Source organism: Coregonus lavaretus (genome assembly GCF_964263955.1).
Source record: "Coregonus lavaretus genome assembly, chromosome: 7".
NCBI lineage: Eukaryota > Metazoa > Chordata > Actinopteri > Salmoniformes > Salmonidae > Coregonus > Coregonus lavaretus.
The window spans coordinates 8,463,965-8,536,053 of NC_139994.1; the positions used below are offsets into that span (position 1 = coordinate 8,463,965).

The following is a 72,089-nucleotide window of genomic DNA, read 5'->3' on the forward strand; positions in this document are numbered from 1 at the left end:
CCCACGATGGAGGCGGACACTCGAGCCTTCATTGCTGCTTGTACGGTATGTGCACGAAGTAAGAACTCCACCCAGGCCAGCGCTGGTCATCTACGACCTCTACCTATACCCAGCCGGCCCTGGTCGCACATTGCTATGGATTTTGTCACTGGACTTCCCCCCTCGTCTGGAAAGACATTCATTCTTACTGTGATTGATCGTTTTTCTAAGTTCGCTCATTTTTTGGCCCTACCTAAACTGCCCACTGCCAGAGAGACGGCTGATATTTTGGTTGAACATGTGTTCCGCTCTCATGGTCTACCCACGGATATTGTCTCTGACAGGGGTCCCCAGTTTGTCTCCCAGGTGTGGAAAGCTTTCTGTAAAGCTTTGGGCATCACATCCAGCCTGTCCTCTGGATATCACCCCCAGACCAACGGGCAAGCCGAGAGAGCGAACCAGGAGATGGAGACCGCTCTCCGCTGTGTCACAGGGTCTAACCCTGGGTCATGGAGCTCCATGCTCCCCTGGGTGGAATATGCTCATAACACCTTGACTAACGCTTCCTCTGGTTTGTCTCCCTTTCTGTGTGCTCTGGGTTATCAACCTCCCCTGTTCCCTTCTCAAGAGAGGGAACTGCCGGTACCCTCAGTGCAGTCCCACATGCGCCGCTGCTTCAAGGTCTGGAGGAAGGCCAGGGTAGCTCTGTCCCGAGCTTCGGCGTACATGCAGAGGCAAGCCAACCGTCACCGGTCCCAGGCTCCCGGTTACTCTCCTGGTCAAGAGGTATGGCTTAAGTCACGTGACCTTCCATTGAAAGTGGAGTCTAAGAAGATGGCGCCTCGTTTTATAGGACCGTTCAAGATACTGTCTATTGTTAACCCCTGCGCGGTTAAGCTACAGCTTCCTGCCTCCCTACGGGTTCATTCCACCTTTCATGTTTCCCAGATTAAGCCTGTGTCGGTTAGCCCTCTGTGCCCGCCCTCTCGTCCCCCTCCTCCGCCCAGGATCGTGGGTGGGGGTCCGGTCTACACTGTCCGGCGACTTCTGGATGTTCGCCGCCGGGGTCGTGGTTTCCAGTACCTGGTGGATTGGGAGGGTTATGGTCCTGAGGAACGTTCCTGGGTGCCCAGGAGCTTCATTGTGGATCCTGCTCTGGTCCGAGAGTTTCATAGGTTACATCCCGATAAACCCTGTCGGCCGCCAGGTGGCGTCCGTAGAGGGGGGGGTACTGTTAGGCCTACTGCTGCTAGGTAGCTCTCTCTCTGCTCTCTCCCTCCCCTCTGTCTGTCCTTGATTGCAGGAGTGAAGTCTGGTGTGCGGGAGTCAGGGTTCCAGCTGCAGCTCATTCACCATAATCACCTCAGCCTTTAAGACCCGGTCAAACTTACCACTCATCGTCAGATCATAGTCAAGACGACCATGTTAGTCTCGCTGCCGACTCAACCTGTTTGTTTTCGCTCTTTGTGTTTTTGGCCTGTTCTATTTACTTTTCTCCTGTGCCACAGATTATTGGAACCTGACTCCTGCCTCCGCTTCACTCCTGCCACCACCATCCTGCTCTCCACTACCGGACCTCCCTTTTGAACTCACCACGGACACTAGGACATTACGGTACCACACCTGCCCTGACCTGGATCTGTTACCCTCCCTGTAACCTGGACTTGCTCTTCCCCTATTATTGGAAACCTGGACTATTGAACATTGTAAATAAACCTGTTAAACCTTCTCTGGCTTGGTGTACTTGTCTGCATTTGGGTTCTAATCCAGTTAAATCATGACAGTGGCAGGGCTGAAATGCAGTGGAAATGTTTTTGGAGGGATTAAGTTCATTTTCATGGCAAAGAGGGACTTTGCAATTAATTGCAATTCATCTGATCACTCTTCATGACATTCTGGAGTATATGCAAATTGCCATCATCAAAACTGAGGCAGCAGACTTCGTGAAAATTAGTATTTGTGTCATTCTCAAAACGTTTGACCATGACTGTACAAGCCCTTAACCAACAATGCAGTTCAAGAAAGAGTTAAGAAAATATTTACCAAATAAACTAATGTAAAAAATAATCAAAAGTAACACAATAAAATAATCCGGGTGGCCATTTGATTAATTGTTCAGCAGTCTTATGGCTTGGGGTTGGAAGCTGTTAAGGAGCCTTTTGGTCCTAGACTTGGTGCTCCGGTACCGCTTGCCATACGGTAGCAGAGAGAACAGTCTATGACTTGGGTGACTGGAGTCTTTGACAATTTTTTGGGCTTTCCTCTGACACCGCCTAGTATATAGGTCATGGATGGCAGGAAGCTTGGCCCCAGTGATGTACTGGGCCGTACTCACTACCCTCTGTAGCGCCTTACGGTCAGATGCCGAGCAGTTGCCATACCAGGCGGTGATGCAACCGGTCAGGATGCTCTCGATGGTGCAGTGTATAACTTTTTGAGGATCTGGGGACCCATGCCAAATCTTTTCAGTCTCCTGAGGGGGAAAAGGTGTTGTCGTGCCCTCTTCACGACTGTCTTTGTGTGTTTGGACCATGATAGTTGGTGTGGACACCAAGGAACTTGAAACTCTCGACCTGCTCCACTACAGCCCCATCGATGTTAATGGGGCCTGTTCGGCCCGCCTTTTCCTGTAGTCCATGATCAACTCCTTTGTCTTGCTCACACTGAGGGAGAGGCTGTTGTCCTGGCACCACACTGCCAGGTCTCTGACCTCCTCCCTATAGGCTGTCTCATCGTTGTCGGTGATCAGGCCTACCACTGTTGGTCGTCAGCAAACTTCATGATGGTGTTGGAGTCGTGATAGGCCACACAGTCGTAGGTGAACAGGGAGTACAGGAGGGGACTAAGTACGCACCCCTGAGGGGCCCCAGTGTTGAGGATCCGAAAATATCCTAAACTTTGAACATCCCACGGAGCACCATGAAATCCATTATTACAAAATTTTAAGAATATGGCACCACAATAAACCTGCCAAGAGAGGGCCGCCCACCAAAACTCAAGGACCAGGCGGAGATTGGAGTATCTGTCCATAGGACCACTTTAAGCCGTACACTCCACAGAGCTGGGCTTTACGGAAGAGTGGCCAGAAAAAAGACATTGCTTAAAGAAAAAAATAAGCAAACATGTTTGGTGTTCGCCAAAAGGCATGTGGGTGACTCCCCAAACATATGGAAGAAGGTACTCTGGTCAGATGAGACTAAAATTGAGCTTTTTGGCCATCAAGGAAAAAGCTATGTCTGGTGCAAACCCAACACCTCTCATCCCCCGAGAACACAATTCCCACAGTGAAGCATAGTGGTGGCAGCATCATGCTGTGGGGATGTTTTTCATCGGCATGGACTTGGAAACTGGTCAGCATTGAAGGAATGATGGATGGCGCTAAATATAGGGAAATTCTTGAGGGAAACCTGTTTCAGTCTTCCAGAGATTTGAGACTGGGACAGAGGTTCACCTTCCAGCAGGACAATGACCTTAAGCATACTGCTAAAGCAACACTTGAGTGGTTTAAGGGGAAACATTTAAATGTCTTGGAATGGCCTAGTCAAAGCCCAGACCTCAATCCAATTGAGAATCTGTGGTATGACTTAAAGATTGCTGTACACCAGCGGAACCCATCCAACTTGAAGGAGCTGGAGCAGTTTTGCCTTGAAGAATGGGCAAAAATCCCAGTGGCTAGATGTGCCAAGCTTATAGAGACATACCCCAAGAGACTTGCAGCGGTAATTGCTGCAAAAGGTGGCTCTACAAAGTATTGACTTTGGGGGTTGGGGAGGGGGGGGGGGGGGGGGGGTGAATAGTTATGCAAGCTCAAGTTTTCTGTTTCTTTGTCTTATTTCTTGTTTGTTTCACACACAAACATATTTTGCATCTTCAAAGTGGTAGGCATGTTGTGTAAATCAAATAATACAAACTCCAAATGCCATTGGGGGTGAATACTTTCGCAAGCCACTGTACGTACGGTCACTGTGGGGACGACGTTGTCTATGCACTTATTGATGAAGCTGATGACTGAGATGGTGTACTCCTCAATGCCATTGGATGAATCCCGGAACATATTCCAGTCTGTGCTAGCAAAACAGTCCTGTAGCGTAGCATCTGCGTCATCTGACCACTTCCGTATTGAGCGAGTCACTGATGCTTCCTGCTTTAGTTTTTGCTTGTAAGCAGGAATCAGAAGAATATAATTATGGTCATATTTGCCAAATGGAGGGTTAGAAAGAGCTTTCTATAGGTCTTCATTCATAGGCTATGTTGTAGCAACCTTATGATGGGTATAGGGAACATTTGAGTATCATATAGTAGCCTAAACCTATCGCTGTTACGTTGAACTTGATAAATGGAATATGAATTACAGTCATCCAATATGCTGTAATAGAAAGAAGGCCATGCCCATTAAAAAAAAAGTGGCCTCCCTCATCTTAAACGGCACGACCGCCACTGGATAAAATGCAATTGTGTTTGTTGTCAGTAGCTTATGCCTGCCCATACCATAACCCCACCGCCACCATGGGGTGCTCTGTTCACAACATTGACATCAGCAAACCGCTCACTAACAGGGAAGCAAACATATTTGTGCTGAGAATTTTAGCAAAATAAGCTTTTTGTGCGCATGGAACAATTCTGGGATATTTTATTTCAGCTCATGAAACATGAGACCAACACTTTATATTTTTCGTTCATATTTTTGTTCAATGTAAAATAGATATTTTCTTTCCAGTGTGATATTGAGCATAAAGTGATGGCTGGCCACCCGAACACACAGCATACAGTGCATTCGGAAAGTATTCAGACCCCTTGACTTTTTCCACATTTTGTTAGGTTACAGCCTTATTCTAAAATTCATTAAATTGTTTTTTTCCCTCATCAAGCTGTACGGAATACCCCACAATGACAAAGCAAAAACAGGTTTTTAGAAATGTTTGCTAATTTATAAAAAATGTAAAATAAAATGAAATATTACATTTACATAAGTATTCAGACCCTTTACTCAGTGCTATGTTGAAGCACCTTTGGCAGCGATTACAGCCTCGATCTTCTTGGGTATGACGCTACAAGCTTGGCACACCTTTATTTGGGGAGTTTCTCCCATTCTTCTCTGCAGATCCTCTCAAGCTCTGTCAGGTTGAATGGGGAGCTGCACAGCTATTTTCAGGTCTCTCCAGAGATGTTCGATCGGGCTCAAGCCTGGGCTCTGGCTGGGCCGCTCAAGGACATTCAGAAACTTGTCCCGAAGCTACTCCTGCGTTGTCTTGGCTGTGTGCTTAGGGTCATTGTCCTGTTAGAAGGTAAACCTTCGCCCCAGTCTGAGGTCCTGAGCACCCTGGAGCAGGTTTTCATCAAGTATCTCTCTGTACTTTGTTCCGAGTGACCATTGAGTTCTTGGTCACCTCCCTGACCAAGGCCCTTCTCCCCCGATTGCTCAGTTTGGACGGGATGCCAGCTCTAGGAAGAGTGTTGTTGGTTCCAAACTTCTTCCATTTAAGAATGATGGAGGCCACTGTGTTCTTGGGGACCTTCAATGCTGCATAAATGTTTTGGTACCCTTCGCCCAGATCTGTGCCCCGACACAATCCTGTCTCGGAGCTCTACGGACAATTCCTTCGACCTCATGTCTTGGTTTTTGCTCTGACATGCACTGTCAACTGTGGGACCTTATATAGACAGGTGTGTGCCTTTCCAAATCATGTCCAATCAATTGAATTTACCACAGGTGGACTCAAATCAAGTTGTAGAAACATCTCAAGGATGATCAATGGAAACAGGATGCACCTGAGCTCAATTTCGAGTCTCATAGCAAAGGGTCTGAATACTTACGTAAATAAGGTGTTTCTGTTTTTTGTTTTTTTATCAATTTGCAAACATTTCTATAAACCTGTTTTTGCTTTGTCATTATGGGGTATTGTGTGTAGATTGATGAGGATTATATTTTATTTTAATCATTTTTAGAATTGGCTGTAACTTAACAAAATGTGGAAAAAGGGAAGGTGTCTGAATACTTTCCGAATGCACTGTATACATGCACTGACCTCACTTTATAACAGAAGCTTTCTTCCTTTACAATAAATCAAGGTTAGTTACAGTGCCTTCAGAAAGTATTCATACCCCTTGACTTATTCCACATTTTGTGTTACAGCCTGAATTCAAAATAGATTAAACCGATTTTTTTTCTCTCACCCATCTACACACAATACCTCATAATGCCAAACTGAAAACATGTTTTTAGAAATGTTCACAAATTCATTGAAATGTAAATACAGAAATATATAATTTACATAAGTATTCACACCCCTGAATCAACACTTTGTAGAAGCACCTTTGACAGCCATTACAGCTGTGAGTCTTTCTGGGTAAATCACTAAGAGCTTTCCACACCTGGGCTGTGCAACATTTACCCATTATTCTTTTCAAAATTCTTCAAGCTCTGTCAAATTGGTTGTTGATCATTGCTTGACAACCATTTTCAGGTCTTGCCATAGATTTTCAAGTAGATTTAAGTAAAAACTGTAACTCGGCCACTCAGGAACATTCACTGTCTTCTTGGTAATCAACTCCAGTGTAGATTAAGGACAAAAAGTGAATTGTTTAACCAATTTTTTTGCAGACTACTTTAGTGCCTAGTTGCAAACATGATGCAAGTTTTCTCCAATCACAGCCATTAAACTCTCTAACTGTTCACTTTGTGAGTTCATGCAACTTATTATGTGACTTGTTAAGCACATTTTTACTCCTGAATTTATTTAGGTTTTCCATAACAAAGGGGTTGAATACAGCTTTCAATTTCAAAAAACATAATCCCACTTTGACATTATGGGGTATTGTGTGTAGGCCAGTGAAAAAAAATCTAAATTTAATCAATTTTAATTTCAGGCTGTAACACAACAGACTTTTGAGAAAGTCAAGGGGTGTGAATACTTTCTGGGCAAATTAATCATAATCTTGTTGTTTTTCCAGGCAGACTAAGAATAGCCCCACTGTCAAAGTACAATAGTGGAGGTTAAACCATGCCAGGGGCAAGGAGAGGCTTCCTAAAGAGAGTCTGTAGGCCAACTCACTGCTGCCACTAACCTCTGGCTGTATAAGGCTGGACTTTGGCTGTTTACATCTTTATAAAGGCAGAACAACCAAGACTGAATATTTATTTGGTTTTGGTTGATTGATTACTTTGTCCACCCGTTGGTTTGCAGATTGATTGATCGATCAACTGAAGGTCGAGAAAACCAGAGGATTTTGAGAGAATCACTCTAGCGAAACAAAAATAATAAATTGTCTTTCTTTGGATGAATAACACAATGTGGAAATGGAAAGGTAACCTTATAGAAGATGATCATTTATATACGGTTCACAATGCTGTTGATAGCTTATTTGTCTTTAGTGTATATGTCAGGCTTGCTTTATAGGACTCATGTGAGGCAGGATGTCCAGACAGAATTTCCAACTGTGAGACACACAACACAGAAACATGCATCTATACCTCCACCAATGGACTGTATGTAAGGTATTATTTTAAAGCCTTGAGCTCCCTCTTCTGGTTCAAATCACAGCAGCATCTTGCTCCTAGACCTGTGTTTACATTTACATTTACATTTTAGTCATTTAGCAGACGCTCTTATCCAGAGCGACTTACAGTTAGTGAGTGCATACATTATTATTTTTCATACCCCCCGTGGGAATCGAACCCACAACCCTGGCGTTGCAAACGCCATGCTCTACCAACTGAGCTACATCCCTGCCGGTCATTCCCTTCCCTACCCGGGACGACGCTGGGCCAATTGTGCGCCGCCCCATGGGTCTCCCGGTCGCGGCCGGCTACGACAGAGCCTGGATATGAACCAGGATCTCTAGTGGCACAGCTAGCACTGCGATTCAGTCCCTTAGACCACTGCGCCACTCGGGAAACTCATCCTCCAGTCTATGGACCCGTGCCAGTTTGTGGGATGTTGCTGACAGTTCCCTGAAATGTTTTACTGATACTAAGGGATGGATCGAAATTTACAGAATGGTTACCTGGAGGAAAATGGGGGAGGGTCATACTTTTTCAATTTCAGTCAAGGGGAGGGTTTAGTATTTTTTAAATCTAGTCCAATGGAGGGTCATGTAATTTGTTATTGATGAAATTGCAATATTTTTGTTTTAGAATTTAAAATATGTTTTAGAATTAGTTGCTTATTAGGCTATATATGGATGTGTGCCCTGATGCCGCCCCTCATCTCTGATTCTCCGCTGGGTGCTCAATATCAAGTGAGCCTATAGGCTGTTTAGTGTGGTCTCAATCAAATGATCCATAGCCTATAGGCTATAGGCTACGAAGTGCATGCTCAGAGAAAAACAGAGCAAAGTTATATTTCTAAGATAGCTGCTGGGATGGTGTAGATAAAACTAGGCTTCACTACACACTGCAATGGATATTCCAACCCTGAGCCCCGGCCTGCTCTGCTCTTGCTGATCAAAAACGTGTTAGTGTCCTGCCTGCCAAACCAATGGCTGTGCAGTGCAGGCCTACGGTGGCAGTTCAGGAGGAGAGTCAAAGGCTTCTTCCGAAAATTATTTTTGGTTAGGCCTAGTCTTGTGCGCGGACTAGACTATAGCCTATGTTCTGTTCAGTTTGAGAAGGAGAGCGCGAAGATTAGAAGGAGGACTGGAGGTCAAATTTGTTAGCTTGCTACTACTATAATTGATGTTATTAAAAACAATATGTTTCTTGCCCATGATGTATTTATCAGAGTTATTGACCTCACAATAAGCCACATTTGAGTAACTTACATTGTGGTGCTGAAACTTGAAGCAGCAGCTGCCGCACAATCAATCGAAAATGGACAGCTCATGGTGCTGAAAGAAGGCAAATTCGAGTAGGCATTATTCATTTCAACGTCTTCATTTTAATTAGACTTTACTAACAAGTGGGCTTTGTGTTGGAGCCTATTTCTTCCTATTTAAGAAATAAGAGGTAGGCCTACCTGTTTGACAGACAAAATTAGGTTATAGGCTGCTATATCCATAGATTTGGAGGTCAATTCCTCCACCCACCATGCACTCTTTAAATAGCCTACCTCCGTGTCAGTGAAGGGCTGTTAATTTAAAACCAAGACTCAAGTTTAGGGGGTATAAGAGGGTATGCCTCAGGCCTACCTTTCATGAAAGAAAATGGCAAAAAAAACACAGGCCTATGCTTTGTTAGCTTAAGATTTTTTTTTAAACAATTATATAAAGTGATATATAACAGTGCTTTGGTCAGTGATGCTTTATGCTAGAAACAAGCTGTACAATACCTGGGAAAGACGGGACTCCAATGAATATGGGGATATCATTGTTCTGTTTCTTTGACATTCAGAGGCGAAGCTGCAACCTTCTATAGCCAAGGAGACAAAACATTGTCTTTGCTTGGGAAGTAATCAATTCTGTCACTACCAATTGATTAAGCTATTTACTTTCTGTACAATAGAATATGTTTAAACCCAGACAGCTTTTGGGGAAACCCTTGTGACCTTCTCTCGTTGGGTTAAGCAAAGGAGGAAAAGTAGCCAGCAGTTAGTTAAAGCTTACATTTTTCAGTGTTGGTACGCCTACTCTGTCTGGGGTGGAAAGGTAGGCCTCATTTTTTTTACCATGCTCAGATTCCTAATGCAGTCTGTCTCAGATTTAATTATTTTGCAAACAGGGACAGTTTCATTGCAAACAAGACACATTGATTTGGCATTAGATATATATGATAAGATGAATGCATAGGCCTATCTCTCTGTCCATTCTTATTAGCCTGTAATTTCAGTAATTTGTGTGGTATTAAAAAAGATTCTGATAATATGTACAATTACGTAGAATTGCATGAAATGATTATAAAAGGGAATTTTTTTCTCTGACCTGCAAACACGAATATAGATTCATGCAATGCTTTTACTATAAAGGACATATTTCCACCTGTACTCTTGTCCACAGTGGTCTGCGAATCCACAAACTTTTGACCCGAGCCCTGTGCGCTATAAAATATTCTGCGTTGCCATGTAATGCTTTCAGGACGAATAACAGTTTCTAAGGCTCTGGTCTGTCCAAGAAGTGAGGGTAAATGGTAGGCATGTTCTCTGCTATCTGCTTTATGTTTCAATTACATTACATGAATTACAGTACATGACCAAAAGTATGTGGACACCTGCTCGTCGAACATCTCATTCCAAAGTCAGCTGCATTAATATGGAGTTGGTCCCCCCTTTGCTGCTAAAACAGCCTCCACTCTTCTGGGAAGGCTTTCCAGTAGATGTTGGAACATTGCAGTCGGGCACTGATGTTGGGCGATTAGGCCTGGTCGGCGTTCCAATTCATCCCAAAGATGTTCGATGGGGTTAAGGTCAGTGCTCTGTGCAGGCCAATCAAGTTCTTCCACACTGATCTCGACAAACCATTTCTGTATGGACCTCACTTTGTGCACAGGGGCATTGTCATGCTGAAACAGGAAAGGGCCTTCCCCAAACTGTTGCCACAAAGTTGGAAGCACAGAATCGTCTAGAATGTATGCTCTAGCGCAGCGTTTCCCAAACTCGGTCCTCGGGACCACAAGGGGTGCACGTTTTGGTTGTTGCCTAACGCTACACAGCTGATTCAAATTATCAAAGCTTGATGATTAGTTGATTATTTGAAATCAGCTGTGTAGTGCTAGGGCAAAGCCAAAAATGTGCACCCCTTGGGGTCCCAAGGATAGAGATTGGGAAACGCTGCTCTAGCGTTAAGATTTCCCTTCACTGGAAGTAACCCGAACCATGAAAAACAGCCCCAGACCAATATACCTCCTCCACCAAACTTTACAGTTGCCACTATGCATTGGGGCAGGTAGCGTTCTCCTGGCATCCGCCAAACCCAGATTCGTCCGTCAGACTGCCAGATGGTGAAGTGTGATTCATCACTCCAGAGAACGCGTTTCCACTGCTCCAGAGTCCAATGGCGGCGAGGTTTACACCACTCCAGCCGACGCTTGGCATTGCACATGGTGATCTTAGGCTTGTGTGCGGCTCCTCGGCCATGGATACCCATTTCATGAAGCTCCTGACGAACAGTTATTGTACTGACATTGCTTCCAGTTTGGAACTCGGTAGTGAGTGTTGCAACCGAGGACAGACAATTTTTACATGCTATGTGCTTCAGCACTCTGCGGTCCCATTCTGTGAGCTTGTGTGGCCTACCACTTTCTCCTAGACCTTTCCACTTCACAATAACAGCACTTACAGTTGACCGGGGGAGCTCTAGAAGGGCAGAAATTTGACGAACTGACTTGTTGGAAAAGTGGCATCCTATGACGGTGCCACGTTGAAAGTCACTGAGCTCTTCAGTACGGGCCATTCTACTGCCAATGTTTGTCTATGGAGATTGCATGGCTCTGTGCTCGATTTTATACACCTGTCAGCAATGGGTGTGGCAGGAGGAGCTAGCATGTTGGAGTGAACGGCTGTGTTTGAGAGAGGCTCCCGCAACTTTTTATGAAATTAACTTAACCTACTTTACCGCATTTTTTTACACCATAAGTCTCTTTTTAATACAATATTGTAACTTTTTTTGTGAACATGTCGAGTAATAGGCGCCAAAAGGACAATAAATCCTCATCGGAGGCCTCCTCCCCACCAAACTACTGAGGGATACAATGGGATCGGAAGTTTTGGCTTCGGTTCCGCAGCTGGACCGTGCACATCGCGCTCTTGTCCCCCTGCCTGGACCGGGCCAATGTCCTCGCCCAGTAATAATCTGTTGTCACAGGTTCAAGACCAAGGATCTTACATAAAGGACATCCCTTCCGTGTCTATGATGATTACGCGCCCGATGTGGCAAAGCATCGCGCCGGCTCCAGAGATGTCATTACCAAACTCTACAAACTCCATCTCCGCCCAGCCTTGCTCTTCCCTGCCAGACTCAGAATTTCCGCTCCTTCAGGTGAGAAGATTTGGCTCTCATCGGTTTTGGATGCAGATAAGTTTATCTGGGAATATACACCAGTCCCCCGTACGGGTTAGAGCGCCTTGTCATTGTGTATTAGGGTCTGCTCATGGACTCGAATCCATACTGTGCCATAGCGGGTGAAATCTAATTAAACATTTTCAGCAAGGGCTGCCGACTGAAGTTTTATTGTTGCTCCCGGACATGTAAGACGCTGATCCGTCCACTGGAGGGCGATCGGAGCTTTCATTTCACTTTCATTCTGGCTGGAAGACTGACCTGTTGTTGGAGTTAAGAGCAATGCCTGTTTGAGTGGCTTGCCAGGTTTGATCATTGACACTTCCGGATGGATATCCTTATATTCCCCCATTTTTGTTTCGTTATTTATTTCTCAATTATTACTTATAATTATTATTATTATCATACCTTTTATTTATTGTTTGCACGGGACCGGTGGTAATGGTTGGGGCGGGGCAGACGGGGTGGCATCAGACACCTAGAAATCATGTTGGTGTTTTGTGCCGTTCCGCTGGTTCTGCTTCAGTCATTGCCGCGGGCCCGTTCTCCCCATTAGGTTCCCACCAGCCTCCTGTGGTGTTTGTGTATGTATGTATATATGTGTGTGTACATATAATTATTATTTGTACTTTATTTTTTTCTTATTATTTTCTTATTATTATGTATGTGTATATTTTAATTTAGTTTAGATTGTTATTTTTTGGTATAAATGTTTATGTGTGTATATACGTATGTGTATATGTATGTGTATGTGTGTATATGTATGTACAGTTGAAGTCGGAAGTTTACATACACTTAGGTTGGAGTCATTAAAACTCGTTTTTCAACCACTCCACAATTTTCTTGTTAACAAACTATAGTTTTGGCAAGTCGGTTAGGACATCTACTTTGTGCATGACACAAGTAATTTTTCCAACAACTGTTTGCAGACAGATTATTTCACTTATAATTCACTGTATCACAATTCCAGTGGGTCAGAAGTTTACATACACTAAATTGACTGTGCCTTTAAACAGCTTGGAAAATTCCAGAAAATGATGTCATGGCTTTAGAAGCTTCTGATAGGCTAATTGACACCATTTGAGTCAATTGGAGGTGTCCCTGTGGATGTATTTCAAGGCCTACCTTCAAACTCAGTGCCTCTTTGCTTGACATTATGGGAAAATCAAAAGAAATCAGCCAAGATTTCCAAACGCCTGAATGTACCACGTTCATCTGTACAAACAATAGTCGCAAGTATAAACACCATGGGTGCGAAAAGTGCAAATCAATCCCATAACAACAGCAAATGACCTTGTGAAGATGCTAGAGGAAACAGGTACAAAAGTATCTATATCCACAGTAAAACGAGTCCTATACCGATATAACCTGAAAGGCCGCTCAGCAAGGAAGAAGCCACTGCTCCAAAACCGCCATCAAAAAGCCAGACTATGGTTTGCAACTGCACATGGGGACAAAGATTGTACTTTTTGGAGAAATGTCCTCTGGTCTGATGAAACAAAAATAGAACTGTTTGGCCATAATGACCATCGTTATGTTTGGAGGAAAAAGGGGGTTGCTTGCAAGCCGAAGAACACCATCCCAACCGTGAAGCACAGGGGTGGCAGCATCATGCTGTGGGGGTGCTTTGCTGCAGGAGGGACTGGTGCACTTCACAAAATAGATGGCATCATGAGGAAGGAAAATTATGTGGAAATATTGAAGCAACATCTCAAGACATCAGTCAGGAAGTTAAAGCTTGGTCGCAAATGGGTCTTCCAAATGAACAATGAGCCCAAGTATACTTCCAAAGTTGTGGCAAAATGGCTTAAGGACAACAAAGTCAAGGTATTGGAGTGGCCATCACAAAGCCCTGACCTCAATCCTATAGAAACTTTGTGGGCAGAACTGAAAAAGCGTGTGCGAGCAAGGAGGCCTACAAACCTGACTCAGTTACACCAGCTCTGTCAGGAGGAATGGGCCAAAATTCACCCAACTTATTGTGGGAAGCTTGTGGAAGGCTACCAAAAACGTTTGACCCAAGTTAAACAATTTAAAAGCAATGCTACCAAATACTAATTGAGTGTATGTAAACTTCTGAACCCCTCGGAATGTGATGAAAGAAATAAAAGCTGAAATGAATCATTCTCTCTACTATTATTCTGACATTTCACATTCTTAAAATAAAGTGGTGAACCTAACTGACCTAAGGCAGGGCATTTTTAATAGGATTAAATGTCAGGAATTGTGAAAAACGGAGTTTAAATGTATTTGGCTAAGGTGTATCTAAACTTCCGACTTCAACTGTATGTATATGTGTGTATATGTATGTATGTATGTATGGATGTATGTATATATATGTATGTGTGTGTGTGTATGTATAAATAATTGTAGTTTATATTTATTATTATAATTTGTAACGTGTTTTTTTTTGTTGATTGGGGGTACGTTTAATTTAGCAAGATCCTTGTTCCGATCTCCCAACCTACAATATGTAAACGTATGCTGTCTATATCGGTTGCTGATGGTTTATGTTTAGACCGGCATTGCTCAGCAATATAACCTTGAGCTGTTATATCTTGCTTATCTCATGAGTCGATCCAGGATGGCACTTAAGTGCGTAATATGTTCACTTTGCAACTTATTCTGTTTTGGTTTATTAGATGCTAAATGAACACTTGATTTGCGGGAGCCTCCTCAGTTCATATGTTAGTAGACGTTCTAGGATAGTGAGAGGTGAACGTATATTTGGGATTTTATTTTTGTTTTACCTCTCGTTCGAGGTTGCGCCGTGCATTTTTGGCATCGGCCAGACAGTGTTTTTTATTTTTATTTTGTATAATTTTTTTCTATTTGTATATACACTGCTCATAAAAATAAAGGGAACACTAAAATAACACATCCTAGATCTGAATGAATGAAATAATCTTATTAAATACTTTTTTCTTTACATAGTTGAATGTGCTGACAACAAAATCACACAAAAATTATCAATGGAAATCAAATGTATCAACCCATGGAGGTCTGGATTTGGAGTCACCCTCAAAATTAAAGTGGAAAACCACACTACAGGCTGATCCAACTTTGATGTAATGTCCTTAAAACAAGTCAAAATGAGGCTCAGTAGTGTGTGTGGGCTCCACGTGCCTGTATGACCTCCCTACAACGCCTGGGCATGCTCCTGATGAGGTGGCGGATGGTCTCCTGAGGGATCTCCTCCCAGACCTGGACTAAAGCATCCGCCAACTCCTGGACAGTCTGTGGTGCAACGTGGCGTTGGTGGATGGAGCGAGACATGATGTCCCAGATGTGCTCAATTGGATTCAGGTCTGGGGAATGGGCGGTCCATAGCATCAATGCCTTCCTCTTGCAGGAACTGCTGACACACTCCAGCCACATGAGGTCTAGCATTGTCTTGCATTAGGAGGAACCCAGGGCCAACCGCACCAGCATATGGTCTCACAAGGGGTCTGAGGATCTCATCTCGGTACCTAATGGCAGTCAGGCTACCTCTGGCAAGCACATGGAGGGCTGTGCGGCCCCCCAAAGAAATGCCACCCCACACCATGACTGACCCACCACCAAACCGGTCATGCTGGAGGATGTTGCAGGCAGCAGAACGTTCTCCACGGCGTCTCCAGACTCTGTCACGTCTGTCACGTGTGCTCAGTGTGAACCTGCTTTCATCTGTGAAGAGCACAGGGCGCCAGTGGCGAATTTGCCAATCTTGGTGTTCTCTGGCAAATGCCAAACGTCCTGCACGGTGTTGGGCTGTAAGCACAACCCCCACCTGTGGACGTCGGGCCCTCATACCACCCTCATGGAGTCTGTTTCTGACCGTTTGAGCAGACACATGCACATTTGTGGCCTGCTGGAGGTCATTTTGCAGGGGTCTGGCAGTGCTCCTCCTGCTCCTCCTTGCACAAAGGTGGAGGTAGCAGTCCTGCTGCTGGGTTGTTGCCCTCCTATGGCCTCCTCCACGTCTCCTGATGTACTGGCCTGTCTCCTGGTAGCGCCTCCATGCTCTGGACACTACGCTGACAGACACAGCAAACCTTCTTGCCACAGCTTGCATTGATGTGCCATCCTGGATGAGCTGCACTACCTGAGTCACTTGTGTGGGTTGTAGACTCCGTCTCATGCTACCACTAGAGTGAAAGCACCGCCAGCATTCAAAAGTGACCAAAACATCAGCCAGGAAGCATAGGAACTGAGAAGTGGTCTGTGGTCACCACCTGCAAAACCAGTCCTTTATTGGGGGGTGTCTTGCTAATTGCCTATAATTTCCACCTGTTGTCTATTCCATTTGCACAACAGCATGTGACATTTATTGTCAATCAGTGTTGCTTCCTAAGTGGACAGTTTGATTTCACAGAAGTGTGATTGACTTGGAGTTCCATTGTGTTGTTTAAGTGTTCCCTTAATTTTTTTGAGCAGTGTACTTGTTAAAGGTTGGTTGAGGGGGGAGGTTGGTGGACAGGGTGGAGAGTAAGGGTGCTTGCTGGGGGGGAGGGATCGGTTGGATACTGCTCGAGTCTAGATGCTACATATGCTGCTCTTGATAGTTTGGTGCACTTTCATACCTTTTTATTGAGTTACACGTTATGCAGGCCACCATAGGAACTACAAACGAGAGGAGGGCGGGGTTTACATTTACTTCCTGGAATGTCAAGGGTTTAAACGAACCAATTAAGAGAGGCAAGGTCCTAGCCCACTTGAAATCACTCTCGTCTGATATTATATTTTTGCAAGAAATCCATCTGAAAAATAATTCTCATAGCACACTTAAATGTAGGTGGGTAGGTCAAGTGCATCATTCTAACTTCTCCGCCAAAACGAGAGGCACAGCGATTCTGGTACGAAAAGGAATTCCCTTTCTACATAAAAACACTATTCCGGATAAAGAGGGTCGCTATGTGATCATAATAGGAGAGATCCATTCTACTTCTGTAACTCTACTGAATATCTATGGGCAAACATTGATAACCCCACATTTTTCAAAAGAGTAATTGCCCTGATTCCAGATATCTCCCATACTAACCTGGTCATTGGAGGGGACCTTACTTATTTGATATTTGGAGGATCTCCAACCCAACGGGTAGGGAATACCTTTTACTCTCATGTTCAATGTTTATACCCGAATTGACTACTTTTTGGTTGATGCGAAATTACTCTCTTATACCTGTAATGTGAGGTATCATGATATTATAATCTCTGACCACAGTCCACTGACCTTTTCCCTGAGATTGGATGACATCGTATCAAACGAGAGGGTCTGGAGGTTGAATCCTCAGCTCCTCACAGAACCAACATTTTGTGAACATCTTCAAGACCAAATTACATGTTTCTTTGATACCAACGACAACACAGAGACTTGTGGGAAACACTGAAGACTTATTTTAGAGGCTGTCTCATCTCCTTTGAGTAGGCAAAGCAGAGAAAAATTAATAGAATTGGAGGGACACATTCACTTGGAGTAGGCAAAGCAGAGAAAAATTAGTAGAATTGGAGGGACAAATTCACTTACTGGATAGGGAGAATGCTAGTCATCCATCTATGGAGAAACATGAAAAAATAACCGCTTTAACATTTGAATATAATCAGATTCTCCCAGCTAAAATTGCCAAATCTTTTCTCTATGCCAAGCAAAAATATTTTGAGTTTAGTGACAAACCACACAAATTACTTGCCAGACAACTTCGAAAAACTGAGATTGACCGAATGATTCACAAAGTTAAATCTGCAACTGGGGAATTACTCTCTTCCCCCAAGGACATCAATGACAGATTCCGTCAGTTATACAAGACTCTATATGCATCTAAAGCAGATCCTAACCACTTAATTATGCAAAACTTTTTGGAGGACAATAATCTCCATGCCCTGAACCAGGACGATTCTAACTTCCTGAATAAGGAAATATCTCTTGGAGAAATTCGAGAAACCATTAAATCTCTAAAGAGTGGCAAGACCCTGGGCCCAGATCGGTTCCCTGGTGAATTCTATAAAACATTCAGCAACATGCTCTCTCCCTACCTGCACAAAATGTTGGTTCAGGCCAATGAGGATGGAGCTCTCCCACCTACTTTGGATGAGGCGTTTATTACAGTTATACATAAAAAGAGTAAAGATCCGGAAGAGGTAGGGTCATACAGACCAATATCTCTCCTCAATACAGACCAAAAGATTTTAGCAAAAACTCTGGCTAACAGGCTTAGCACCTTAGTGGGCAAAGTGGACCAGCCCGGCTTTATCCCTAACAGAAACTAATTCTTCAATCTCAGGCGCCTCTTCAACATTATGTACTGTATTCTCAGAGGTTACCCAACGTGGACCTTGCCATTATATCTCTTGATGCCAAAAAGGCCTTTGAACAAGTTGAGTGGTCCTATCTACTTAAGGTCCCACAGAAATGTCATATTGGAGATGGGTTCATAAAATGGATCCAGCTTTTATATAGGAACCCTCACCCTTTATACAGAGAATACTCACTAACCAATCATTATCGCCCCGATTTAACCTTTATAGAGGGACAAGGCAGGGTTGTGCGCTGTCACCTCTGCTTTTTGCTCTAGCCATTGAACCTCTCGCTCAGGCGATCAGATCTCATGCAGCAATACACTGCTATAATACTAAAGATTCTCTAAATAAGATTTCTCTATACGGGATACAGAATAAATTGGAACAAGAGCGAATTAATGCCCATACAGTTGCAAAACCCCTCTTGGTTAGAACTTCTTCCATTTAAGTTATCTTCACATACATTTTCCTATCTAGGAATTGTAGTTACCAAACAATACTCCTCTCTATTTAAAGAGAATTTCCCCCCTCTGATGCAAAAACTCAAGGCAAACATATAATTTTGGAGAACTCTCCCAATTTCCCTGCTCTGAAGAATGAATGCCATTAAAATGGTCTTCCTCCCACAACTGCTTTACCTATTTCAGAACATCCCAGTATTCATACCTAAGTCCTTCCATAAACAACTGGACTCAATTATCAATCCATTCATCTGGGATTATAAAACACACAGGATAGGTTAAAAAAAACACCTCTGTAAATCCAAGATGGAAGGAGGATTGTCTCTCCCAAATGTTATATTTTACTATTGGGCCGTTAACCTCCGTGATGTTACGTTTTGGCTGGATGACGTACTTCCGTCACCCAGCTGGCTTAGTATGGAGCATGAGGATTGCCACCCCTTCTCTATTGGCGCTGTGATTTTGTCCACTTTATAGTAACAATCCTATTATACATAGCACAGTCCGAATCTGGAAGCAAATTAAGGTCCACTTTGACCTTAGACCAATATCATTCCTGCTCCCTATTGCGAGGAATCCCTCCTTTGCCCCCTCTAACCATGATAACACCTTTGAGCGATGGGGAGAGCTAGGGATAAATACCATAGGGGATCTATATATAGAAGGGACCTTTTGCCTCCTTTGATTTGCTGAGGGAAACCTATAATCTTCCCAGAAGTAACTTTTTCAGATACCTATAGATTAGAGACTATTTTAGAAAACATCTTCTGGCATTTGGAAAAGCTAAACCTTTCATGTTTGACGGATGCATAAAAATATGTCCCACCTCAGGCAAACTGATATCTCGTCTAAATGAGGCTTTTCAATCTGTTAGCACACCTTCTACAGATGCCATTAAGGCAAAATGGGAGGAAGAGCTAGGGACTGACATTTCTGTGGCAGACTGGGAAGATAGCTTGGAGTATATCCACACCTGCTCCATTAACTCCAGACATTGTCTCATACAATTCAAGGTATTACACAGATTACACTACTCCAAAACTAAGCTGCGTAGGATATTTCCTGATAACTCCCTTATGTGTGATACATGTCATGCTGCGGAGGGTACACTACTCCACTGCTTTGCCCTATGCTCTAAATTGTCTGGTTATTGGTGTGGAATTTTTTGGATCCTCTCTGAAGTTCTCAAGACTTCAATTGACCCAGACCCGCTTATGATCATCCTGGGAGTGTCAGAAACCCTGAACAGATTAACCAACCCCCCAAAACAACTCATCTCTTAGTCTCATTGCGGCTAAAAAATTAATCTTGTTGTTTTAGATAAGAAGGAAGCTCCCTCTACCAAATTATGGCTCAGCGATTTGGCAAACAATTATATATATTCTGAGCAATAAATTATCAACATTTGATCAGATCTGGCAGCCTCTCTTACTTGGACCATCCGGCGCTGTGAATTTTTACATTTTAACGCACTCTCACTTGTAATATTTTAATCTACCCTTAGGCAGCGTGTGTTTGCCCCGGCACCCGAGCAGTGGGGGGGGGGGGGGGACGGACATACGGACGGACGGACGGACGGACGACTATGACGACATCTGCCCTCTTTCTCTTTGTATGTCCTAATTCTGTAGGTCTTATTTTGTATTATTTATTTTGTACCTAGAACTCTGGGTATTTTTGTATCTGTCTGCTCTTTTATGTTTATATAAGAATTGCATACTTGTCTTTTCTACAAAATACCTAAACACAATTATTGTGTGTGTTCAATAAAAAATATTTGAACGAGCAATGGGTGTGGCTGAAATAGCCAAATCCATTCATTTGAAGGGGTGTCCACATACTTTTGAGTATAGGGGAGGGTCACTTGTTTTTTTTTCAAGAGTTCATTGGAGGGTTTAGGTAAAATATGGGATGTCCATCCATTTTCATTTCAGAGAGGTCCGTTTTTCCAATCCTTATTACAGATAACGTTCACTCCCTAATTTAGTCAGTTATACAGTGCTAGGTTCAATATTGGAGGAAAAGCCATAGCTTGCCGGTCCCAGACACACAACGGACAGCATTGCCAGTCCCTGGAACGAACAAAGTTGAGAATCACATACTGTTCTAGATGATGAGAGTTGAAACAAAAGTCAATACAATACAATCTTGCCACTATGCATTCAACAAACAACATGGCGGGTTAGATCCACTGGGTCAGAGACAAATGGCGTGTTCAAAACAACTGGGAGCTCGGAACTTGGAAATCTCCGACTTCAGTGTGTTCACAACAACTGGGAACTCGGGGGAAAAAACGAGTTCAATGGTCATCCAACTCGGGAAGTCGGGCCTCTTTCTAGAGCTCCGACTTTCTGACTTGAAGATCACTGACGTCATGATTTGACCTTGTTTTTTTTTTCCGAGTTCCCAGTTGTTTTGAACGCGGCAATAGATAGCCTATGATACAGCCTAACCTACAGTTTATCCTCAGCTGTTGATTTTTTTGGGTGCGCATTGTCCCCCCTTCACTTTATGAGTCCTCAGATCCTCAAAAAATTATACAGCTGCACCATCGAGAGCATCCTGACTGGTTGCATCACCGCCTGGTATGGCAACTGCTTGGCCTCCGACCGCAAGGCACTACAGAGGGTAGTGCGTACGGCCCAGTACATCACTGGGGCCAAGCTTCCTGCCATCCAGGACCTCTATACCAGGCGGTGTCAGAGGAAGGCCCTCAAAATTGTCAAAGACTCCAGCCACCCTAGTCATAGACTGTTCTCCCTGCTACCGCACGGCAAGCGGTACCGGAGTGCCAAGTCTAGGTCCAAAAGACTTCTCAACAGCTTTTACCCCCAAGCCATAAGACTCCTGAACAGCTAATCATGGCTACCCGGACTATTTGCACTGCCCCCCCACCCCATCCTTTTTACGCTGCTGCTACTCTGTTAATTATTTATGCATAGTCACTTTAACTCTACCCACATGTACATATTACTTCAACTATCTCAACTAGCCGGTGCCCCCGCACATTGACTCTGCACCGGTACCCCCCCTGTATATATAGCCTCCCTACTGTTATTTTATTTTACTTCTGCTCTTTTTTTCTCAACACTTTTTTTGTTGTTGTTTTATTTTTACTTTTTTGTTAAAATAAATGCACTGTTGGTTAAGGGCTGTAAGTAAGCATTTCACTGTAATGTCTGCACCTGTTGTATTCGGCGCATGTGACCAATACATTTTGATTTGATTTGATTTGATTTGATCTAGTTATGCATCTTTACGTCATCTTAAAGCTTTTACTTGAGCCCTGTATTTACTTCAATGGCAGATCCAAGACCAAAGGAATTGGTTAATCTAACGTATGCTTCTAACTAGCTTTACTACATTGATCCAAATCACACGTTGCTGTTCATTTAATCCTTGAAGAAAAAAAATCACATTTATGAATCTGGCGTTACCTCTGCAGAGCAGACGTGCTGTGTGACGTGGCAGAATGGGCGGAAGGGGTTGTTTGTGTTTTGGTTCGAGTAAAGGGGAAGTTGCGAGAAGAAAGAAAAAGGAGGAGACGTGATCGGGGTTGTTGAAATTATTCGTATGTTCAACAATACGTATCTGTCCGCACTGCGACCTTTATTTTGTGTATAGACTCTTGTGTGGTATTCTGTGTTCGTAAACCGCCTGGCTCTCAGGTATAGTAAGCGAAATGGTGTGAGAAGTTGTACATTTCAGCTCGTTAGTTGTCATTAGGCTAGCTTAGCTAGCTTGAAATGCTAACATTGACGTCTGGTGAGAAATGAAAAAAATAGGCCGTGGCCCCGACTTGGGAAGAGCCCTAACATCGGTTTTGTCATTTCATCGTTCCGACTCAAACCGTGTTCATGATGTTATTTATTGGTTGTGTTGATCATGTGTGGATATGGGTTCGTCATCTGATTCTACTTGCTAGTTAGCTTATTGAAAATGTAGTTAGCCAGCCAGCTCCATCATCACATTCGCAATCTGACATGTTTTTCTAACGTTAGCTTCCACCCAGTCACCTAGCTAGCTGCTTAACAATACGGTCAGTAATCAGGGAGTAGGTAGGTAGCACACGTTAGCAATTCAGATTTTGATGTAGATAGTTAGCTGGCTAGTTACCTGGCTTGCTAATAACCTAGCTAGCAAGCTAACGTTAATTGGGTTAGCATTTGCGTCTATTTGGAAAATGGCGTGCTCTCAATTTCCTAGCTAGCTACTCTAGCTTCGAAAATAAAGCGAAGAGTAGCTCACGTTAGCTATGCTAATTTAGTACATTGTTGGAAGTTTGAACAATCCATGCTAGCACTGCAGAGATTCATAACAGTGCTGGTTGAGTCACTTCCCACCTCGAAAGCAACAGCCAGTACAGGCCGTTGGCATTGCTGTTAGCCTATTGCGCATGTTTACTTTATACTTTTTTGCTATTATATTCGCTAGATGTAGGCAAACATATTTACATTGGAAGGCACTCTTTAAACAACACTGCAACGCCTTGCCCGTAGGCTTGAATGCGATTGTAAATATTTGTCAATCCTTGCTCAGTAGTGTTTTCCTCTATGGCAAATTGTGTGTGTTTTGGAAAGGTTGAGGGGTACAATTTCAGCTCCGAGAGAGGATGTTACTTTGTGTACCGACAGTTTGCATGGTTTTGACTGTAAATTCATATGGGAAGTCCAGATCAGAGCCATATTATTCAGTATTTTTATATATTTCCAAAGTCTACAGATTAGGCACACCCAACTCTCTGTCAGTTGCAATGTATGGTGTATTTGAACAAGGAAAATATATTTTAGTGAGCTTACATATCCAGCCATCTCTGTGGTACCATGCACTCTGAGATTGTACAGGGCTGAGTCATAGTCAATACTCAAAATGGGTGAAAACAGTTTAAAACAGGGATATACGATCTGCTTGTCCAATAAGAAACGCTTGTATTCGTTTTCCGTTGCACAGTCTTTTGCTATGGTGTGCCCTTATTAATATGCCCCAGCAGTACAGCCAGGTTTGACTGGCACCAGCCATATTTATTTGTTTTCAGGGCAGTCTGACACTCTCAATGGTCTTCAGTAGACAGAGGAGCATCTATTCAGAGGACGGAGAGAAAGACCGTGTCCAGTTCATTGTGTAGCTCATTCATTCCATCCCAACACTTCACCATATATTTTAGAGCTAAGTTGATCTCCTCTTTATCAGGAGAGTCTGGACACGGATATCAAGGTTTCTTCCTTTTTCTCTTTCGAGAAGCATGTCCACTTCCATACTGTCACCTTGACTCACTTATGGAGGATATAGGCCAGGGTTAAATTACATGTGTCAAAACAACTTCATGAAAACATCCTTATCTCTACTTTAAAACCCTCTTATCTTTACCACACCTGACATAACCCTAGCTAAAAACATCATCAGAGTCACGTGAATAATTTTTCATTTTTTCCTCCTCTCTACCGCCGCCTCCAGCTGAAGCCCTGACAGCGTAGTCAGACGTGCGGGACAGACACTGACCGGGGGATCTGACTAGGCCATGGCCAACAGGGGAGGAGCTACAAGACCCAACGGGTCTAACGCTGGTAACAAGATCTGCCAGTTCAAGCTAGTGCTTCTGGGGGAGTCGGCGGTGGGCAAGTCCAGCCTGGTGCTCCGCTTCGTCAAGGGCCAGTTCCACGAGTTCCAGGAGAGCACCATAGGAGGTGACCATCACTCATTTATGCACTTAGGCCGGGAACAGAAAATGATCTCTAGCCTCTTCTGCAAGTCCCTATCCCTTCAGTGTTATAAGATCTGAAAGAACCGGTTATGGAAGGAACCTCAGACTTGCAGACAATGGAGCAATAGGGACTATGGGTTGTTGTTGGGTGTGGGCTGTAGTTATCTATTTATCCCTTCATTCATATTGTTGAATGTGTTTAGTGAGGTGTCCTGCTCTAATGCTTTTTAAAGTTCACGTCAATTATGTATTTGACAACTCTCGCTCTTCTCTCCTCCCCAGCGGCCTTCCTGACCCAGACAGTGTGTCTAGATGACACGACGGTGAAGTTTGAGATCTGGGACACGGCTGGACAGGAGCGCTACCACAGCCTGGCGCCCATGTACTACAGAGGGGCGCAGGCCGCCATTGTGGTCTACGACATCACAAATGAGGCAAGTAGCATCATTACTTGCCCTTATGGTCAGAATCAATTATCCTTCGTCAAAATGATAATTGATCTCACATGTTTGGATATGTGGTCAAACTTGGGATCTCTTCACGCTGGATTATTCACATATGTTGGAAATTGGCCTAGGGCTCCGTTCCATTGAAGAAAAGGGATTCCAAATCGAAAGTGAAGTGTTTTTAACATCACCATTTCTATAATATGACTCTTGTCTCCAGGAGTCATTTGCGCGGGCCAGGAACTGGGTGAAGGAGCTGCAGAGACAAGCCAGCCCCAACATTGTCATCGCTCTGTCAGGCAACAAGGCTGACCTAGCCAGCAAGAGAGCCGTGGACTTCCAGGTGAGCCCTCCAAACACCTGTACCTGTCTGGTGTCACCAGAACACACCAGTGTGGTGTGTGTCTGCGTTTGACAGGCAGTGACTGTCTCTGACATGGTTGTTTTTCCCAGGATGCCCAGTCATATGCAGACGACAACAGCTTGCTCTTCATGGAGACGTCGGCCAAGACGTCTATGAATGTGAACGAGATATTCATGGCTATTGGTAGGTTCCTCTCACCCCGTGACACGCATCACTTACTGATATGTAATTGAATAGGGCCGTGCACACTGAAATACTCTAATACATACTTAGACAAGTATCAAGAAAATGTGAACTAGCAGGATGTTTTAATCCAGCGCTCCTCACCAGTAACTGGCTTTTTATGTTTTTTGTTTGTTTTTCTTCCGCCCCCCCAGCGAAAAGATTGCCCAAGAGCGAGCCCGCGGCCGCCAGCGTTAACAGCGGGCGTAACAGGGGCGTCGACCTAACGGAAGCCGCCCAGCCAACCAAGGCCCCCTGCTGCAGTACCTAAAGCGAAGCCCCCCCCCACCCACCCCCACACTGCAGTAACTAATGTGATGTCCAACCCCCCCCCCCCCCCCCCCCCACCCCCCCCCCCCCCACCCCCCCACACTGCAGTAACTAATGTGATGTCCAACCCCCCCCCCCCCCCCCACCCCCACACTGCAGTAACTAATGTGATGTCCAACCCCCCCCCCCCCAAAAAAAAAATAACTCTGATCTGCAGCAACAAAAAAATATGCCCTTTGAACCCCCCTCCCATCCTACCCTTCCCCTCTCTGCAGTAACTAATGCAAAGCAACGCCCTCATCTATAGTTCTCTCAATGACGCCCGCCCGCCCCTCCCTCTCCCCTACTGGTTCTGCTGTTACTAATTGAGACTCCTCCCACCTTCCTCCTTCTTTTCTGAAATTAGTGCCCGCCTTCCCTACCTCATTCTTCCTGACTATTGGCAAGCAGCAGGACTAAGGGGCGGGGCAACTCTGATGGTGGTCTCTTCTCCTGGGATAGCTACAGACTATCGCTCTGTGTTTCTAACACAATCTCTGTCCTTTTTGTTTGTTTGTTTTTTTGTTTAGTTGTTTTTTTTATAGTGGGAATTATGGATGCATGTATCACTACAAGGCCTAACATGATGATGAAAAAAATTTGATGTGTTAACTTTATTCAGCGGCACAAAAACATATATTCGCGAGAGAGGCTCCAAAGGTTTTCTAGGGCTAATTCATGACAAGTCTAAAGAAAAGACTGTTTAGCAGTGGATGGGTCCCTGCTAGTTTCTCTCTGTTGATCCATCTGTCTGTCTGCCCTCATCTTTATCTTGAGTAACGTATTCACACGCTATCCCCACTAAACCTTTAGTAGCACTATTGTAGAGTTGCTCCCTTCTGTCTCTCTTGGCCCCATCCCAGGACCTTGCCTGCTTCTAATGCTCAGTCCCAAATCAAACCCTAACCACTTAGGTACTTCATGTAGGTCTGAGAGGATTTGAGGTCTAAACAATCGGGTGAACATTCCACCAAGCCTATCATAGGATAAGGTGGAGCGATCCTCATAATGCTCACACCTATTCGATTCTCTCAGATCTACTTAAGGGGTTAGAGGGCAATTTGGGATTGGGCATAGCTGTCCTAGTGGCATCGTGCAATGGTTCACAGTATTGGCTCTGTGATTTCTTCAGTGTCTGCAAGGATCTTCACACTGCAAAGCAAAGCAACCTGCCACCAACCCTACCTGCTATCACACCCTTACCCTCCCAACCCTACCTGCTATCACACACACACTTACCCTCCCCCACCCCACCAACCCCATCTGCTATCACCCCCTTACCCCCCCCACCAAACCCTACCTGCTATCACACCCTTACCCTCCCAACCCTACCTGCTATCACACACACACTTACCCTCCCCCACCCCACCAACCCCATCTGCTATCACCCCCTTACCCCCCCCACCAAACCCTACCTGCTATCACCACCTTACCCCCCAACCCACCAACCCCATCTGCTATCACCCCCTTACCCCCCCCACCAAACCCTACCTGCTATCACCACCTTACCCCCCAACCCACCAACCCCATCTGCTATCAACCCCTTACCCCACCAACCCCATCTGCTATCACCACAGTATGGCATCGGGGCCTCTGAGACTTGTTCACTAGTGACCCCCCGCCCCCTGAATACCAAGCCTCCAGACCCCTCTCCCTCCTGACCTGATGGTCTCTGTCCGAGGGAGGGGTTAGATCCTGATCTATACGGGTTACAATGTCAGCTGATGTTCATTACGTCTCAACATGTAATGGATGAGATTAGGTCATGGTTCAGATTATGAGGCCTGTCCAGGTGTAAACAAGATGCTGGCTGGAAGGCAGCTGTTTTCCACCTGGAGAGACAGGGGAGCATGGTGAGGTGACCTCTAGGTGTTGAGAGAGGGGAGCATGGTGAGGTGACCTCTAGGGGTTGAGAGAGAGGAGCATGGTGAGGTGACCTCTAGGTGTTGAGAGTGGGGAGCATGGTGAGGTGACCTCTAGGTGTTGAGAGAGGGGAGCATGGTGAGGTGACCTCTAGGTGTTGAGAGTGGGGAGCATGGTGAGGTGACCTCTAGGTGTTGAGAGTGGGGAGCATGGTGAGGTGACCTCTAGGTGTTGAGCGAGGGGAGCATGGTGAGATGACCTCTAGGTGTTGAGAGAGGGGAGCATGATGAGGTGACCTCTAGGTTTTGAGAGAGGGGAGCATGGTGAGGTGACCTCTAGGTGTTGAGAGTGGGGAGCATGGTGAGGTGACCTCTAGGTGTTGAGAGGAGCATGGTGAGATTACCTCTAGGTGTTGAGAGGAGCATGGTGAGATGACCTCTAGGTGTTGAGAGGAGCATGGTGAGATTACCTCTAGGTGTTGAGAGGAGCATGGTGAGATTACTTCTAGGTGTTGAGAGAGGGGAGCATGGTGAGGTGACCTCTAGGTGTTGAGAGAGGGGAGCATGGTGAGGTGACCTCTAGGTGTTGAGAGAGGGGAGCATGGTGAGGTGACCTCTAGGTGTTGAGAGAGGGGAGCATGGTGAGGTGACCTCTATGTGTTGAGAGAGGAGCATGGTGAGGTGACCTCTAGGTGTTGAGAGAGGGGAGCATGATGAGATGACCTCATGATGAGATGACCTCTAGGTGTTGAGAGAGGAGCATGGTGAGGTGACCTCTAGGTGTTGAGAGAGGGGAGCATGGTGAGGTGACCTCTAGGTGTTGAGAGAGGGGAGCATGGTGAGGTGACCTCTAGGTGTTGAGAGAGGGGAGCATGGTGAGGTGACCTCTAGGTGTTCAGAGAGGGGAGCATGGTGAGGTGACCTCTAGGTGTTGAGAGAGGGGAGCATGGTGAGGTGACCTCTAGGTGTTGAGAGAGGGGAGCATGGTGAGGTGACCTCTAGGTGTTGAGAGAGGAGCATGGTGAGGTGACCTCTAGGTGTTGAGAGTGTCACTATTCATCCCCTGTTCTTTAGTGCTTTAGACACTGTGTGTTTACGTACACAGGGAGACTGGGCTGTTTGGTGATAAAACATCCTCATAGAGACAACAAATACACAGTCAGACGCAGGTTTATTTATCTCCAAACCCTCCCAGACCTAAATACTGTAATAACACACACAAGCTAAAACACGGCTCGCTCACAGACATACACTTTAGTGTTATTTTTAAACCCTGGACCTGTTATATATACACACTCACACACACAACCTGTTCTGGTCAATAACTCTCTCCAGGTCTCTCTTCCTCATGCCTTGCACTAATGATTCTCATGAATAAATCTTGTCATAATTACAGCCAGTGTGATATAAATATATATATATATAAATAATATACTGTAAATAGGGTGTTGCAATGTAGTCTACTTTTTCGATTTACAATTGAGAAGACTAATGCTTGCTAGGGAGTTGTCTAGATCATCAATAAAAAACTGTACAGTTAGCAGAAAACAGCTTCGGTGTGGGTTTGGAGTTGTTGTTTTTTTCACAGAAATTGTCAAATTATAATCGATGGTGGTCTTTATAAATGTATGTAGTGTTATTAACAAAAAAATGAACTTGCATTTCTTTAGTGGTCTGTCTTTAAACTTTATTTCTCAAGAAAAACAGTGTTTTTTTTGTTGTTTTTTTTACATTCTCTAACGCATTTCACTCATTTGTTAGTGATCTTAAGTAAGGATGCCCTGTCCAATACTCCTCATCCTACTAGAACTGAACACACACAATACACCGTCTGGGTGTAGAATCCCTGCTGGAGCAAAGCAGAAAGCAGATCGGATTTGACAAAACTAACCGTCCGCTTGTCTTATAAAGTCGCTGTAAGAATGTAACAACCTTAGTAGGAGAAGAAAGTCTGGTCTGTTCTACTGTTGGGGTATTAGCTGGTGGATCATGATGATGATGATTAACTCATAGGGATGTACATTGTATACATTTTTGTTGTTGCTGTGGACACTTACTTGCAGCTGGAAAAAAATTAACAAATGCAAGCATTTTACAGTACTCTTAAATAATGACCAAATAAATACATCAATAAAATGGATGATTTATATTGTATGGAGGTTGTAGTGTGTGTGGAGTAGGATCTTTGGATTAGCTAAGAGGAGGAGGGTGGTTCCTATGTTCTATGATTGTTTTCAGTGGTTCTAGATGTTTTCTTACTCTACTGTACTCTGTGTGGTGTAAAGAACCCCAACCACTACGCCGGAGGTCTCCAGTGACATCCTGTTCTTTTTATCTGACCTTTGACCCCTAGCTTTGCCTATTGAGGTCACAGCGACTAAGGTACTGGTGGTCTTGTCAGACCTGTCCTCACCCTGGCTCTGAATATCGAGTCAGAATAACAAAACTATATTATAAGATGTAATAATGGGCCTATAATAGGAAACATTTTATTACATATGTATTGATGTGTAATTACAAGGCCTAGTACATTATTGTGGTATTTCTAAGGCGGACATCATCTGCAGCATCTTTTGTCTGCTTTTCCCATGTCTTATTATTATTTGCCTATGACGGTATGTCACACTCCATTTGTCCCAGGTCGTTACATTTGACCTTGAAATTCTCACTACAAATGGTAACACTTTTTGTGACCTCTACCCTGAATCATAGCCTACTCCAGCGTTTCCCAAACTAGGGGTTTGAAAATAGGGTTGCAAGAGAAACTCTGAAATAAAATGACTTAAGTAACCTCCGATAGCCGCTAGATGCAGTTGTAATAAACAGAGTGGTTTCTGTTTTCTTCATACAAATGTAGTTCTATCTTTTGAACAGTTTAAGCTAAATATTAGGACCCATCACCTGAAAGATAAGACTGAGGAACACATATGTTTCTTCTGTATCCCTCTACGTTTTGATAACTGTGAAAATCTCTCTAGGACAAGAAATACTTGTATTAATATATTTGCCTGAATTTACCACCCCCTCCCCCCCAAAAAAAAGAAAGAATTAAAGGAAATAAATGCTAATTGGCTGCTAAAGTGGCTATCATAAATAACTACAAATGCCATGATGATCTGGATGATACTGCCTAATCGAGGCAAAGGTAAGAATCTCTGGATGAACTATCTAATGTTATCTAAATGTAGTAATGAATCAATTGGCTACATTTCTTTAAATTGACAATTCTGTGAACTGTCTTGTGCAAGTTTTAAATTGACACAATACCTGTTAGCAAAAGTGTCAGCTAGAGATGACGTGCAGGAGCTTGCAGGGATTTGTAGTTTTGCATGATGTCTACTTTTGATGGAAGTTAGCATTTTTTAATCTGAGAGTAAATAGAGCCGAATGTATTGGTAAGTAACCTTGTCCAAGAGAGATTGGCATGCTTATCAAAACGTCACGCCAGGGTAAGCCTACAAAAACACAGCCCTTATTTTAAGTGTTTCTAAAATCCCCTATAGTAAAAATGAATGGTGAAAAGACTATTGGAACCATTTCCCTGTTCGACCACTATATTTTATGGTTATTTTGACACCTCCACTTTGGGGCTCTATGCACACAAGCCTGTGTAGGACTCATTAGAACATATAGTGGATAAGAACAGGCACTAAATCAGACGGGGGGAAAGAACATCATCAATGTTCTTTCCTACACAGAAAATCATACAAAACTATTCCCTGATGATCTTCTGAACTTCCTAATACCTTTCTTATGCATTTCAGTCACCTCAAACCATACTTCCTTCAGATTGACCTACTGTCAAAAGTGCTGTAAAACTGATTTATAATAGACTGTCAAAGCCCCAATTAATATAAATTGATATCAAAAAAAGTTTGGGAACCCCTGGCCATGCATACTCTCTGGAATACCCATTTTGTCTCCCCTAGTGGAGGAAGAACGGACCTACAATGACAAATAAAAAATAAGGATCAGCGCATTGAGCTATTAAAAAAAAACGGATCAGCGCCATGTCTGATTCTCCAGTTGTGTAATAGAGAACAGGACACCTAAACAATTTAATTCCAGGGTCGGGGATCCCGTTCGGTCTCGAGGATGTCCGGGAGCGCAGGGATTCAGCAGGGCTCCCCGGCCATCGGTGCAGCGGGATCGGCGCCTGCGGCTCCGGGAGCCGGGGGAACGGAGGGTTCGGGCGCCACGGTAGGGTCGGCACGAATCGCCGTGAAGAAGGCGCAGCTCCGCTCCTCCCCGCGCCCGAAAAAACTGGAGAAGCTCGGAGTTTATTCATCTTGCAAGGTAGTTTTAAGTCGTCCATTATTACATTATTTAGCAATTCTACATTTTGTAATGTTTTGCAAGTGGATTGTGTATCAGATGCTTATTGGTTTGCAGTGCTACCAAAATGCAAGCGCAGCAAAGGAAGCCATTGCTGCGCTTGCATTTTTTCATATCCCTCATGCTCTAGTTATGCAAAATGATCCTATTGGAAATAAACATCAGGAAAAAACCGACTAAATGATCAGCCTGGCGCTCCCATATTTACTATTACAATGTAAAAATATTTATTTCTAGGCGGGAGTGGACTGTAAACATTCTCTTGGCTCTTTGACAAATTCAGGTTAGCGAGCATAATGCCTTGGTGAGTAATGCCTCAAGCAAGGGGAGTGTACGGGGCGTAATTCACCCCACTGGAATAGTGACAGTGTATTTTTGCGGTCTGTCAGCGCACCGTGGTAAATAGAAAGTATTTATTGCAGTTATATATCATCTGCAGGGAGAGAGAGTGTCTTTGTTTTGACAGGGTGACAGCTGCTGGGTGCAGAGTTTGTTGTTGTGCCTTGGCTCATGTCCCTGTGCACAGCTCGGCTCCAGCTAAGAGTTGTAGTGAGAGAGAGGGCAGTCCCACCAGGCATTGCCTAGCTATGCCACTTTGTAGCCAAGCTGTCTGTCTTTGTCAACTTGTGCATATATCAGAGAAGTTCAATGGGATTTTTCCTATTACATTATGTTTCTAAACATGTGTGTGTGTATGTGTGTTTCTAACCCTTGCAACCCTGTGCTGTAGGCTGAGGGGGCCTGTAAGTGTAACAGCTGGAAGAGCCAGAACCCCCCTCCCACACCACCCAGTACGGACCAGCAGCCCAACACTGTCAACCTTCAGGAGCCCTGCCGTAGCTGCTCTCACACACTGGGTAAGACTACGGGGACAGAGGGTTGAGGGAGAGGGTTGAGAGAGGAGACGTTAGGAGGGGTTGCCCTGTGTACCTGAGGGGGAGAGAGGGTCAGAGGGGGGACATGGGGATGCGGTGCCACTGCCACGTGTACCAGAGGAAGAGGGGGGGGGGGACAGAGAGCATGCAGTGTGCCCTGAAGGCAGGCAGGCAGGCAGGAGAGTGAGATGTGGGTGTAAGGGCATGATGGCAGGTGGAATGTTCTAGAAATCCAGGTAATAAGGAGGTAACAGGTTTTCAGGGGCACATTGGTCATCAAAACAAAAGTCTGCCTTCTCTCTCTCGCTCTCTCATTCTCTCACTGTCTCTCCTTTTCAGGTGATCATGTGACCCACCTGGAAAACGTCTCAGAGGAGGAGATGAACAGGCTTCTGGGTATTGCCCTGGACGTGGAGTATCTGAACACATGTGTCCACAAAGAGGAGGACGCTGACACCAAACAAGTCTACTTCTCCCTCTTCAAGGTAGGCCACAGCTCAACATGTCAACAACACATTACTTTCAGTGCATCAATTTCCTTCTTCTTCTTCTTCTTCTTCTTCTTCTTCTTCTTCTTCTTCTTCTTCTTCTTCTTCTTCTTCTTCTTCTTCTTCTTCAGCTGTTGAGGAAATGCATCCTACAGATGGGCAAACCTGTGGTGGAGGCACAGGAGAGTCCTCCGTTTGAGAAACCTAGCATCGAACAGGCAAGTGTACACACACAAGCCTAGCAGAAAAATAAAAATTCAGATCACACTTACACAAGATGTACACATTATATTTTGTTTACATGAACTCTGTGTCACTTCAACAGGGGGTGAATAACTTTGTCCAGTACAAGTTCAGCCATCTTCCCTCCAAGGAGCGTCAGACCATCGTGGAGCTGGCCAAGATGTTCCTCAACCAGATCAACTACTGGCAGCTGGAGACACCCTCACAGAGACGACAGCGGGCGCCTGCTGATGATGCCGCCGGGTACAAAGTCAACTACACCAGGTAGCAGGAGCCCTTTGATGATACGATTGCAACTTCTGGCAGGCGCGCTTTGATGATGCGTTCACAGTAATGACATGTTTATTCCTAATGCACTGACCACACTGTGGGCTGGCTTAAAGTTCTTAATGCTTACATGCTGACTACACCAGGCACGCCATCCAACACATGTAGATTTTGTCCATCCACACCAGACGTGATCAGGACACTCAGGTTTAAATATCAAAACGAGCCAACTATATTAATTTGGGGAAAGGTCGAAACACATATGAAAGATTCATGGACATTTAGCTAGCTAGCTTGCTGTTGCTAGGTAATTTGTCCTGGGATATAAACATTGTGTTGTTGTTTTATCTAAAATGTACTATGTCCTTTTTTTTCTGGATCTTTGTAGAATTTTGACCCATTTTGAGTCACACAAAATTATGTGTTCACTACTTTGACAATTAGTCCACAGATAAAAGGGGAAACCTAGTTTGTTTCTAGTAATCTTTTATTCTCCTTCTTTTGTGGATTTTATATGGTGGTTGGCAACCAATTTTAAGGGGTATTAACGCAACCAACTGGACTGGAGTGTGGACCTAGTTCATCTTTCAATCACCAACGTGGGTATATGCACCTAAAAACCAATGACGAGATGGGAGAGGTGGGACTTGAAGCGCGTCAAGCATCTAAAATAGAACCAAGTTCAACAGATTCTATTTTAGCGCCTGGCTACGCAGATGCTCGTTGACGCGCGCAAGCAGTTTGGATTAAATGATTGAATAATATGTATGTATACATTTATTTAGCAATGCTCGCGCACGCAACGCAGGTGGTGTGGTCAGCATGTTATGGGGGGTGCCCAGTGTTTTCTCAAACACTTAAACATAGGGTAGCCATAACTTGGTACCAACAGATACACTGTCCTCCTAGAGTTGATTAATTTTCTCTTCATACCAATAGATGATGCGTACATTTCATGCAAATTCTATCACCATTATATAACCTAGAATCAAACCCACATTTTTGTGGTGTGTTTTCCCCCAGATGGCTGTGCTACTGCAACGTCCCCCAGTTCTGTGACAGTCTGCCGCGGTACGAGACGACCCAGATCTTTGGTCGGACCCTGCTGCGCTCCGTCTTCACTGTAATGAGGAAACAGCTGCTAGAGCAGGCCAGGCAGGAGAAGGATAAGCTACCCCCAGAGAAACGCACTCTCATCCTCACACACTTCCCCAAGTAAGACACACACTCTTCACACACACACACACGTACACACGCATGAGGTAGAGGAGGATTCCTAGTCTGTGTCTACAGTAGGTGTGATGATGATATCTGTGTGCCATAGATTCCTGTCCATGTTAGAGGAGGAGGTGTACAGTCACAGCTCTCCCATCTGGAGTGAAGACTTCCTGGCTGGATCCTCAGGAGGACCGATCCCCATCCATACAGGTAAAACACACCTGACCTTTAGCCAGCTTGTCCAACACAATCTCACTTAGAGTTTTACCTTGCTTCAAAAAGTTGAAGTTGGGAAAGTTGTGATGTGATTGATATGATGAATGCTACTCTCCATTGCTAAAGTAATCTGATGAGCTCACCTGTGTATAATGACAGTGATCAGTGCGCCCCCGGTGGCCAGGCCTCTGTACTACAGCACCAGCCCAGTAGCAGTGGACCCATCCAGCTGTGGCAGTGTCAGTCCTGCCAGGAAGACCGCCTCTGCTCTGGAACCCAGTCCAGGTAAACACAACAGGTTCTACGCACAGATCTAGGATCAGCTTAGCCTCCACAAATTTTAATCTTAACCATTAGGGGTCAAATCTCTCTTTAGATCAGTTTCTAGGGGCAACTTGACATATGATATACCTGTGTAGGTGGGCAGAAGCGGAAGCCATCAGAGCCCCTCCCCCATGAGGAGACTAAGAAGCTCAGGATTGTTGGGGACATCCCCATGGAACTCATCAACGAAGTCATGGCAACCATCACCGACCCTGCCTCCATGCTGGGACCAGAGGTAACATCAAACTCTATTCAATCAGATCCGCTTTAGTTGACATCCTTATAGCGGTTGTTTTGGCGGTGTCTGAGGAGAACTGTGTTAGAGCTGTCAAATCCACAGGTGGCTCCTGGCATTATACCTAAAGCAGACATTGCCATTGGCTGCACGGAGTCGCATTAAGAGAAATCCCATGCAGCCTTGTTTGCAAGTTTGACCACTGGAATGCACAAGAGGCTGCTGAGGGGAGGACAGCTCATAATAATGTCCGGAACAGAGCAAATGGAATGGCATCAAACACCTGGAAACCATGTGTTTGATGTATTTAATACCATTCCACAAATTCCACTCCAGTTATTACCACGAGCCCGTTCTCCCCAATTAAGGTGCCACCAACCTTCTGTGCTGTAATGTGAGATGTAATATACACCTGATTAGGATGATTGAAATCCTAATTATTTTGTTTAATGATTTTTCAATTTGAGAGTAATTATTTCTATATAGCCTACACTTTCTCGTTCTGAACTTCTAACTCGAGTGGGGTCGGTGTGGCTTTGTGACAATGATCGCAAGAGCAGCTGCTCACTGATATGACGGCTCCAACGCAGTTTCACCTCCAACACCACCAAAACATCCGCTATGCGGCTGTCTGTTATCACCGGTTAACACTTGATCTGATTGTATCTAGGCCTCAATCAGTCCAATATGTAGTCATCAATACTTCCATCACTTGAGTCCAACACATATCATCAATACTTCCTTTACTTCAGTCCAACACTTAGTCAACAATACTTTAATCACTTAACACTCTCTATTCCATCTCAGTTAAAAAGTTAGTGGATATTAGATTGTATGTTTGACTTGCAGTTTAGAACCCCCCAGTAAGTCAATGTTTTAGAGGCAGTATTGAGGTTTGAAGGTGATGATGATGGTGAAGCTACTGCTGCTGCTGACGATAATGATGATGATGGGACAAATATAAGGACACTGCTAAATCAAAATGAGTGCTGTAATAGGACTTGATGATGATGATGAGGAAGGCTGACGTCATCCCCCTCCCCCTCCCCACCCCCAGACCAGTCTGCTGTCGGCCCACTCAGCCCGTGATGAGGCGGCCCGCCTGGAGGAGAGGAGGGGGGTGATAGAGTTCCATGTCATTGGGAACTCCCTCAACCAGAAGCCCAACAAGAGGATCCTCATGTGGCTGGTGGGCCTCCAGAATGTCTTCTCTCACCAGCTGCCTCGCATGCCCAAAGAGTACATCACACGCCTCGTCTTCGACCCGTGAGTGTTACCATAGAGTTCTACCCTGACTGACTGACCACCATAGAGAAAAATATTCCCAACTTTGTAGCACAAATGAGTAGGTGTGTCCAAACTTTTGACTGTCAAAAGTTTGGACACACCTACTCATTCCAGGGTTTTTCTTTATTTTTACTATTTTCTACATTGTAGAATAATAGTGACGACATCAAAACTATGAAATAACACATGGAATCATGTCGTAACCAAAAAAGTGTTTAACAAATCTAAATATATTTTATATTTGAGATTCTTCAAAGTAGCCATCCTTTGCCTTGAAGACAGCTTTGCACACTCTTGGCATTCTCTCAACCAGCTTCATGAGGTAGTCACCTGGAATGCATTTCAATTATTAGGTGTGCCTTGTTAAAAATTAATTTGTGGAATTTCTTTCCTTCTTAATGCGTTTGAGCCAATCAGTTGTGTTGTGACAAGGTAGGGGGGGTATACAGAAGATAGCCCTATTTGGTAAAAGACCAAGTCCATATTATGGCAAGACAGCTCAAATAAGCAAAGAGAAACGACAGTCCATCATTACTTTAAGACATGTGGGTCAGTCAATCTGGAAAATGTCAAGAACTTTGAAAGTTTCTTCAAGCGCAGTCGCAAAAACCATCAAGCGCTATGATGAAACTGGCTCTCATGAGGGCCACCACAGGAAAGGAAGAGTTACCTCTGCTGCAGAGGATAAGTTCATTAGAATTAACTGCACCTCAGATTGCAGCCCAAATAAATGCTTCACAGAGTTCAAGTAACAGACACATCTCAACATCAACTGTTCAGAGGAGACTGTGTGAATCAGGCCTTCATGGTTGAATTGCTGCATAGAAACCACTACTAAAGGACACCAATAATAAGAAGAGACCTGCTTGGACCAAGAACAATGAGCAATGGACATTAGACCGGTGGAAATCTGTCCTTTGGTCTGGAGTCCAAATTTGAGATTTTTGGTTCCAACCGCCGTGTCTTTGTGAGACGCAGAGTAGGTGAACGTATAATCTCCGCATGTGTGTTTCCCACCGTGAAGCATGGAGGAGGAGGTGTGATGGTGTGGGGGTGCTTTGCTGGTGACACTGTCAGTGATTTATTTAGAATTCAAGGCACACTTAACCAGCATGGCTACCGCAGCATTCTGCAGCAATACGCCATCCCATCTGGTTTGCGTTTAGTGGGAATTTTATTAGTTTTTCAACAGGACAATGACCCAAAACACACCTCCAGGCTGTATAAGGGCTATTTGACCAAGAAGGAGAGTGATGGAGTGCTGCATCAGATGACCTGGCCTCCACAAACCCCCAACCTTAAATTTTTTTTTTTTTTTTAATTTCACCTTTATTTAACCAGGTAAGCCAGTTGAGAACAAGTTCTCATTTACAACTGCGACCTGGCCAAGATAAAGCAAAGCAGTGCAATAAAAACAACAACAACACAGAGTTACATATGGGATAAACAAACATACAGTCAAAAACACAATAGAGAAACACAATAGAAAATCTATATACAGTGTGTGCAAATGTAGTAAGTTATGGAGGTAAGGCAATAAAATAGGCCATAGTGCAAAATAATAACAATTTAGTATTAACACTGGAGTGATAGATGTGCAGAAGATGATGTGCAAATAGAGATACTGGGGTGCAAATGAGCAAAATAAATAACAATATGGGGATGATGTAGTTGGATGGGCTAATTACAGATGGGCTTTGTACAGGTGCAGTGATCGGTAAGCTGCTCTGACAACTGATGCTTAAAGTTAGTGAGGGAGATAAGAGTCTCCAGCTTCAGAGATTTTTGCATTTCGTTCCAGTCTTTGGCAGCAGAGAACTGGAAGGAATGGCGGCCAAAGGAGGTGTTGGCTTTGGGGATGACTAGTGCGATATACCTGCTGGAACGAATACTACGGGTGGGTGTTGCTATGGTGACCAATGAGCTAAGATAAGGCGGGGATTTGCCTAGCAGTGATTTATAGATGACCTGGAGCCAGTGGGTTTGGCGACGAATATGTAGTGAGGGCCAGCCAACGAGAGCGTACAGGTCACAATGGTGGGTAGTATATGGGGCTTTGGTGACAAAACTGATGGAACTGTGATAGACTACATCCAATTTGCTGAGTAGAGTGTTGGAGGCTATTTTGTAAATGACATCGCCGAAGTCAAGGATCGGTAGGATAGTCAGTTTTACGAGGGCATGTTTGGCAGCATGAGTGAAGGAGGCTTTGTTGCGAAATTGAAAGCCAATTCTAGATTTAACTTTGGATTGGAGATGCTTAATGTGAGTCTGGAAGGAGAGTTTACGGTCTAACCAGACACCTAGGTATTTGTAGTTGTCCACATATTCTAAGTCAGACCCGCCGAGAGTAGTGATTCTTGTCGGGCGGGCGGGTGCAAGCAGTGTTCGATTGAAGAACATGCATTTAGTTTTACTAGCATTTAAGAGCAGTTGGAGGCTACAGAAGGAGTGTTGTATGGCATTGAAGCTCGTTTGGAGGTTTGTTAACACAGTGTCCAATGAAGATGTATACAAAATGGTGTCGTCTGCGTAGAGGTGGATCTGAGAGTCACCAGCAGCAAGAGCGACATCATTGATATACACAGAGAATAGAGTCGGCCCGAGAATTGAACCCTGTGGCACCCCCATAGAGACTGCCAGAGGTCCAGACAACAGGCCCTCCAATTTTACACATTGAACTCTATCTGAGAAGTAGTTGGTGATCCAGGCGAGGCAGTCATTTGAGAAACCAAGGCTATTTAGTCTGCCAATAAGAATGCGGTGGTTGACAGAGTCGAAAGCCTTGGCCAGGTTGATGAAGACGGCTACACAGTACTGTCTTTTATCGATCGCGGTTATAATATCGTTTAGGACCTTGAGCGTAGCTGAGGTGCACCCATGACCAGCTCGGAAACCAGATTGCATAGCGGAGAAGGTACGGTGGGATTCGAAATAGTCGGTGATCTGTTTGTTAACTTGGCTTTCAAATACTTTCAAAAGGTAGGGCAGGATGGATATAGGTTTCAGACGATTCGAAAGAGAGGTTGAAAAGGCTAGTAATAGGGGTTGCGACAATTTCGGCGGCTAATTTTAGAAAGAAAGGGTCCAGATTGTCTAGCCCAGCTGATTTATAGGGGTGCAGATTTTGCAGCTCTTTCAGAACATCAGTTGTCTGAATTTGGGTGAAGGAGAAGCGGGGGGACATGGACAAGTTGCAGCAGAGGGTGCAGAGCTGGTGGCCGGGGTAGGGGTAGCCAGGTGGAAAGCATGGCCAGCCGTAGCAAAATGCTTGTTGAAAATCTCGATTATCATAGATTTATCGGTGGTGACAGTGTTTCCTAGCCTCAGTGCAGTGGGCAGCTGGGAGGAGGTGCTCTTATTCTCCATGGACTTTACAGTGTCCCAAAACTTTTTGGAGTTAGTGCTACAGGATGCACATTTCTGCTTGAAAAAGCTAGCCTTTGCTTTCCTAACTGATTGTGTATATTGGTTCCTGACTTCCCTGAAAAGTTGCATATCGCAGGGGCTGTTCGATGCTAATGCAGTACGCCACAGGATGTTTTTGTGCTGGTCAAGGGCAGTCAAGTCTGGGGTGAACCAGGGGGTATATCTGTTCTCAGTTCTGAATTTTTTGAATGGGGCATGCTTATTTAAGATGGAGAGGAAAGCACTTTTAAAGAACAACCAGGCATCCTCTACTGACGGAATGAGGTCAATATCCATCCAGGATACCCAGGCCAGGTCAATTAGAAAGGTCTGCTCGCTAAAGTGTTTTAGGGAGCGTTATTTAGAGTGTAAATTAGTCAGGATGATATCTATGAGGGTGCCCATGTTTACGGATTTAGGGTTGTACCTGGTAGGTTCCTTGATAAGTTGTGTGAGATTGAGGGCATCTAGTTTAGATTGTAGGACGGACGGGGTGTTAAGCATATCCCAGTTTAGGTCACCAAGCAGTACGAACTCTGAGGATAGACGGGGGGGCAATCAATTCACATATGGTGTCCAGGGCACAGCTGGGGGCTGAGGGGGTTCTGTAGCAAGCGGCAACAGTGAGAGACTTATTTCTGGAAAGGTGGATTTTTTGAAGTAGAAGCTCAAACTGTTTGGGCACAGACCTGGATAGTATGATATATCTCTACAGTAGATTGCAACTCAGCCCCCTTTGGCAGTTCTATCTAGACGGAAAATGTTGTAGTTGGGGATGGACATTTCTGAATTTTTGGTGGCCTTCCTAAGGCAGGATTCAGACACTGCTAGAACATCAGGGTTGGCGAAGTGTGCTAACGCAGTGAATAACTCAAACTTAGGGAGGAGGCTTCTGATGTTAACATGCAAGAAACCAATTGACCTCAACCCAATTCAGATGGTTTGGGATGAGTTGGACCACAGAGTGAAGTAAAAGCAGCCAACAAGTGCTCAGCATATGTGGGAACTCCTTCAAGACATAGTTTTGATGTCTTCACTATTATTCCACAATGTCGAAAATAGTAAAAATAAAGAAAAAGTTTGGACACACCTACTCATTCAAGGGTTTTTCTTTCTTTATTTTTTGACTATTTTCTACATTGTAGAATAATAGTTAAGACATCAAGTGGTACAGCGAGTGGCACAGCGGTCTAAGGCACTGCATCTCAGTGCTTGAGGCGTCACTACAGACCCCCTGGTTCGATTCCAGGCTGTATCACAACCGGCCGTGATTGGGAGTCCCATAGGGCGGCGCACAATTGGCCCAGCGTCGTCCGGGTTTGGCCGGTGTAGGCCGTCATTGTAAATAAGAATTTGTTCTTAACTGACTTGCCTAGTTAAATAAAGGTTAAATAAAAATAAATAAAAACATATGCTGAGCACTTGTTGGCTGCTTTTCCTTCACTCTGCCGTCCGACTCATCCCAAACCATCTCAATTGGGTTGAGGTCGGGGTATTGTGGAGGCCAGGTCATCTGATGCAGCACTCCATCACTCTCCTTCTTGGTAAAATAGCCCTTACACAACCTGGAGGTGTGTTTGGTCATTGTCCTGTTGAAAAAGAAATGATAGGCCCACTAAGCCCAAACCAGATGGGATGGCGTATTGCTGCAGAATGCTGTGGTAGTCATGCTGGTTAAGTGTGCCTTGAATTCTAAATAAATCACAGACAGTGTCACCAGCAAAGCACCCCCACACCATAACACCTCCTTCTCCATGCTTTACGGTGGGAAATACACAGGCAGAGATGATCCATTCACCCACACCACGTCTCACAAAGACACAGTGGTTGGAACCAAAAATCTCCAATTTGGACTCCAGACTGGTAACTCTATTGAACTTATCCTCTGCAGCAGAGGTAACTCTGGGTCTTCCATTGCTGTGTCGATCCTCATGAGAGCCAGTTTCATCATAGCGCTTGATAGTTGTTGCGACTGCACTTGAAGAAACCTTTAAAGTTCTTGACATTTTCCAGATTGACTGACCTTCATGTCTTAAAGTAATGATGGACTGTCGTTTCTCTTTGCTTATTTGAGCTGTTCTTGCCATAATATGGACTTGGTCTTTTACCAAATAGGGCTATCTCCTGTATACCCCTCTACCTTCTCACAACACAACTGATTGGCTCAAATGCATTAAGGAAAGAAATTCCACAAATTAACTTTTAAGAAGGCACACCTGTTACTTGAAATGCATTCCAGGTGACTACCTCATGAAGCTGGTTGAGAGAATGCCAAGCGTGTGCAAAGCTATCATCAAGGCACAGGATGGCTATTTGAAGAATCTCAAATATAAAATATATTTTGATTTGTATAACACTTTTTTGGTTACTACATGATTCCATATGTGTTATTTCATAGTTTTGATGTCTTCACTATTATTCTACAATGTAAAAAATACAGAAAAACCCTTGAATGAGTAGGTGTGTCCAAACCTTTGACTGGTAGTATATATATACACACACACATCTTAAAAAATATATTTTCCTTTATTATTTTCCCCTAACTCTACCACCCCTCCACTAATTGGAGTAAACTAGTGAACAACAACACTTAGGCTTCTACTTCCAGCTTATACATACTATACAGTGGGGAAAAAAAGTATTTAGTCAGCCACCAATTGTGCAAGTTCTCCCACTTAAAAAGATGAGAGAGAACTTGAATTGTCATCATAGGTACACGTCAACTATGACAGACAAATTGAGAAAAAAAAATCCAGAAAATCACATTGTAGGATTTTTAATGAATTTATTTGCAAATTATGGTGGAAAATAAGTATTTGGTCACCTACAAACAAGCAATATTTCTGGCTCTCACAGACCTGTAACTTCTTCTTTAAGAGGCTCCTCTGTCCTCCACTCGTTACCTGTATTAATGGCACCTGTTTGAACTTGTTATCAGTATAAAAGACACCTGTCCACAACCTCAAACAGTCACACTCCAAACTCCACTATGGCCAAGACCAAAGAGCTGTCAAAGGACACCAGAAACAAAATTGTAGACCTGCACCAGGCTGGGAATACTGAATCTGCAATAGGTAAGCAGCTTGGTTTGAAGAAATCAACTGTGGGAGCAATTATTAGGAAATGGAAGACATACAAGACCACTGATAATCTCCCTCGATCTGGGGCTCCACGCAAGATCTCACCCCGTGGGGTCAAAATGATCACAAGAACGGTGAGCAAAAATCCCAGAACCACACGGGGGGACCTAGTTAATGACCTGCAGAGAGCTGGGACCAAAGTAACAAAGCCTACCATCAGTAACACACTACGCCGCCAGAGACTCAAATCCTGCAGTGCCAGACGTGTCCCACTGCTTAAGCCAGTACATGTCCAGGCCCGTCTGAAGTTTGCTAGAGTGCACAGAAGAGGATTGGGAGAATGTCATATGGTCAGATGAAACCAAAATAGAACTTTTTGGTAAAAACTCAACTCGTCGTGTTTGGAGGACAAAGAATACTGAGTTGCATCCAAAGAACACCATACCTACTGTGAAGCATGGGGGTGGAAACATCATGCTTTGGGGCTGTTTTTCTGCAAAGGGACCAGGACGACTGATCCGTGTAAAGGAAAGAATGAATGGGGCCATGTATCATGAGATTTTGAGTGAAAACCTCCTTCCATCAGCAAGGGCATTGAAGATGAAACGTGGCTGGGTCTTTCAGCATGACAATGATCCCAAACACACCGCCCGGGCAACGAAGGAGTGGCTTCGTAAGAAGCATTTCAAGGTCCTGGAGTGGCCTAGCCAGTCTCCAGATCTCAACCCCATAGAAAATATTTGGAGGGAGTTGAAAGTCCGTGTTGCCCAGCGACAGCCCCAAAACATCACTGCTCTAGAGGAGATCTGCATGGAGGAATGGGCCAAAATACCAGCAACAGTGTGTGAAAACCTTGTGAAGACTTACAGAAAACGTTTGACCTGTGTCATTGCCAACAAAGGGTATATAACAAAGTATTGAGAAACTTTTGTTATTGACCAAATACTTATTTTCCACCAGAATTTGCAAATAAATTCATTAAAAATCCTACAATGTGATTTTCTGGATTTTTTTTCTCATTTTGTCTGTCATAGTTGACGTGTACCGATGATGAAAATTACAGGCCTCTCTCATCTTTTTAAGTGGGAGAACTTGCACAATTGGTGGCTGACTAAATACTTTTTTTCCCCACTGTATACATTTTACGGACACAATCTATTTTACAATAGTTATCTTTTGTTTGTTTTCAAGCTTATCTTTCCGCTACCCGTAACCACTCCAATCTATTTCTGAAGACCATCCAGTTTGATTTCTATTTTCCACATATTTTTAACTATGACATCAATGTTGAGGTGAATGAGAACATTGGAACTGTTCACTTCCTTTCCAAACAGGAAGCACAAGACTCTGTCGCTGATCAAAGATGGCCGTGTGATCGGAGGGATCTGCTTCAGGATGTTCCCCTCGCAGGGCTTCACAGAGATCGTGTTCTGTGCCGTCACCTCCAACGAGCAGGTCAAGGTATGAGTCTGCAGCTCTTCTAGCCTGGTCCCAGATCTGTTTGTGCTGTCTTTCCAACTCCTATGGTCATATTTGACATGACAGTGACCATAGGACTTGGCTATACACAAACAGACAAACAGTTCTGGGACCAGGCTACAGTTCCTTTTCTGGTCACATTTCTGTTGGTATTAACTGATATGACTGATATTTATTCTACTGCCATTGGGCTCAGTGCCTCACGCTTCTTGATTGGTCAGTTTTGACCTTTGACCCCTACCTATTGTTTAAAGGGATACGGCACTCACCTGATGAACCATCTGAAGGAGTACCACATCAAGCATGACATCCTCAACTTCCTCACCTACGCAGACGAGTACGCCATTGGCTACTTCAAAAAGCAGGTCAGTACATGATTGGCTTCTTAAAAAGATCAGAAAATGGCATTGGTTATCTTGCAATGTATTGTGAAACATCAATAAACTGTGGGTCTTTGCAAAAATTGACCATTCTTACATCTCTCTCTTTCTCTGTCTCTGTCTCTCTCTCTCTCCATCTCTCTCTCTGTGTCTCAGGGCTTCTCTAAAGACATCAAGGTTCCCAAGGCCAAGTATCTGGGCTACATCAAAGACTATGAGGGAGCGACGCTGATGGGCTGTGAGCTCAACCCCAGCATCCCTTACACTGAGTTTTCTGTCATTATCAAGAAGCAGAAGGAGGTGTGTGTGTGTGCCTACAACGTCTATTTGTATAATAAATTGAGTTACCTAAGTTCTCTCTCTCTCTTTCTGTCTCTCTCCCTTCCGCTATCGCTCCCTCTCTCTCCCTCCCTCCCTCTTTCAGATCATAAAGAAACTGATAGAGAGAAAGCAGGCTCAGATCAGAAAGGTCTACCCAGGACTTTCCTGTTTTAAGGAAGGAGTTCGACAGATTCCCATCGAGAGCATTCCTGGAATACGTACGTTTCTCCTCCTGTCATTATATAAGTCTACCTTCAGCATAGGTTCAAAGGATGCGTCCCAAATGGCACCCTATTCCCTACATACAGTGGGGGAAAAAAGTATTTAGTCAGCCACCAATTGTGCAAGTTCCCCCACTTAAAAAGATGAGAGAGGCCTGTAATTTTCATCATAGGTACACGTCAACTATGACAGACAAAATGAGAAATAAAATCCAGAAAATCACATTGTAGGATTTTTAATGAATTTATTTGCAAATTATGGTGGAAAATAAGTATTTGGTCAATAACAAAAGTTTCTCAATACTTTGTTATATACCCTTTGTTGGCAATGACACAGGTCAAACGTTTTCCGTAAGTCTTCACAAGGTTTTCACACACTGTTGCTGGTATTTTGGCCCATTCCTCCATGCAGATCTCCTCTAGAGCAGTGATGTTTTGGGGCTGTCGCTGGGCAACACGGACTTTCAACTCCCTCCAAATATTTTCTATGGGGTTGAGATCTGGAGACTGGCTAGGCCACTCCAGGACCTTGAAATGCTTCTTACGAAGCCACTCCTTCGTTGCCCGGGCGGTGTGTTTGGGATCATTGTCATGCTGAAAGACCCAGCCACGTTTCATCTTCAATACCCTTGCTGATGGAAGGAGGTTTTCACTCAAAATCTCACGATACATGGCCCCATTCATTCTTTCCTTTACACGGATCAGTCGTCCAGGTCCCTTTGCAGAAAAACAGCCCCAAAGCATGATGTTTCCACCCCCATGCTTCACAGTAGGTATGGTGTTCTTTGGATGCAACTCAGCATTCTTTGTCCTCCAAACACGACGAGTTGAGTTTTTACCAAAAAGTTATATTTTGGTTTCATCTGACCATATGACATTCTCCCAATCCTCTTCTGGATCATCCAAATGCACTCTAGCAAACTTCAGACGGGCCTGGACATGTACTGGCTTAAGCAGGGGGACACGTCTGGCACTGCAGGATTTGAGTCCCTGGCGGCGTAGTGTGTTACTGATGGTAGGCTTTGTTACTTTGGTCCCAGCTCGCTGCAGGTCATTCACTAGGTCCCCCCGTGTGGTTCTGGGATTTTTGCTCACCGTTCTTGTGATCATTTTGACCCCACGGGGTGAGATCTTGCGTGGAGCCCCAGATCGAGGGAGATTATCAGTGGTCTTGTATGTCTTCCATTTCCTAATAATTGCTCCCACAGTTGATTTCTTCAAACCAAGCTGCTTACCTATTGCAGATTCAGTCTTCCCAGCCTGGTGCAGGTCTACAATTTTGTTTCTGGTGTCCTTTGACAGCTCTTTGGTCTTGGCCATAGTGGAGTTTGGAGTGTGACTGTTTGAGGTTGTGGACAGGTGTCTTTTATACTGATAACAAGTTCAAACAGGTGCCATTAATACAGGTAACGAGTGGAGGACAGAGGAGCCTCTTAAAGAAGAAGTTACAGGTCTGTGAGAGCCAGAAATCTTGCTTGTTTGTAGGTGACCAAATACTTATTTTCCACCATAATTTGCAAATAAATTCATTCAAAATCCTACAATGTGATTTTCTGGAATTTTTTTTTCTCAATTTGTCTGTCATAGTTGACATGTACCTATGATGGAAATTACAGGCCTCTCTCATCTTTTTAAGTGGGAGAACTTGCACAATTGGTGGCTGACTAAATACTTTTTTCCCCCACTGTATGGGCCCTGGTCAAACGTAGGGCACTATATAGGGAATATGGTGCCATTTGGGACACAGTTAAAGGCACATCTCCAAAGAGGTAGCAGTGAAGTGGGGTAGTAAAGAAGTGTGTGGACAGTGTCTCTAGTTTAACTCAACTCTTTTTTGTCACCAGGAGAAACTGGATGGAAACCGGTGGGCAAAGGGTGAGTGATTCTTTCAGTAAAACAAATGTAAGGGCTTTTAAGTTTTCCTTCGAAAGCTTGGCCAGTGAGCTACCACTGTCATCGTCATGGTAACTCTGACAGAAAATGAGGTGATATCAACGTCCTGTTTCCTGTTGTGATCCCAGGAAAGAGCTGAAGGATCCAGATCAGCTGTACAGCACCCTGAAGACCATCCTACAACACGTTAAGGTGAGGGACACGCACATACACATGCATGCAAACTCACTCTCTCTCGCTCACACGCACGCACACATGCATGCAATCACCCACCCACTCACTCACTCTCAAATGCACACACACCAACTCGTAGCCCCACACACACAGGTTTCTCACTATGTGTTATGTGTTATAGAGTCACCAGAATGCCTGGCCGTTCATGGAACCAGTGAAGAAGACTGAGGCTCCTGGCTACTACCAAGTCATCCGCTTCCCCATGGGTATGTATGGCATTACGTATGGAACACATCTGTGGATGGGTCAACTCTTCAGGGGAAGGAATATAGCCATACATAACTTGTAAGCAAACAAATATGGATGATTGAATTGAGTCAGATACAGTGTCTTCAGAAAGTATTCATACCGCTTGACTTGTTCCACATTTTGTTGTGTTACAGCCTGAATTCAAAATGGATTCAATATATTTTTTTCTCACCCATCTACACACAATACCCCATAATGACAAAGTGTTTGCTAATTTATTGAAGAATATAATAATAATAATAATATGCCATTTAGCAGACGCTTTTATCCAAAGCGACTTACAGTCATGCGTGCATACATTTTTGTGTATGGGTGGTCCCGGGGATCGAACCCACTACCCTGGCGTTACAAGTGCCGTGCTCTACCAGCTGAGCTACAGAGGACCACAAGAAGGCCATTGAAGGCCGAAACGTCAATCTTTTAAACTTGTCTAATAAAACTACACATTTTTTTATGGTGAGCGAGCATTGCACCTTTTCCTGTCCATTTGAAAATGACATATAGAAATATCTCATTTACATAAGTATTCACACCCCTGAATCAATCCTTATAGAAGCACCTTTGGCAGTGATTACAGCTGTGAGTATTTCTGGGTAAATCTCTTAGAGCTTTCCACACCTGGATTATGCAACATTTTCCCATTATTCTTAAAACAATTCTTCAAGCTCTGTCAAATTGGTTGTTGATCATTGCTTGACAACCATTTTCAGGTCGGCCACTCAGGAACATTCACTGTCTTCTTGGTAAGCAACTCCAGTGTAGATTTGGCCTTGTGTTTTAGGTTATTGTCCTGCTGAAAGGTGAATTCATCTCCTAGTGTCTGGTAGAAAGCAGACTGAACCAGGTTTCCACTAGGATTTTGCCTGTGGTTAGCTCCAGTCCGTATATACAGTGGGGGAAAAAAGTATTTAGTCAGCCACCAATTGTGCAAGTTCTCCCACTTAAAAAGATGAGAGAGGCCTGTAATTTTCATCATAGGTACACGTCAACTATGACAGACAAAATGAGATTTTTTTTCTCCAGAAAATCACATTGTATGATTTTTAATGAATTTATTTGCAAATTATGGTGGAAAATAAGTATTTGGTCAATAACAAAAGTTTCTCAATACTTTGTTATATACCCTTTGTTGGCAATGACACAGGTCAAACGTTTTCTGTAAGTCTTCACAAGGTTTTCACACACTGTTGCTGGTATTTTGGCCCATTTCTCCATGCAGATCTCCTCTAGAGCAGTAATGTTTTGGGGCTGTCGCTGGGCAACACGGACTTTCAACTCCCTCCAAAGATTTTCTATGGGGTTGAGATCTGGAGACTGGCTAGGCCACTCCAGGACCTTGAAATGCTTCTTACGAAGCCACTCCTTCGTTGCCCGGGCGGTGTGTTTGGGATCATTGTCATGCTGAAAGACCCAGCCACGTTTCATCTTCAATGCCCTTGCTGATGGAAGGAGGTTTTCACTCGAAATCTCACGATACATGGCGCCATTCATTCTTTCCTTTACACGGATCAGTCGTCCTGGTCCCTTTGCAGAAAAACAGCCCCAAAGCATGATGTTTCCACCCCCATGCTTCACAGTAGGTATGGTGTTCTTTGGATGCAACTCAGCATTCTTTGTCCTCCAAACACGACGAGTTGAGTTTTTACCAAAAAGTTCTATTTTGGTTTCATCTGACCATATGACATTCTCCCAATCCTCTTCTGGATCATCCAAATGCACTCTAGCAAACTTCAGACGGGCCTGGACATGTACTGGTTTAAGCAGGGGGACACGTCTGGCGCTGCAGGATTTGAGTCCCTGGCGGCGTAGTGTGTTACTGATGGTAGGCTTTGTTACTTTGGTCCCAGCTCTCTGCAGGTCATTCACTAGGTCCCCCCGTGTGGTTCTGGGATTTTTGCTCACCGTTCTTGTGATCATTTTGACCCCACGGGGTGAGATCTTGCGTGGAGCCCCAGATCGAGGGAGATTATCAGTGGTCTTGTATGTCTTCCATTTCCTAATAATTGCTCCCACAGTTGATTTCTTCAAACCAAGCTGCTTACCTATTGCAGATTCAGTCTTCCCAGCCTGGTGCAGGTCTACAATTTTGTTTCTGGTGTCCTTTGACAGCTCTTTGGTCTTGGCCATAGTGGAGTTTGGAGTGTGACTGTTTGAGGTTGTGGACAACTGTCTTTTATACTGATAACAAGTTCAAACAGGTGCCATTAATACAGGTAACGAGTGGAGGACAGAGGAGCCTCTTAAAGAAGAAGTTACAGGTCTGTGAGAGCCAGAAATCTTGCTTGTTTGTAGGTGACCAAATACTTATTTTCCACCATAATTTGCAAATAAATTCATTAAAAATCCTACAATGTGATTTTCTGGATTTTTTCCCCTCAATTTGTCTGTCATAGTTGACGTGTACCTATGATGAAAATTACAGGCCTCTCTCATCTTTTTAAGTGGGAGAACTTGCACAATTGGTGACTGACTAAATACTTTTTTTCCCCACTGTATATTTTTTCCTGAAAAACTCCCCAGTCCGTAACGATAACAAGCATACACATGCTTGAAAATATGGAGAGTGGTACTCAGTAATGTGTTGTATTGGATTTGCCCCAAACGTAACACTTTGTATTCAGGACAAAAAGTTAATTGCTTTGCCACATTTTTTGCAGTATTACTTCAGTGCCTTGTTGCAAACAGGATGCATGTTTTGGAATATTTGTATTCTGTACAGGCTTCCTTATTTTAACTCTGTCAATTAGGTTAGTATTGTAGAGTAACTACAAAGTTGTTGATCCATCCTCAGTTTTCTCCTATCACAGACGTTAAACTCTAACTGTTTTAAAGTCACCATTGGCCTCATGGTGAATTCCCTGAGCAGTTTCCATCCTCTCCGGCAACGGAGTTAGGAAAGACACCTGTATATTTGTAGTGACTGGGTGTATTGATACACCATCCAAAGTTTAATTAATAACTTCACCATGCTCAAAGGGATATTCAATTTTTACCGATCTACCAATAGGTTCCCTTCTTTGCGAGGCATTGGAAAACTTCCCTGGTCTTTGTGGTTGAATCTGTGTCTGAAATTCACTGCTCGGCTGAGGGACCTTGCAGGTAATTGTATGTGTAGGGTACAGAGATGAGGTAGTCATTCAAAAGTCATGTTAAACACTATTGTTATTAGTTCATGCAACTTATTATGTGACTTGTTGAGAAATATTTTACTCCTGAACTTATTTAGGCTTGCCATACCAAAGGGGTTGAATACTTATTGACGCAAGACATTTCAGCTTTTCATTTTTTATTAATTTGTAAACATTTCTAAAAACATAATTCCACTTTGACATTATGGGGTATTGTGTCCAGTTACACAACAAAATGTGAAAAGTCAAGAGGTGTGAATACTTTCCATCCTAACAATGGGATTCCTTGTCCAGAGCGGAACAGCGGGCTGTCAAGCTCCCACCTATTCCTCTATTTATATGAATACTTTTTAAAATATTCAATGAGGGGTGTTGACGTCAATGTCTGTATTCAACGGAGAGTGAGATGCTATGCTGAATATGCATAGAGCGTCTTATTTATTTGATTTGATTTTGGGCGGAGTAAACCCTCTTGCTTCGCCTCTTCCTCTCTGGGATAGTTACCTACATGTTGTGCTGTGTGATTATCTCCAGACCTGAAGACGATGTCGGAGCGTCTGAAGAGCAGGTACTACACCACGCGGAAGCTCTTCATGGCCGACATGCAGCGCATCTTCACCAACTGTCGCGAGTACAATCCGCCAGAGAGCGAGTACTACAAGTGTGCCAACCTGCTAGAGAAGTTCTTCTACACCAAGATCAAGGAGGCAGGCCTCATTGAGAAGTGAAGAGATGGGAGGGGCTTCAAGGGAAATGGGAGGGGCTTCAAGAAAGAGGGAGCAATGGCTTAAGTCTAATGATTTCAAAAGGTACCAGTCAAAAGTTTGGACACACCTACTCATTCCAGGGTTTTTCTTTATTTTTACTATTTTCTACATTGTAGAATAATAGTGAAGACATCAAAACTATGAAATAACACATATGGAATCATGTAGTAACCAAAAAAGTGTTAAAGAAATCAAAATATATTTTATATTCCTCAAAGTAGCCACCCTTTGCCTTGATGACAGCTTTGTACACACTTGGCATTCTCTCAACCAGCTTCATGAGGTAGTCACCTGGAATGCATTTCAATTAACAGGTATGCATTCTTAATAGATAATTTGTGGAATTTCTTTCCTTCTTAATGCATTTGAGCCAATCAGTTGTGTTGTGACAAGGTGGGGGGGGGGTATACAGAAGATAGCCCTATTTGGTAAAAGACCAAGTCTATATTATGGCAAGAACAGCTCAAATAAGCAAAGAGAAACGACAGGCCATCTTTACTTTAAAGACATGAAGGTCAGTCAATCTGGAAAATTGCAAGAGCTTTGAAAGTTTCTTCACGTGCAGTCACAAAAACCATTAAGTGCTATGATTAAACTGGCTCTCATGAGGACCGCCACAGGAAAGGAAGACCCAGAGTTACCTCTGCTGCAAAGGATAAGTTCATTAGAGTTAACTGCACCTCAGATTGCAGCCCAAATAAATGCTCCACTGTATTTAGGTGTCCAAACCTTTGACTGGTACTGTATTCTTAATTTTTCTACTGTGTTCAACCAGAAAAAGATATCCAGTAGGGAGGATGATTTTAGGTTCATCAGTATACTCTCTTTTCTCTGATATACTCTCCCTTGCCCCACTCAGGAAAACAGATGTCCTACATAGAAACTCCATCTGTTCAGCTAATCTAACCCTACATCTGTTTAGCTAACCTAACCCTACATCTGTTTAGCTAACCTAACCCTACATCTGTTCAGCTAACCTAACTCTACATCTGTTCAGCTAACCTAACCCTACATCTGTTCAACTAACCTAACCCTACATATGTTCAACTAACCTAACCCTACATATGTTCAACTAACCTAATCCTACATCTGTTCAGCTAAACTAACCCTACATCTGTTCAACTAACCTAACCCTACATCTGTTCAACTAACCTAACCCTACATCTGTTCGGAGTCATACTACATGTAAGACATCACATCTGTGAAGAACTAGACTGTCTGAGAGATTTGGGGATGGATAGTCAGTCTATCAGTCAGTCAGTTACTCAGCAATTCAGTCTGTCTCAATATTGGTGGTACTGGGTCGTAATGGTGTAGGGTGAAAAGCCCCTAGATGCTGATTTTGGGTCAGTTTTGCACTTTCCCCACTAATGGTAAAGGTTAGGATTAGGGGATGGGAAGCTGATCCTAGATCTGTACGTAGGGGAAACCTCCCCCCTGTAACCATAGTAATCTGACTAGTTCTATTTGTATGTGTGTGTTACCCAACACGCATGTGATGTGTACGCATGACTTCAGATGAGGTCTGTCCCAGCATTTATGAGGGCAAAGTTTGTGTGTATGTTACTAGAGTTCATCCTGCCAAAAAATGAAAATATTTTTTTTAATCTGTATGAATCTTAACTATTTTAAACCTCTAATTACTCCATGTATATTTTCAATGTGCTGTATATTCTTCCTGGTTTGTTTTTAAACTGAAAGGAGGGGAAGCCTCTTTTCTTGAAGTTACCCTTCATGCTGGTCCATGTAAAAAGTCCCATAGGGCAAAAGGTGACCATGGAAATGCACTTATTTATTTTTTAAGCAGCTATTCAGCATCACATGGTGAATAAGAGCTTTTTTGTTTTCCATCGAGATGTTCTATGTTTTTAGAGAAATGCACGCTATGAACTAATGGCTAATTTAAGTATGTAGAGTTTATCCTTATTTATGTGCTGTAATTTTAAAAGAATAATGATTAATAAAATGTAATTAATTTATTCTGTTTTATTATTTGTCTCTAGCCGATTGATACCTTTGTACTTTGAAGATAAAATAAAAAAGATTGTGCAATACTATGTAGTTTTGCTGTTTTGTATAAAGATGTTTGTACTTTTCAAAATTTTAGGAGAAACCTGGATTTTGTAATATGTCTGTAAGTTATTACATGGCCTTTGTACTATTGGTTTGAATGACAGCCTATTTTATAGACTGATTAAAATAGAAGTGAATCTAATGGATTGGAGTTGTTTTTCCTGATACAAATGACACTGACTCGGACGTTCCCACTCAAATCCCACTTTGCACATCGATATAAAACAAAATAATGGAATTTCTTTCTTTCTTAATGTGTTTGAGCCAATCAGATGTGTTGTGACAAGGTAGGGGGGGTATACAGAAGATAGCCCTATTTGGTAAAAGACCGTCCATATTATGGCAAGAACAGCTCAAATAAACAAAGAGAAACAACAGCCCATCATTACTTTAAGACATGAAGGTCAGTCAATACGGAACATTTCAAGAACTTTGAAAGTTTCTTCAAGTGCAGTCGCAAAAACCATCAAGCGCTATGATGAAACTGGCTCTCATGAGGACCACCACAAGAATGGAAGACCCAGAGTTACCTCTGCTGCAGAGGATAAATTCATTAGAGTTACCAGCCTCAAAAATTGCAGCCCAAATAAATGCTTCATATAATTCAAGTAACAGATACATCTCAACATCAACTGTTCAGAGGAGACTGTGTGAATCAGGCCTTCATGGTCGAATTGCTGCAAAGAAACCACTACTAAAGAACACCAATAAGAAGAAGAGACTTGCTTGGGCCAAGAAACACAAGCAATGGACATTAGACCGGTGGAAATGTGTCCTTTGGTCTGGTCTCCAAATTGGAGATTTTTGGTTCCAACCGCCGTGGCTTTGTGAGACGCGGTGTGGGTGAACGGATGATCTCTGCATGTGTATTTCCCACCGTAAAAGCATGGAGGAGGTGTTATGGTGTGGGGGTGCTTTGCTGGTGACACAGTCTGTGATTTATTTAGAATTCAAGGCACACTTAACCTGCATGGCTACCACATAATTATGCAGTGATACACCATCCCATCTGGTTTGGGCTTAGTGGGACTATCATTTGTTTTTCAACAGGACAATGACCAAACACACCTTCAGGCTGTGTAAGGCCTATTTTACCAAGAAAGAGAGTGATGGAGTGCTGCATCAGATGACCTGGCCTCCACAATCCCCCGACCTCAACCCAATTGAGATGGTTTGGGATGAGTTGGACAGCAGTGTGAAGGAAAAGCAGCCAACAAGTGCTCAGCATATGTGGGAACTCCTTCAAGACCGGTGGAAAACCATTCCAGGTGAAGCCAGTTGAGAGAATGCCAAGAGTGTGCAAAGCTGTCATCAAGGGTGGCTATTTGAAGAATCTCAAATATAAAATTATTTGTTTAACACTTTTATGGTTTATGGTTAATACATGATTCCATATGTGTTATTTCATAGTTTTGATGTCTTCACTATTATTCAACAATGTAGAAAATAGTAAAAATAAAGAAAAACCCTGGAATGAGTAGAAGTGTCCAACCCTTTGACTGGTACTGTCTATATTTCTTAATTCCATTATTTTACTTTTAGATTTGTGTGTATTGTTGTGAAATGTTAGATACTACTGCACTGTTGGAGCTAGGAACAAAAACATTTTGCTACAGCCACAATAACATCTGCTAAATATGTGTATGTGACCAATAAAATGCGATTTGAGGAGTGATCTTGTTATTAGTCCCACCCTTCAGCTCCATTCAACCCCTCCCATCTATCTCTTAACACCATCTCTATTGGAATTTCTTTTTGCCATATATTTTTCAACCGTGCTGTGATGTTTCACAAAAGTTCTGAACCTTTCTATTCTCATCGTTTCTACAGATTGTAAATGAAAGATAAAAACATTTTTGCTAAAAGTATTATTATATTATTGATCGATTGACTATGACTTTTCAAATCACCCAGTAGTGCTATCTGCAGAGTTAAATCCAGGTAAATGTCGCAATTCTTTAGCCATTCCTGGGGCCTTAATAGGTAAGGGGGCTGGTGTACGTGCCCAAGGAATAATTACTTCAGCAGCATTGCCCGCTGGGAATGTCGTGCTTGTAATTACTACATCATATTGTTTATCTAGGTCTTGGGCTGTTACTCTTATGTCTATGGTCCACCTGTCTCCTTATTTTATTATCTTGATATCACAGTTACCCCCCGTGGTTCCACCCACACCAATAATCATCTGACCCTTGTTCCTTAATAGCGATCCCTTTCTGTACTTCTGTCATGGTTCTTGTTTGTGCAGGAATGGACATGCTAATCCTGTCTGTTTCTCTTCTTTGTCTTGTTCCTGTGCTTTTCACTATTTCCAGTATTCCATTTTCCTTATCCAGCTGTTTTGGTTTCCAATTTCTGTTAGGGGGACCAGCCCAAGGCAGAGAAATCAATGGTGGGGAGGTCTGGTGAGTCTTGGAGGTCTGGAAGGTCTTGGAGGTCTGGGATGTCTGGAATGTCTTGGAGGTCTGTCCCTCTACTGAGGGAATCAGCCAGAGTATGTAGCTCATCAACAGCATTCCTACTGCCCTCCTCCGCCATCCCCTGATCCTGGCCACCTCCAGAACAGAGTGGTGATTTTGCTGGAGCTTCCATCCACTCTCCTTCTTCTTCTGTTCCTGTTTCCTCTTCTTCAATATTGGGTGTTTCAGCATCCTCAGCTTCCTCATCTCTAGGTCGTTGGTTTCTGTGTGGTACTCTGGTGCAGTGGTTTAGGTGATACCAGGTCGAGCTCCCCTCTATCCGTATGGCCATTGGTGTAGCCTGGGTGACGATGTATGGTCCCTCACGTCTCGGTTCGTTCCACTTACTTCTGAAGACCCGGACGTAGACCTTGTCCCCTGGCTCTACTGGTCGTGGTGGATTCACTTCTGGTTCTGGAACCCTGCTTTTCTCATGTAGGTAGATAACTTCATGTATAGCAGTTAGTTGCCTGATATACTCTGCTAATTCCCTTTCCAACTGTTCTAGAGATGGACCCTCATATGGTCCCCTAAGAACTGGCACTGGCATGGGTCGACCCGCAAACATTTCATGCGGTGTTAGGTGCGTTATTCTGTTAGCTTGCATGCGATAACTCATTAGTGCCAAAGGTAAGGCATCTACCCAGTTCAACTTTGTTTTCTCACAGATTTTTCTAATCTTCGCTTTTATGGTTCCATTTACTCTTTCCACCATTCCCTGAGACTGGGGGTGGTATACACATCCAAATCTTTGTTTTATGCGCAACTGCTGCATCACTAGTTTGACCATTTTCTGTATAAATGCTGAACCATTGTCTGAACTGATTTCTGTCGGAATTCCAAATCGTGGCATCACTTCTCTTGTTAAAAATGTTATTACTGTTCCTGCCCCTTGCATTTTGAATGGAACTGCTTCCGCCCATCTACTAAATCTGTCAATTACTACTAGCATGTACCTTTTTCCATTAACTGGTTTTATCATATCCACATAGTCTATTACTAAATGTTTAAATGGTCCCTCTGGTACTGGAATATGTCCAATTGGCGCCGTTACTCCTTTTCTAATATTATTTTGTGCATATGTTTCGCATTCTGCTAATCTTGAATCTACTGTTGCTTGCATATATGGAGACCAGAAAACTTGTTTTCTAATTTTCCTTATTACTTCCCCCCTTGCATTTGTAATAAGTACGTTCAGAAGTGTTGTAGGAGCCACTATTTGTCCATCATATGTTATCCATAATCTAGTCATGTCTCTTGTCACTCCTCTTTTTTCCCCACATAGTATGCTCATTTATGCTGGCTTTATCTTGTATTCTTATTATGTAATCTATTTCTGGGGCCGCTTCTATCAAAATAAGTGGGGTCTGTATTGCCACTTTAGACTTAGATGCTATTTTGGCCGCCTCATCTGCCGCATTATTTCCTCTGGTAACATATTCCTTTCCTTTCTTGTGTGCTTGACATTTAACAATTGCTATTTGTTTTGGCCTCATTAACGCAGCCATTAGTTATTGTATTTGTTCAAAATGCAGAATTGGGCTTCCATCTGTTTTCCTAAAACCTCTCTGTTTCCAGACTGCTCCAAACAGGTGGCATACTCCATGTGCATATGCTGAATCAGTGTAAATATTTACTATTTTATCCCTTCCTTGGTTACATGCTGCTGTCAGTGCTCTTAGTTCAGCTAGTTGGGCAGAACATGGTTGGTCACAACTTTCACTTTCTATGGTGTAGAATTGGTTGTCTAATCCTTTCCTTACTACTGCGTAACCGGCATGATTGCCTTCATAATCTCTAAAGCAAGACCCATCCACAAACAATTATTCCGTAGCTCCTAGGATTGGAATTGATAATAAATCAGGTCTCAATTTAGTGAACGTCAAGGATTCTGCTACACAGTCATGTGGGTCACCTTCAGTTTCTATTGGTATCCTCTCTGCTGGGTTAACTGTAGTAAATCCTTTTATGGTTACGTCTGGATTTACATTTACGTAATTTAGCAGACGCTCTTATCCAGAGCGACTTACAAATAGGTGCATTCACCATATAGCCAGTGGGATAACCACTTTACAATTATTTTATTTTATTTTATTTAATTGTTTTATTTCTTTTTTTGGGTGGGGGGGGGGGGGGGGGGGGGGTGGAGTAAAGGGGAGGGGGGGGGGGGGGTAGAAGGATTACTTTATCCTATCCCAGGTATTCCTTAAAGAGGTGGGGTTTCAAATGTCTCCGGAAGGTGGTGAGTGACTCCGCTGTCCTGGCGTCGTGAGGGAGCTTGTTCCACCATTGGGGTGCCAGAGCAGCGAACAGTTTTGACTGGGCTGAGCGGGAACTATGCTTCCGCAGAGGTAGGGGAGCCAGCAGGCCAGAGGTGGATGAACGCAGTGCCCTCGTTTGGGTGTAGGGACTGATCAGAGCCTGAAGGTACGGAGGTGCCTTCACAGCTCCGTAGGCAAGCACCATGGTCTTGTAGCAGATGCGAGCTTCAACTGGAAGCCAGTGGAGTGTGCGGAGGAGCGGGGTGACGTGAGAGAACTTGGGAAGGTTGAACACCAGACGGGCTGCGGCATTCTGGATGAGTTGTAGGGGTTTAATGGCACAGGCAGGGAGCCCAGCCAACAGCGAGTTGCAGTAATCCAGACGGGAGATGACAAGTGCCTGGATTAGGACCTGTGCCGCTTCGTGTGTAAGGCAGGGTCGTACTCTCCGAATGTTGTAGAGCATGAACCTACAGGATCGGGTCACCACCTTGATGTTAGCGGAGAACGACAGGGTGTTGTCCAGGGTCACGCCAAGGCTCTTCGCACTCTGGGAGGAGGACACAACGGAGTTGTCAACTGTGATGGCGAGATCATGGAACGGGCAGTCCTTCCCCGGGAGGAAGAGCAGCTCCGTCTTGCCGAGGTTCAGCTTGAGGTGGTGATCCGTCATCCATACTGATATGTCTGCCAGACATGCAGAGATGCGATTCGCCACCTGGTTATCAGAAGGGGGAAAGGAGAAGATTAGTTGTGTGTCGTCAGCGTAGCAATGATAGGAGAGGCCATGTGAGGATATGACAGAGCCAAGTGACTTGGTGTATAGCGAGAATAGGAGAGGGCCTAGAACTGAGCCCTGGGGGACACCAGTGGTGAGAGCACGTGGTGCGGAGACAGCTTCTCGCCACGCCACTTGGTAGGAGCGACCGGTCAGGTAGGACGCAATCCAAGAGTGAGCCGCGCCGGAGATGCCCAGCTCGGAGAGGGTGGAGAGGAGGATCTGATGGTTCACAGTATCAAAGGCAGCAGACAGGTCTAGAAGGACAAGAGCAGAGGAGAGAGAGTTAGCTTTAGCAGTGCGGAGAGCCTCTGTGACACAGAGAAGAGCAGTCTCAGTTGAATGACCAGTCTTGAAACCTGACTGGTTTGGATCAAGAAGGTCATTCTGAGAGAGATAGCAAGAGAGTTGGCTAAAGACGGCACGCTCAATAGTTTTGGAGAGAAAAGAAAGAAGGGATACTGGTCTGTAGTTGTTGACATCAGAGGGATCGAGTGTTGGTTTTTTGAGAAGGGGTGCAACTCTCGCTCTCTTGAAGACGGAAGGGACATAGCCAGCGGTCAAGGATGAGTTGATCAGCGAGGTGAGGTAAGGGAGAAGGTCACCGGAGATGGTCTGGAGAAGAGAGGAGGGGATAGGGTCAAGCGGGCAGGTTGTTGGGCGGCCTGCTGTCACAAGTCGCAAGATTTTATCTGGAGAGAGAGGGGATAAAGAAGTCAAAGCATAGGGTAGGGCAGTGTGAGCAGGACCAGCAGTGTCATTTGACTTAACAAACGAGGATCGGATGTCGTCAACCTTCTTTTCAAAATGGTTGACGAAGTCATCCACAGAGAGGGAGGGGGGGGGGGATTCAGCAGGGAGGAGAATGTGGCAAAGAGCTTCCTAGGGTTAGAGGCGGATGCTTGGAATTTAGAGTGGTAGAAAGTGGCCTTAGCAGCAGAAACAGATGAAGAAAATGTAGAGAGGAGGGAGTGAAAAGATGCCAGGTCTGCAGGGAGTCTAGTTTTCTTCCATTCCCGCTCAGCTGCCCGGAGCTCTGTTCTGTGAGCTCGCAATGAGTCATCAAGCCACGGAGCTGGAGGGGAGGACCGAGCCTGCCGGGAGGATAGGGGACATAGAGAGTCAAAGGATGCAGAAAGGGAGGAGAGGAGGGTTGAGGAGGCAGAATCAGGAGATTGGAGGGAGAAGGATTGAGCAGAGGGAAGAGATGATAGGATGGAAGAGGAGAGAGTAGCGGGAGAGAGAGAGCGAAGGTTGCGACGGCGCATTACCATCTGTGTAGGGGCAGAGTGAGTAGTGTTGGAGGAGAGGGAGAGAGAAAAGGATACAAAGTAGTGGTCGGAGACTTGGAGGGGAGTTGCAGTGAGATTAGTAGAAGAACAGCATCTAGTAAAGATGAGGTCAAGCGTATTGCCTGCCTTGTGAGTAGGGGGGGACGGTGAGAGGGTGAGGTCAAAAGAGGAGAGGAGTGGAAAGAAGGAGGCAGAGAGAAATGAGTCAAATGTAGACATAGGGAGGTTGAAATCCCCCAGAACTGTGAGGGGTGAGCCATCCTCAGGAAAGGAACTTATCAAGGCGTCAAGCTCATTGATGAACTCTCCAAGGGAACCTGGATGGCGATAGATGACAAGGATATTAAGCTTAAATGGGCTAGTGACTGTGACAGCATGGAATTCAAATGAGGAGACAGACAGATGGGTCAGGGGAAAAATTTAGAATGTCCACTTGGGAGAGATGAGGATTCCTGTGCCACCACCGCGCTGACCAGATGCTCTCGGGGTATGCGAGAACACATGGTCAGACGAGGAGAGAGCAGCAGGAGTAGCAGTGTTTTCAGTGGTAATCCATGTTTCCGTCAGCGCAAAGAAGTCGAGGGACTGGAGGGACGCATAGGTTGGGATGAAGTCTGCCTTGTTGGCAGCAGAACGGCAGTTCCAGAGGCTGCCTGAGACCTGGAACTCCACGTGGGTCGTGCGTGCAGGGACCACCAGGTTAGAGAGGCAGCAGCCACGCGGTGTGAGGCGTTTGTGTAGCCTGTGCGGAGAGGAGAGAACAGGGATAGGCAGAGGCATAGTTGACAGGCTGCAGCAGATGGCTACAATAATGCAGAGGAGATCGGAATAAAATGAACTAAACATCTGGGAAAGGAGAGAGCGGGGCCTCCCTCACCACAACTCCCAAATATAACTCTCCCAACTTCCACCTCAGAAACTATAATTGTTGTAAACTACAGCGGTTCAATGTTTTCTAGGAATAGACTAACCTAGTTTATTCAGCTAGCTAACTAGGTGCAGTATTATTCCGTGAAAAACGGAAATACTCTAATACCCTGGCATTGGTCAGTACAAACTTTCCTTGCTCAATTAATTCAGTTATTTTATGATGAGCATAGATCACCACTGGGTACCCCATTGTAATTGTGGATGCCTTATCATATGCATGCTGTACAGCTGCCAATCCCTGGTAGTATGGGGGATATCCTTGTGCTACTCAATCTAATTTAGCGGAGTAAAATGCTATTGGCTGCTTTCTCCTTCCTGCACATGTTTCTTGCATCAGTACTGCGGTTGCAAATCCCTGACAGCAGTTTGCTACATACAGTAAAAAGGGTTTTGTGTAGTCTGGAGTTCCTGGTGCTGGGGCCGTTTGCATATCCTGTTTTATTGTTTCAAATGCTGCTACAGCATTGCTATTTCATTTTATCTTTGCCCTTAACTCCGTTATTCCTGCATTCTTCATTATTTCTCTTAAAGGGGCTATTTTTACTGCATATTCCTCTACCCAATCTGAACTAAATCCTGTCATTTCTAAAAATGTCAGCATCTGTCCCATTGTTTGTGGCATTGGGGCCTTACTCAACCCTTCCAATTGTGAGGGTGCAATTGCCTTAGTTTGCTGAGCTATGGTTATTCCTAGGTACTCAATCTGTGTCTGGCAATATTGAAGCTTTTTCTTTGACACTTTATGTCATCCTTCTGCAAGCTTTTCCAATATTTTTACCGTGTCCTGGAGGCAATGTTCTATCGTGGTTGCACACACCAGTAGGTCATCTACATACTGTATTAATGTTCCTTCCAGTGTTAGGTCTTCTAAATCAGCTCTTAATACTTGATTAAACACATGAGGAGAATGCTTAAATCCCTGCGGCATCTGCGTATACGTGTTTTGCTGATTTTTTTAAGTAAACGCAAATAAGTGTCTACTTTCTTCTGCTAAGAGTACACAAAAAAATGCCCAACATAGGTCTATTACTGAGAACCATTTTGCATCTGGTGGAATGTTTGTTAGCAGTGTGTGTGGATTTGGTACCTCTGCTTGGTAGTCTTGAACTACTTCATTCACTGCTCTTAGGTCATGGACTAGTCTCCACTTCTGTTTATCCGCTTTTAGTACTGGTAGCAGTGGCATGTTACAGTCACTGGGTTTTAACCAGTACTCCTGCTTCTATCAGTCCCTCTATTGTAGCTTGAATTCCTGCCTCTGCTTCAGGCTTCATTGGATATTGTTGTTTCCTTGGAGGTCTTGTGTCTGTCATGTTTTGACCATACTTGTTCTGTGATCATACTTTCCATTTCTTTCTTTAACTTCTCTTGCTTTGCTTCTTCTTTAGCTACTGGCATCTGTTTTTCCTCAGTTATTTCCACTTATTGTGGTTCCCCCATCAGTTCTACAAAGCAGAGGACTTTAATCAGGTTTTTGTCAATAGACTGGAAAATTAATGGATTCTCTGTTTCTACCCATTGTTGCTGCCCTCCACCTGGCGACGTCTCACACCCACTGTCCGTGGCAACGCCACATGCTCATCACTCTCGCTTTGTCCTGCCCCTTCAGGAAACTAAGGGTCTGAGAGAGGAGAATGGATGTCATTGTCAACACTTGCAACAACATGGATGGTTCATTGAAAGTGACATCCTAACATACATGCACAATAACATATTGTTTAAGTTGTTTTCTGTGTAATTATTCAAATAATAAAATCACAATTCTGGATTAAAAGGCCTAATCTGTTTGAATGGTATGTCTGGTAAATGTCATTTGCATATACCTGAGCTGATGGGTGAGGGTGGGGCTTCGACCATTACAAGATCTTCCAGAGCAGCACAGCTTTAAATTCTCCTGCACAAAAGTAACAAAAAGGGAAAAGTTTGAAATTCCAGGGAGGAATTGATGACATTCACAAGGTGACAGGAGTGAATCAAACTGGACATCAAACAGTGGCTCTTTGACTGCGAGTCAGGAATAAGATGCATTCAGTTGATATTATATTTTAATAGCTCACCTGGAAGAGTCCACTGGCTTTGGTGGTTCTGCAGGGAGCTGTGCAGGTCCAGTCTAAACACACACAGGTAAATATCATGAACAAGGGCAGAGGGGGAAGGGAACAACTTTCTTGCTTACTCAGTTTGACTCAATCAGCCATTCAGGCAGCGTAATACCTGAACATTGCTTGCCTATGCCTCCTGGTCTTTGAGCCTCCTCTTGAGCAGGAGGAGGTGGAGGAAGAGGGCCTGCTATTCCCTCTTCATCTGCAGGATGATACCCTTGGCCTGCCTCACCTTCTCCGCCTGCAGGACCAGAGCCAGGGCTTTGTTGTTGATCTGCACATTCTTCAGGATCTGCAGCTTCACATTGCCCGCTGTAGAGAGACAGAGGGAGGGAGGGGAGACAGAGGGAGGAGAGACAGAAGGAGGGAGGGGAGATGGATGGAGGGAGGAGAGGGAGCTAGCTGAGAAATAGTCTTCTTCAAAGTTTAATTAGGAGGGCACTTTTCCCAGTCTAATCCACCCTTTTCATCAGAATTGTTCTAACTAAAACAATAAAGCTGCATAATACATCTTTTTTTCTAGAGCAAGTCTTCACATCTTTATGTCTGTTTGATCCTGGCGCCGACGAAGATGGCGGCCTCGCAACTAGCTCTTAGGAAACTTTGCAGTATTTTGTTTTTTTATGTATTATTTTTTACATTTTTAGCTCAGAAAGTGTTTTGCATCATTACATACAGCCAGGAAAAACTATTGGATATCAGAGCAGCGGTAACTCACCAGCATTATGACCAGGAATACGACTTTCCCGAAGCAGATCCTTTGTTTGCTCTCCCCAGGGCAACTGAACTGATTACAGCGGCTGACCCAAAACATCGCCGGCGGAGGAGAGGCACTCGGAGCGGCCTGCTGGTTCGACTTAGGAGGTGCGCACACCACCCACCGCTTCAAAGTATTCTACTCGCTAAGGTTCAGTCTTTGGTTAACAAGGTCGACGAACTACGGGCAAGGATTTCTTTCCAGAGCGACATCAAGGCCTGTAACATACTCTGTTTCACGGAAATATGGCTCTCTTGGGATATTCTGTCGAAATCGGTCAGATGGGTTCTCAGTTCATCGCGCAGACAGGAATAAATATCTCTCCGGGAAGCAGAAGGGAGGAGGTGTTTGTTTCATTATTAACGACTCATTGTGTAATTGTAGTAACATACAAGAACTCTAGTTCTTCTGTTCACCCGACCTAGAATATCTCACAATCAAATGCCGACCGTATTATCTCCCAAGATAATTTTCTTTGGTTATAGTCACGGCCGTGTATATCCCCCCTCAAGCCGATACCAGGACGGCCCTCAAAGAACTTCACTGGACCTTATGCAAACTGGAAACCACATATCCTGAGGCTGCATTTATTGTAGCCGGGGATTTTAACAAAGCAAATTTGAGGACTAGGCTGCCAAAGTTCTATCAATATATCGACTGTTGTACTCGCACTGCTAAAATCCTCAACCATTGCTATTCAAACTTCCGGGATGGTTATAAGGCCCTCCCCCGCCCTCCTTTCGGAAAATCTGACCACGACTCCATTTTGCTTCTCCCTTCCTATAGGCAGAAACTCAAACAGGAAGTACCCATGCTAAGGACTATTCAACACTGGTCTGACCAATCGGAATCCACGCTTCAAGATTGTTTGATCACACGGACTGGGATATGTTCCGGGTAGCTTCCGAAAATAATTTAGACGTATACACTGAAACGTACGTCTAAACACTGAAACGGTGACTGAGTTTATCAGGAAGTGTATAGGTGATGTTGTGCCCACTATGACTATTAAAACCTACCCTAACCAGAAACCGTCGATAGACGGCAACATTCGCGCAAATCTGAAAGCGTGAACCACCGCATTCAACCATGGCAAGGTGACTGGGAATATGGCAGAATACAAACAGTGTAGCTACTCACTCCGCAAGGCAATTAAACTGGCAAAACATCAGTATAGATGTTCAACGGCTCAGACACGAGCAATTCAACGGCTCAGACACGAGACGTATGTGGCAGGGTCTACAGACAATCACGGACTACAAAAAGAGAACCAGCCACGTCGCCGACACCGACGTCTCGCTTCCAGACAAGCTAAACACCTTCTTCGCCCACTTTGAGGATAACACAGTGCCACTGTTGAGGCCCACTACCAAGGACTGTGGCCTCTCCTTCTCCATGGCCGACGTGATTAAGACATTTAAGCATGTTAACCCTCGCAAGGCTGCCGGCCCAGACGGCATCCCTAGTCGCGTCCTCAGAGCATGCGCAGACCAGCTGGCTGGTGTTTATGGACATATTAAATCTCTCCCTTTCCCAGTCTGCTGTTCCCACATGCTTCAACATGGCCACCATTGTTCCTGTACCCAAGAAAGCAAAGGTAACTGAACTAAATGACTATCGCCCTGTAGCACTCACCTCTGTCATCATGAAGTGCTTTGAGAGACTAGTCAAGGATCATATCACCTCTACGTTACCTGTCACCCTAGACCCACTTCAATTTGCTTACCGCCCCAATAGATCCACAGACGATGCAATCGCCATCACACTGCACACTTCCCTATCCCATCTGCACAAGAGGAATACCTATGTAAGAATGCTGTTCATTGACTATAGCTCAGCATTCAACACAGTAGCTCATCATTAAGCTCAAGGCCCTGGGTCTGAACCCCGCCCTGTGCAACTGGGTCCTGGATTTCCTGACGGGCTGCCCCCAGGTGGTGAAGGTAGGAAACAACATCTCCACTTCACTGATCCTCAACACTGGGGCCCCACAAGGGTGCGTGCTCAGCCCCCTCCAGTACTCCATGTTCACCCATGACTGCGTGGCCAAGCACGCCTCCAACTCAATCATCAAGTTTGCAGACGACACAACAGTAGTAGGCTTGATTACCAAAAATGACGAGACCGCCTACAAGGAGGAGGTGAGGGCTCTGGGAGTGTGGTGCCAGGAAAATAACCTCTCACTCAACTTCAACAAAACAAAGGAGATGATCGTGGACTTCAGGAAACAGCAGAGGGTGCACCACCCTATCCACATCGACGGGAACGCAGTGGAGAAGGTGGAAAGCTTCAAGTTCCTTGGCGTACACATCACCGACAAACTGAAATGGTCCACCCACGCAGACAATGTGGTGAAGAAGGCGCAACAGAGCCTCTTCAACCTCAGGAGGCTGAAGAAATTTGGCTTAGCACCTAAAACCCTCACAAACCTTTACAGATGCACAATTGAGAGTATCCTGTCGGGCTGTATCACCGCCTGGTACGGCAACTGCACCGCCCACAACCGCAGGGCTCTCCAGAACGCATTCTTCAATTTAGCCAGCTAACTAATAATGTATCTACTGTATGTGATTATGGAGAGTGAATTAAATTGTTTATTTGTCATCTTGCTAGCTAGTTGTCTAGCTATGGCCATCTGGCTAGTATCAACAAGGGCAACACGGACATGCATTGCCAAACAACGCTACTGCCACCTTCAAGTTTAGAGTATTTTAACAAGGATGAGTGGCTGACGACTTCAAGGTCTTTGCTGTGTGAACACAAAAGAGATTGACTGCTGACACTGTTCAGAGGTGCTAAGTGTGTCTGAGCTTTAATGCCTCCTGTGGCCTCCACTCCTGCGACGCCGGGACACCCTGGGGCGGTGGCGCCTGTGGACAGGGTGGCTGGTGGATGCTCTGCAACGTCTGGGCATTGTCATTGATAGGTAAGACTATGAATTACTTTTAGACGGGCAAAGGGTCCCTTTTATAGGGTTGGAGGGGGGAGCGAAATGTCATAATGGCATTGGAAATTACGCAATAATAACATTGCCGTTCCAAACAAAAACAGGGAAAACAAAACAAAAAGTAGCCTACCGGATGTAAGAGGACGACGCACTTATTTTGAGCGTATAATGAAGAAAATCGGCCCAAACATGTAGTAGACCCTCCCGCAGCTTAGAATACTTTGCGTATTATATACTAAAACAATATATAAAACGCAACATGTAAAGGTGTTGGTCCCATGTTTCATGAGCTGAAATAAAAGATCCCAGAAATCTTCAATGCTCAAAAAAAGCTTATTTTGCTCACATTTTTGGCACAAATTTGTTTCCATCGCTGTTCTTGAGCATTTCTCCTTTGCCAAGATAATTCATCCACCTGACAGGTGTGGCATATAAAGAAGCTGATTAAACAGCATGATCATTACACAGAAGCACATTGTGCTGGGGACAATAAAAGGCCACTCTAAATTGTGCAGTTTTGTCACACAACAAAATGCCACAGATGACTCAAGTTGAGGCAGCGTGCAATTGGCATGCTGACTGCAGGAATGTCCACACACTGCCCCATGGTGGTGGGGTTATGGTATGGGCAGGCATAAGCTACCGACAACGAACACAATTGCATTTTATCTACAGCTATTTCAAAGCACAGAAATACCGTGATGAGATCCTGAGGCCCATTGTCGTGCCATTCATCCGCCGCCATCACCTCATGTTTCACCATGATAAATGCACGGCACCATGTTGCAAGGATCTGTACACAATTCCTGGAAGCTGAAAATGTCCCAGTTCTTCCATAGCCTGCATACTCACCAGACATGTCACCCATTGGGATGCTCTGGATCGACATGTATGTCAGCGTGTTCCAGTTCCCACCAATATCCAGCAACGTTGCACAGCTGTTGAAGAGGAGAGGGCCAACATTCCACAATCAACAGCTAGATAAACTCTATGCAAAGGAGATGTGTCGTGCTGCATGAGGCAAATGGTGGTCACACCAGATAATGACTGGTTCTGATCCACGCCCCTACCTTTTTTAAAAAGGTATCTGTGACCAACATGTGAAATCAATAGATTAGGGCCTAATTTATTTATTTCAATTGACTGATTTCCTTATGTGAACTGTAACTCAGTCAAATCTTTAAAATTGTTGCATGTTGCGTTTATATTTTTGTTCAGTGTAATATAGATACAAGCATAGCTACGTCCAGTTGACCAGAATTGAGGTTGTTATCATGATGAGTAAGTTAACATTATCATCTTCAACTAATCTGACTAATCAGGCTGCTATACACAATTAATTGGTATATACAGCCTGAGACATTTGTGTGCAAAATCGTGTATATGTTCCTTACAAGCCAGTACGTTGAATAAAATTACATTTAAACTTACCTATTGTCCTTCAGCGGCTCGAAATTTGAAACAAAATACCCACAGGAAAGTATTGTTTACCCAACTTTTTAGAGAGCCGGTAGATATAGCTGGGTTAGCTGACAACGTCACAAAAATGATGTGAGTGCTTCCATGGGGCAGAAGTCGGCATTTGGTTGTGATTCTGGATGGCCAGATTGCTAGCGAGAATGACAAGAAACTGCCATGTGAGGAATCGTAAGTGGCTACTTTCAGCTCGTTTCATCTTGTTCTTGATACCATGTCTTGTTTTGAGGTGTATTGACTGATTTCATTTATGGCAAAAATGTGCTAGCTAGCTAACCAACAACTGTAACGATGTATTTGAGAGACAAGTGCTTATTGTGGAAATGTATTTATGTTTTCAATAAACATTGGAGATGAAAAATAGCTTACATGTTGTCAACAATCTAAGCCAACACCATCTGTTTTGCCCCATAGTTGCACACGCCTCGGTTTTATTACTGAACAACCAACCTGTCTATATTGGTCAGTAAAAAAAAAAAAACACATTCAAATTTTACAAATGAAAATTCACACATAAAAGGTGTGGATTGTTCTCCATCCACCCCTGATTCAGAAAATGTCATTGGCATGACATGCTTGGTTCAATTGCTATTGACTAGAGAAAACCGAATATCCAATATAAAACTAACTTTACCTAGGTGTTGAGCCGAACCGTTACCTAAAGGCTCTCTAAAAAGTCAGGTAAACCATACTTTCCTATGGATATTTTGTCTCAAGTTTCGAGCAGCTTAAGGACAAACAGCACAGACAACCGGTAGAGTAAGTTTAACTGTAATTCTATTCAACATTCTGGCTTGTAAGGAACATTTATACGATTTTGCACACACTGCTCAGGCTGTATATAACAATTAATTGTGTATTAAAGCCTGATTAATCAGTCTAATCTGATACTGGCTAGCATATTATGGGAATCTCTCACCACTGGTGTTGCTTATCCTTTTGGACCGTCCTCTGTTGGCTGCAGAGGCACTTGCTAATCTTTTCCTTGATGTCACCCAGGCTTTGCTGGAAATACTTATTCTGCCCCCGTTCCCTCACCATGGTTCAATGTAAATGGTAGGATCACTAGAAGGCGAGAGATCATGAACATTTGTCCAGCATCGCGTTATAGCCACTCAGGGTTGAATGTTGTTGTTGATCTGCTACACTAGCACTGCTAGCTAATCCGCATTGCTAATAGGCGGAATAAACTAAGTAATATAACATATACCGACGTTTTAAAGGCTGACTTACCTCCTCGGTTATAAACAGTACAGTGCAATTCAATTACAATATGTGTATTTCACAAGCAATTCTCATAACGTGGTCAAATAGCTAGCCACAACTCCGTTCTCTGCTGGCCTGGTTGACTTTTGAATTCTGCGCTGCGATTGATGATTGGTAGGGAAGACTCTGTCACAACGTTATTTCCTCTCATCGGAAATGCATAACTTTCCACTAGGTGGCACCAGTCTCTCAATTCAATTCAATTCAATTTAAGGGATTATTGCCATGGTAAACATTTGTTTACATTGCCAAAGCAAGTCAAATAGATAATAAACAAAAGTGAAATAAACTATAAAAAATGAACATTAAACATTACACTCACAAAAGTTCCAAAAGAGTAACGACATTTAAAATGTCATATTATGTCTATATACAGTGTTGCAACAAAGTGCAAATAGTTAAAGTACAAAAGGGAAAATAAATCAACATAAATATGGGTTGTATTTACAATGGTGTTTGTTCTTCACTGGTTGCCCTTTTCTTGTGGCAACAGGTCACAAATCTTGCTGCTGTGATTGCACACTGTGGTATTTCACCCAATAGATATGGGAGTTTATCAAAATTGGATTTGTTTTCGAATTCTTTGTGGGTCTGTGTAATCTGAGGGAAATATGTGTCTCTAATATGGTCATACATTTGGCAGGAGGTTAGGAAGTGCAGCTCAGTTTCCACCTCATTTTGTGGGCAGTGAGCACATATCCTGTCTTCTCTTGAGACAGTCACAGTGGTCAGGTATTCAGTCACAGTGGTCAGGTATTCTGCCACTATGTAATCTCTGTTTAGGGCCATATATCATTTCAATTTGCTCTGTTTTTTGTTGTTGATTCTTTCCAGTGTGTCAAATAGTTATATTTTTCTCATAATTTGGTTGGGTCTAATTGTGTTGCTGGCCTGCGGCTCTGTGGTGTCTGTTTGTGTTTGTGAACAGAGCCCCAGAACCAGCTGGCTGAGGGGACTCATCTCTAGGTTAATCTCTCTGTAGGTGAGGGCTTTGTGGGGGAATGTGTGGGCATTACTTCCTTTTAGGTGGTTGTAGAATTTAACAGCTCTTCTCTGGATTTTGATAACTAGCGGGTAAAATTCTGCATGCATTGTTTATGGTTTTGCATTGTACACAAATTATATTTTGGCAGAATTCTGCATGCAGAGTCTCAATTGGATGTTTGTCCCATTTTGTGAATTCTTGGTTGGTGAGTGGACCCCAGACCTCACAACCATTGAGGGCAATGGGTTCTATAACTGAATGAATTATTTTTAGCCAGATCTTAATTGCGATGTCGAGTCTGATGTTTTTATGGCATAGAAGGCCCTTCTTGCCTTGTCTCTTAGATTGTTCACAGCCTTGTGGAAGTTATAATATAATATATGCCATTTAGTAGACGCTTTTATCCAAAGCGACTTACAGTCATGTGTACATACATTTTACATAGGGACAGTCCCAGGAATCGAACCCACTACTCCGGCGTTACAAGCACCATGCTCTAACAACAAAGCTATAAAGGACCATGTTACCTGTGGTGTTGATGTTTAGGCCGAGCTAAGTATAATTATT

At 44.0% G+C, this 72,089-nt stretch overlaps 2 protein-coding genes and 1 long non-coding RNA gene across 4 annotated transcripts; all 3 read left to right on the forward strand.

Annotated features, from left to right (window-relative positions):
• The first annotated feature begins 22,140 nt into the window (after nt 1–22,140).
• Nucleotides 22,141–25,658, forward strand: LOC311132758 (ras-related protein Rab-5A-like). Of its 2 annotated transcripts, none has more exons than XM_084166055.1 (6): nt 22,141–22,215; nt 24,099–24,328; nt 24,628–24,779; nt 25,012–25,134; nt 25,245–25,338; nt 25,533–25,658. In XM_084166055.1, the coding sequence occupies exons 2-6, from the start codon at nt 24,163–24,165 to the stop codon at nt 25,646–25,648; spliced, it is 651 nt and encodes a 216-aa protein (XP_084022181.1). In that variant the 5' UTR covers nt 22,141–22,215; nt 24,099–24,162; the 3' UTR covers nt 25,649–25,658. The 2 variants fall into 2 exon arrangements, with proteins under 2 accessions (XP_084022181.1, XP_084022180.1); XM_084166054.1 differs by having other exon boundaries at nt 22,176–22,312.
• A 184-nt stretch (nt 25,659–25,842) lies between these two features.
• On the forward strand, nt 25,843–29,688 carry LOC311132760. The gene is made up of 2 exons (XR_014613536.1): nt 25,843–27,925; nt 28,058–29,688. It is a non-coding gene; the product is annotated as an uncharacterized lncRNA (long non-coding RNA).
• Nucleotides 29,689–31,555: 1,867 nt separating this feature from the next.
• On the forward strand, nt 31,556–54,411 carry LOC311132751 (histone acetyltransferase KAT2B). The gene is made up of 18 exons (XM_084166047.1): nt 31,556–31,844; nt 32,614–32,740; nt 33,098–33,243; nt 33,378–33,464; nt 33,572–33,753; nt 34,780–34,971; nt 35,081–35,184; nt 35,350–35,475; nt 35,610–35,749; nt 36,807–37,015; nt 44,859–44,985; nt 45,258–45,368; nt 45,540–45,683; nt 45,808–45,922; nt 47,770–47,800; nt 47,947–48,010; nt 48,174–48,258; nt 51,964–54,411. Exons 1-18 carry the CDS (start codon nt 31,644–31,646, stop codon nt 52,155–52,157), a joined length of 2,385 nt encoding a protein of 794 aa, XP_084022173.1. The 5' UTR covers nt 31,556–31,643; the 3' UTR covers nt 52,158–54,411.
• Nucleotides 54,412–72,089: the final 17,678 nt, after the last annotated feature.

Bases quoted from the DNA above. Each gene is read 5' to 3' on its own strand.
- LOC311132751 (XM_084166047.1), top strand. From the start codon at position 31,644: ATGTCCGGGAGCGCAGGGATTCAGCAGGGCTCCCCGGCCATCGGTGCA. The intron at 32,741-33,097 runs GTAAGACTACGG...TCTCCTTTTCAG, and splicing joins TAGCTGCTCTCACACACTGG to GTGATCATGTGACCCACCTG. The intron at 48,011-48,173 runs GTGAGGGACACG...TATGTGTTATAG, and splicing joins CCATCCTACAACACGTTAAG to AGTCACCAGAATGCCTGGCC.
- LOC311132758 (XM_084166055.1), top strand. From the start codon at position 24,163: ATGGCCAACAGGGGAGGAGCTACAAGACCCAACGGGTCTAACGCTGGT. The intron at 24,780-25,011 runs GCAAGTAGCATC...TCTTGTCTCCAG, and splicing joins TCTACGACATCACAAATGAG to GAGTCATTTGCGCGGGCCAG. The intron at 25,339-25,532 runs GTAGGTTCCTCT...CCGCCCCCCCAG, and splicing joins CGAGATATTCATGGCTATTG to CGAAAAGATTGCCCAAGAGC.